Consider the following 72,089-nt stretch of genomic DNA (forward strand, 5'->3'; position numbering starts at 1 on the left):
TGAACCTCTCAAAGGGGAACATATTGTGTAGAAATACGGGGCCCAGAACGACAATCTCGTCGACTAGATGAACTAGGACGTTGTCGGTGTCAAAACCGGTGGATCTCGGGTAGGGGGTCCCCAACTGTGCGTCTAGGATCGATGGTAACAGGAGACGGGGACACGGTGTTTACCCAGGTTCGGGCCCTCTCTATGGAGGTAATACCCTACTTCCTGCTTGATTGATCTTGATGAATATGAGTGTTACAAGAGTTGATCTACCACGAGATCGTAATGGCTAAACCCTAAAATCCTAGCCTGTATGACTATGGTAATGAATGTGTCCTATCCGGACTACACCCTCCGGTTTATATAGGCACCGGGGGGATCTAGGGTTACATAGAGTCGGTTACATAGGAAGGAATCTTCATAGTTGATCGCCAAGCTTGCTTTCCACGCCAAGGAGAGTCCAACCCGGACACGGGTACAGTCTTCAGTCTTCATGTCTTCTCAGCCCATCAGTCCAGCCCAATGGATAATAGGCCGGACGCCCGAGGACCCCTTAGTCCAGGACTCCCTCAGTAGCCCCTGAACCTAGCTTCAATGACGAGGAGTCCGGCGCGCAGATTGTCTTCGGCATTGCAAGGCGGGTTCCCCTTTCCGAACTCCAAGATAGTCTTCAAATGTAATGCTTGTATCCAGACCTGTATACACAACTGCAGAGGATATAATATTTCACGAGCTCAATCCGCTGATAATTTTTGGTAATATGACATCACGCCTGCTCGGCCATTATTTTCGAGTCGTTAGCTGGCCCACCGTCCCACGTCTCGAGTTGTGGTTTTATTGGCATGTCTTATCCAAGCGGAGATCGTGTCTCCCCTTCTTTAGGGAATTCTTGCCAACCCAGACGTGGGTAATCCAACCGTCGCTTGGGTACAACTCCTTGGAAATAGGCAAGTTTCGAGGCCCAGGAGGAGACGTTTGATATTCGCAACCTTTATATAGGGGTATAGACCCGTCCTTTTCTTTCACGCTTGCTTCTTCCCCGACCCCTGCAACTCCGAGTTCCAACACCGTCAAGGCCGGTGGGTAGCTTCTTCTGTCACGGAGGGAGATGTTGCCAAGCTTCGTTCGGCGAGGTACCTGACCGCAGAAATCCATCATCGGCTTCCCGCCGAGGGGCAGGTTATTCCCACCCCTAGATGCTGTGAGAGGGTCGTGTTCGTATCCCACTTCCTCCATGGGTTAGGGTTTGCACTTAACCCCTTCGTCCGAGGGCTCATGTTCTATTACGGGCTAGATTTTCACGATCTGGCCCTGGACTCTATTCTTCTTATCTCGGCGTTTATCGTCACGTGCGAAGCCTTCCTCCGGACTCCTCCGCACTTCGGTTTGTGGCTCAAGACTTTTGGCGCGAAGCCGCAAGCGATAGAAGGGGAGCAAGCTGAGTGCGGTGGCACTACTGTGAGCAAGCTAGCTAGCACTGTTTGGCTGAAAGGATCCTTCTCCAAATCTTCCGATTTATGGCAGCAGGGGGTTCTATATCACCGAGCCCCGTGGCTCCAAGTGGACAGCGGCGCCTGCCTTTCGATCCAGCCCACCAATTCAGCTTGCATCGTGGATTAACAAGGGACTGGATTGGGGATCAACGAATGATGTGTGAACTCTGCAAAGTCGCATCTGAAGCCTCATTGTGAGGGACATCGACATAGCCAACGTTATTCAAGTAATGCTAGTTCGTCGGACCCTGCCGTGCCAGCGACGGCCTCTCCGCCTATGGGAGTTTAATCCAGAAGGGTCGCGGACTCTTCAGCACTTCTTCGGCACAATGCACGAAGGAATGTGGAGATTATTTTTCGTGAAATGAAGGCAATGGCCAGACACCACCGAAGATGTCGGTCTAGACTGTAACCATCCGGATACCCCGGTAAGTACCCGTTTACCGAATACCTTATAGTCAGATACCAAGTGGCAAGATTCCAACAGTGTCATCCCTTTTTCAGAGCTGGATAAAGAAGGTGGAACAGATTAGGTGTCTGGCTCCCCTTCCCGAAGACTCAGCTACTCCTGTGTTAACAAGGATGCTGGTCTCGGCGCCATACCAGGCACCAGCAGGGGAGGGCGAGAAGACCCAAGATGACCTTGGTTCCGGAGGTAAGTCGGACACTGGGTCCGGAGAAATCGACCTTTCCTCGCCCGAAGACGGAGGCGGAAAAGGACCCAGTATCCCTTCTCCAAGCAGGAGGAGAAGGGCCGCCTCCGAAGATTGGGAGGGGCGGTCTTCCAAGAAGAACAAGGTGCCACCGTCGAGCGGCTTGGGTCTGGAAAACGACGCCGTTAAACAGCTCCAACAAGGGAATAAGCCCTCTGCCAAACCGTAAGTGAATCCGGGGTATTTTAATAGCGTCCCGCTCCGTTGTTGTTACCGAAGATATACGTAACGCGTTCATACATTTTTTCAGGTCGGCACAGAGTTTTTTGGGGCGATCCTCTTCTTCGGGAAGTCTCCTCCCAGAGATGATGGAGAGCCAAACGCCTCCTCCAACCTCTTCGCCCAATAAGGAGGATGACTCTGAAGTGTCATCGCGGAGGGTCCCTTTAGACCAGGGAAAAAAAGAGGCAGTACCCGAAGGTGGACCTCCGACCATCCGGGACTCCGGGGCTGATGATAACAAAGGCCCCGGATTGTCTAGTTCACAGCCGATAGTGATTTTGGAGATGGGTGAACAGATTCCTTCAAAGGATGATTGTGCTTTTGGAGCAGCTTCCGGAGACCTGAGACTCCGGATGTATTGCGGGACATGTTGCGGAAAGCATCTGTCTCGGGGGAGCAGCGTACCTTGATGGGTACAGTGATTGAGAAGGTTTTGTCCGCGAAAAGAGGATTAAATGAAGCCTTCGCGAGCCTACTGAAGGGCTTCGAGGTTTGTGACATAATGTTTTCAGCTATGTTTCATTTGTGAAGATGCGCCAGTGTATAGGTAGTAGCCCCTGAGACTCAGGTTGTCTTCCCTGAGGAAGAAAACGGAGGATCGAAAAGGATCGCTTGAGGACTAACCTGATAAACTTTGAACACAAGCTACTTCCCCCTTGGCCACTTCCCGGACTATGGAAATTGCCGAGCTGCAGTGGAAGATTGATGCGGCAGGGGTTGATCTTGCATTAATCAATATGCGTCTTGACGAGTCGCAAGGTATGTATTTGGTGCAATCCACATATACTTTTATGGTATAAGCATGACGCCAAAATCTGTATGCTGGAGTATGCGTGGCTACAGATGGTGCTGCCGCCGTTGAAGGTCTTCAAGCAGAGCTGGCCCAGGCCAAGGAGCAAGCCCGGCGTAGCAATGCTGCTGCCAAAAAGGCATCGGCCGAGCTGAAAGCGGAACAAGCTGCACGGCGCCAGGACAAGGAGAAGATATCCATGGTGGGGCTTGAACTGGAAAATGCCACTGGCCGCAGTGAACTTTTGGAGAAGGAGAATAAAGCCTTAATGGCTGAACTGGACAAGGCCTCACAAGAGGCGAGGGAAGCGCTATCGGAATCCAGAGCAGTCCGTGAGGAGGTTCGGCAGGCTAGGGAGATTGCGGCTGGAAAGCCATTTCTGCTGCAATCTAAGTTCGGTGACCTGAACTATGCCCAGCTTAAGCAAGTGTGGAGTTCTCCGGACGAGTTCTTAGACTTGCCGAAGAGTTCTTCCGATGCGGCACGGTATTACCAAGCGCGAGATGGGTATGCAACGGAGAAGCTTTTTTGGTCGCAGTTTGGCGCGTCAAAGCGCCCTCTGTTGCTCAATGAACAGCTGTCCCAATGGGCCGAACTTCATAGGATATCCGGCGCTGCCATGAAGGATGTCATAATCCAGTTGTGGCCAACCGAGCCTGTTCCGAATAGCTATTTTGGTTTGCTGCAGAGGCTTGTTGACGCGGTGCCGCGTATCGACGCTGTGAAGCGGTCAACGTGCATTGAGGGTGCACGGATGGCTTTTGCCCGAGTCAAGATGTTCTGGGGGAAGATGAAGGCCATCGATGTTGCGACGAAGAGTCCACCCAAAGGCAAGGACCATCCGAAACCGGAGCATTATTTTGAAGACGTCCTAGAGGCCGCCCGCTTGGTAGAGGGTCAATGCTCGAAAGACATAATGTTCGAGTGAGATGTATGGGAATTGTAAAAGACAATTTTATAGTTAATCTATTTTTATGTTTTGCTCGAAAGCTTGAATTCCTCCTGTGCGGCCGTTTTAATATAATCTGAAAGTTTTCCAGTCGTCGGCTTGAGCCCCCTCGTAGGAAGTACGGGGGTGTTCGGGAAAGCATTTAATCACTCTTTATCCAACGTCTTGGTCCATGAAGGAGGTGATAATGCGGCGAACCAGGCAATCGTACTATAGGGCATTAACACTTTCACTTAGCCATAGGAGTTTTATGGTGGGACTACGACATAGCCCCTGGTGTGTATGCGGCGTATGGTGCCTTGCATATTTGATGTGAAAAAGATCCTTCGTGTGACACGGAGAATCGCTAAAGATTCCAAGAAGTCGTCAAGTGGTTGACCAGCTCACGCCGCATCATGACAGTCAGTTTTCGGCTTTCTCTACTGAGGTGCTCGTCCGGTTTAGACCAGGGCACAATCGCAGTAGTTCTCCCTTTACTACCCTAGCCGATAGAGCGGAACGTAGGGCAGCAAGCACAGGAGCCGGGCAACCCAACTATTAACCCAAGACACAGATTCCGAGCTGATGCATATAAGGCCAAACTTGCGACGCCGAAGTACGTTGTAGAGTTGTTCGGGCTTTTGTTGGCAACTCATTTGTTCCCATACCGAGCCCCTGGCAGTTTATGCCAAGGTATATTTGTGAAACAACCATGTGAGCCGTACTCAGTGGCAAGACAACACGGATGATTAGTTCAGATACTGTTTACTGGGAACTGAGCAATATGCTAATGATTACTTATGATATATATAAAAGCCATCCTCTCGGCTATTTGACATGCTCGGGGTCGGAGGCGGAGGAACAGGCATAGTAAAGGCTCAAAAAATAGAGAGTGTGGTCTACAAAAGTTATTTTGGACCTCCTATCGCACGTCTGCGCCGCCAGTCCTCGGTGGGGGGAATCCTGGATGGAAATAGCCCCTTAGGTGAGTGTACGGATCCGGACTCCGATAGAGCCAGTTTCAGATGTTTATCCTGTTCGCCACCTATTTTTAAAGGATAAAGAAGGAGGAAATAAAGAGAAACTAAATAATAATAATAAGTTACTGGAGTGCTTGCAGGCTTGTTCGTATTGTGCTTCCACCAATGCCCATGGTATCTTGAGTGCGTAATGATGTATGCGCGGTACAAACTTTGTAGGTGTACGGAGTGGGCGGCGGAAGCTGGGTTGCTATTTCCGTTCCGGGAGTGGTTGAACCTCGGGCGAAAATTGCTTCTGACCTCCGGTACTTCGTTGGTGAACTTCTCCGTCATCCCTGTCGCCTGGCAGCCTTCTACCCTTGTGTTCAGCGTTGAGCTTGCCGGCTTGTTTAAAGACCCAGCAGTTTATGTTGGTATGAGTAGCTGGTTTATCGGGGTGGCCATGAATCTGGCAGGGTCGGTCCAATATCCTATCTAGGTTGGATGGTTCGTCTTGATTTGCCTTGAATGGCTTCTTCCGTTGACCGGGCTTGGGATTGCTGAATCCGGCGTTGACCGTTGTGTCGCGTGATCTTTCATCATCGTTGCGACTATTGTATTTGCTTCGTTGTGGCTTAGCATTGCGGTCTCGGATTTCGGAAGTGCCTGGGTCGCTGGCGCTGTTGCTTCTACAAGCGAGCCAGCTGTATTCTCCCGCGCAAAAGCGGGTCATCAGAGCAGTGAGGGTTGTCATGGATTTAGGTCCTTCTTGGTTGAGGTGGTGCGCAAGCCATTCGTCCCGGACACTGTGTCTGAAAGCCGCCAGGGCTTCCGCGTCCGGACAGTCGATGATTTGGTTCTTTTTGACTAAGAACCGAGTCCAGAGCTTCCTGGATGACTCTCCAGGCTGCTGGACAATGTGACTTAGGTCATCGGCATCCGGTGACCGGACATATGTTCCTCGGAAGTTATCGAGGAAGGCCTCTTCCAAGTCCTCCCAGCTGCCTATGGAATTTTCGGGCAGGCTGTTTAACCAGTGCCGAGCTGGCCCTTTTAGCTTTACTGGGAGGTATTTAATGGCATGGAGGTCGTCCCCACGGGCCATATGGATGTGGAGGATGAAATCTTCTATCCATACCGTGGGATCGGTTGTCCCGTCGTACGATTCAATATTAACGGGCTTGAATCCTTCGGGGAATTCATGATCCATTACTTCATCAGTGAAGCAAAGCGGGTGTGCGGCGCCTCTATGTTGGGCCACACTGCGACGTAACTCCGAAGGAGTCCCTTTGCGGTTTTCAGTTCGGGCGTGGCGAGGTTTGATACGTCCGAATAGGTAGCCATCGTCGCGTGTCGAGGCGTGCTTGCGCGATCCGTAGATCGGTCTTGCGTATCCTGCTCTATTGTCCAAGTTCCGCTGCAGGTCATCTGGGCGATCGTGATCCGCATTATTCCTACCTTTACGGCGAGGTGGGGCGATCTGGTGTTCGGCTTGAGTTGCCTCTTTATCCGGACAGAGTTGTCGGTGACCTGCCGCATTGTGTGACGATGGTACGGGCTCCAACGCCCCGTCGTCGGACTGGTATAGCAATCTGTGCTTTGGGTATTTTTTGGCTAGGCCACTAAGGCCCTATTATTCGGCGACCAGGACTTCGGTCCATCTGTCATTGAGTAGGTCTTGGTCAGCTTGAAGCTGCTGATGCTTCTTTTTCAGGCTCCTTGCAGTAGCTATTAGCCTGCGCTTGGAGCGCTCCTGCTCGAGGGGCTCTTCGGGTACGATGAAGTCTTCATCGCCGAGGCTTACCTCATCTTCGGAGAGCGGGAGGTAGTTTTTGTCCTCCGAATTGTCGCTGGGCAGGGCCTGTTCATCGGGGCTGGCTTGCCAGTTTTCCTGTTCCTCCTGTTCGGATCTTGCTCCGACAGGGTTTTCATTGTTTTCGGCGTCGTCCAGAGTACTATTTTCTCCGGTGCCCGCGTTGCTGCGATGTGACTTGGAGCAGTGTTTGGGGCGCCGGTACTTAGACTGTGTCTCAGGAGGTTTATTCTCAACTGGATCTCCTTTGTCATTGTCGCGAGCTTTTTTAGGTGTATCAACCATGTACGCGTTGTACGAAGGGGTGGTCGTCCCACGTCCGGTGACTGGCGGGTCTTGGCCTTGCTCCTTGTCGGCATTGTCGTCTATACCGTCAATGTCTTCGGAGCCATAACCAGGCATGTAGGTTGAGTCCTCGAAAGTGGCTATGAAGTGGGTGGTGGGTGGGAAGCGAAATTCTCCATTATTAGCCTCTAGCTCGAACCGGACATAGTTCGGCCGCGAGTCCTCCGCTAGGGACAGGTTTTTCAATGAATTCAGCACATCGCCGAAGGGCGCGTGTTGGAAGATATCTGCGGCGCTAAACTCGAAGATTGATAACCGATCCAACTCGGTGACCGGGGGCGTGCGTGGTTCGGAACTTATAGCCGGAGGCGAGTCCGGAATTCCGTTGACGCTGATATTGCCTGGTGTTGAGTCTGTGTGCGGCTCCAACACCGCGGACTCTGTGGCTTCGGATGGTGCAATCTGCTCCGGATCTAAGGCCGTAGCGGTTATAGGAACCATCTCCTGAATCCGGTCCGATGACAGATTTAAGTCATGTTCATCAGAGCGAGGGGGAGCGATCGCCGCGGTCTCAAATCCATTGAAGATCAAGTCCCCACGGATATCCGCAACATAGTTCAAGTTTCCAAATCTGACCTGGTGGCCGGGGGCGTAGCTATCGATCTGCTCCAGATGGCCAAGCGAGTTGGCCCGCAGTACGAAGCCACCGAATATGAACATTTGTCCGGGAAGGAAGGTTTCTCCTTGGACAGCGTCGCTATCAATGATTGAAGGGGCCATCGAACCTTTCGTCGACGGCACAGTGGGGGTCTCAATGAAAGCACCAATGTCGGTGTCAAAACCGGCGGATCTCGGGTAGGGGGTCCCAAACTGTGCATCTAGGATCGATGGTAACAGGAGACGGGGGACACGGTGTTTACCCAGGTTCGGGCCCTCTCTATGGAGGTAATACCCTACTTCCTGCTTGATTGATCTTGATGAATATGAGTGTTACAAGAGTTGATCTACCACGAGATCATAATGGCTAAACCCTAAAAGCCTAGCCTGTATGACTATGGTAATGAATGTGTCCTATCCGGACTACACCCTCCGGTTTATATAGGCACCGAGGGGATCTAGGGTTACATAGAGTCGGTTACATAGGAAGGAATCTTCATAGTTGATCACCAAGCTTGCTTTCCACGCCAAGGAGAGTCCAACCCGGACACGGGTACAGTCTTTGGTCTAAATGTCTTCCCAGCCCATCCGTCCGGCCCAATGGATAATAGGCCGGACGCCCGAGGACCCCTTAGTCCAGGACTCCCTCAGACGTGCGTCATGATATTGAATAAGGATGGTGTGAACACCAGCTCGAAACTGACAAGACATTGTGCCACATCACTCCTTAACCTTGGTAGGATTTCTGGATCGATCACCTTCTGAGAGATTGCATTGAGGAATGCACATAGCTTCACAATGGCTAATCGAACGTTCTCCAGTAGAAGCCCCCTCAATGCAACCGGAAGCAATTGCGTCATAATCACATGGCAGACATGAGACTTTAGGTTCTAGAACCTTTTGTCTACCATATTTATTATTCCCTTTATATTCGACGAGAATCCAGACGGGACCTTCATACTGAGCAGGCATTCAAAGAAGATTTCCTTCTCTTCTTTGGTAAGAGCGTAGCTGGCAGGACCTTCATACTGCTTTGGAGGCATGCCGTCTTTTTCGTACAAATGTTGCAGATCCTCCCGTGCCTCTGGTGTATCTTTTGTCTTCCCATACACGCCCAAGAAGCCTAGCAGGTTCACGCAAAGGTTGTTCGTCACATGCATCACGTCGATTGAAGAGCGGACCTCTAGGTCTTTCCAGTAGGTAGGTCCCAAAATATAGATTTCTTCTTCCACATGGGTGCGCGTCCCTCGGCGTCATTCGGAACAGATAGTCCACTGGGACCCTTTCCAAAGATTACATGTATCATTGACCATAGCAAGTACGTGATCACCGGTACGCATGGCGGGCTTCTTCCGGTGATCTACCTCGCCTTTGAAATGCTTGCCTTTCTTTCGACATTGATGGTTGGTCGGAAGAAATCGACGATGCCCCAGGTACACATTCTTCCTGCATTTGTCCAGGTATATACTTTTGGTGTCAGCTAAACAGTGCGTGCATGTGTGGTATCCCTTGTTTTTCTGTCCTGAGAGGTTACTGCGAGCAGGCCAATCATTGATGGTTACAAACAGCAACGCATGCAGGTCAAATTCCTCTTGTTTGTGCTCATCCCACACACGTACACCGTTTCCATTCCACAGCTGTAAAAATTCTTCAACTAATGGCCTTAGGTACACATCAATGTCGTTGTCGGGTTGCTTAGGGCCTTGGATGAGAACTGGCATCATAATGAACTTCCGCTTCATGCACAGCCAAGGAGGAAGGTTATAGATACATAGAGTCACGGGCCAGGTGCTGTGATTGTTGCTCTGCTCCCCAAAAGGATTAATGCCATCCGTGCTTAAACCAAACCATACGTTCCTTGCGTCACCTGCAAACTCCTCCCAGTACTTTCTCTTGATTTTTCTTCACTGCGACCCGTCAGCGGGTGCTCTCAACTTCCCCTCTTTCTTACGGTCCTCTATGTGCCATCGCATCAACTTGGCATGCTCTTTGTTTCTGAACAGACGTTTCAACCGTGGTATCATAGGAGCATACCACATCACCTTGGCAGGAACCCTCTTCCTGGGGCGCTCGCCATCAACATCACCAGGGTCATCTCGTCTGATCTTATACCGCAATGCACCGCATAACGGGCATGCGTTCAAATCCTCGTATGCACCGCGGTACAGGATGCAGTCATTAGGGCATGCATGTATCTTCTGCACCTCCAATCCTAGAGGGCATACAACCTTCTTTGTTGCGTACGTACTGTCGGGCAATTCGTTATCCTTTGGAAGCTTCTTCTTCAATATTTTCAGTAGCTTCTCAAATCCTTTGTTAGGCACACCATTCTCTGCCTTCCACTGCAGCAATTCCAGTACGGTACCGAGCTTTGTGTTGCCGTCTTCGCAATTGGGGTACAACCCTTTTTTGTGATCCTCTAACATGCGATCGAACTTCAGCTTCTCCTTTTCACTTTCGCACTGTCTCTTTGCATCAACAATGACCCAGCGAATATCATCATCAGGCACATCGTCTGGTTCCTCTTGATCTTCAGCTTCCCCCGTTGCAGCATCATCGTATTCAGGGGGCACATAGTTGTCATCATCCTCTTCTTCTTCGCTGTCTTCCATCATAACCACTATTTCTCCGTGCTTGGTCCAAACATTATAGTGTGGCATGAAACCCTTATAAAGCAGGTGGTTGTGAAGGATTTTCCGGTCAGAGTAAGACTTCCTATTCCCACATATAGGGCATGGACAACAGATAAAACCATTCTGCTTGTTTGCCTCAGCCACTTCGAGAAAATTATGCACGCCCTTAATGTACTCGGAGGTGCGTCTGTCACCGTACATCCATTGCCGGTTCATCCGCGTGCATTATATATAATTAAGTGTGTCAAAAACCATTACAGAACATCATGAATAGATAAGTGACCAAATTAATAGAAGTTCATCATCACATTAAAAACCATAGACAGGACGAGGGCTGACGGAAGCGGATACCAAAACCATCGCACTATATAATAACAAACAATAATAAAAGTAAGAAAATTACACAAGTATCTGTCTAAATCATACACGTAAGAGATTTTTCCTTTTAGAAAGAAGATAAGATCAAGAGGCTCACCAAGGTGGTGCCGGCGACGAGATCGGTGCGGGCGATCGACGGCGGTGAGGACGGGGACGGGACAGGGCGGACCGCCAAACTTAGAAAAATCTCGAGGAAAATGGAGCTTGGACAAGGAGCTTCAAGAGGAGAAAGCTTAAGTGTGGCTCGGGCATTTCATCAAACACCTCATGTGCATAGGAAGTGAGCTAGAGCACCACAAAGCTCTCCCCTCGCCGGCCAAAAAAACAGAGCAGTGTGGAGTGCTCTGTTCGCTGGCGAGGGGGTATATATAGGCATCTCATTGGTCCGGGTTCGTGGCTGGAACCGGTACTAAAGGACCCCCTTTGGTCCCGGTTCCAGCCACGAACCGGGACCAATGATTGTGGGCCAGGAGGAGGCCCATTGGTCCCGGTTCGTGTGTGGAACCGGGATCAATGCCCCACGAGGCTCGGCCGGTCCCTGGCCTCACGAACCGGGACCTATGCCCCCATGGGTCCCGGTTCGTGACTGAACCGGGACTAATGGGCTGGCCAGATCTGGACCAAATTCCTGTTTTCTACTAGTGTAGACGACACAAAGCTGTCACCATCATCCGATCACACAAATTTAGGGTTTCCTCCGAAGCTACAAAGGTGGAGGATGGAGAGGATCACCTTAATGATGCCATCAAGAAGGGAACAATGCTCAAGAGTGTCGTCGTCGCCAGCTGTGGCCACGACTAGAAACAAAGGCTTTCACCTGGATAAACCTCACAAGCCCTGCACCATGGTGAGGTAGATTTGGGTCGAGCCCTATTTGGCCCCCATAGTGAGCCCGAGGCTGCAACCACCTGAATCGATCGCCCGTGGTGCGTTGGAGCAACACACAAGGGTGTTCCTTGCTGTCGGAAGGGAAGGTCATAGCCGACCAGGCGCCGCCGCATACAACGCTACCTAGGCACTGGGTCGCCATAACAAACCACTGCATATGATGGAGCACCGTTTGAGGCCGACCATCGTGCCATCCTTCACAGGGGCGCGTGCACCCGAGCAAGGTAGCGTGAGGGGAAACTCACGCCCCCTACGACAACGAGGGGAGGCGGAGAGGAGATGGGTAGTTGGCGGTTGCCAGGGTTCCCACCCAAGCCGCACAATAGGAGCGACACAAGAGCCTTTTTCACATGTTCACTCATGCAAAATTGGGAGATAATTTCACTTCTTCCACCCTGTGCACGAACCAAGGATGCACACATTCTTTTTGAAATATGAGTACTAGGATATGTATCTTGGTCTCACCATGTTTAGTCCACATGAAAGTTTGAAATACGAGTACGAGGATTATTTTCTTAGTTAGTGGACTAGTGCATGTAATCCACCACGTATCAAGCATGGTCCTCATTACTCCAATAAAGAATGTTGAAGTACCCGCCTCCTGGGAACATCCTCACCGCCACCGTCAACCATCGTCGGACGAAGAAGAAGGCGACACACTTACCTGCTCATCGGTGAAGAATCTTTTTGACATGGACAAATTGAAGAGGCTGGGGGTGGCGGGAGTTCAGGTCGTGAGGCAAAGAGGGCTAAATAGGCAAGGCAATCAACGAGAGGTGACCGAATATTGGCCCCGCCGATTTTTCGAAGAAGCACGTGAGCTTGTGCCATCTCCCAGCTCACACGAGCTTCACGTCGCGTTTCCCTTCTCTGCCCGTGGAGAGCCTGGCCAAGTGAAAATGGTCGATTTGACCGTTACCAGCCTGGCTGAGAGGTCAGAATACCGAACACACCCCTACGGTATGTAAGGTTGAGGTAGAATATAGTATGTGAGCTGATACGTACTCCTACTTGATAAGGCCAAATGCTCATTTTTCCTGACTAGTCTACCTTATCAGCCTTGGATTTAGACTAGGCTCCACATTAAACATCCGGCCAAAGTAGGACACCGCATAATTTTCTTGTGGAACGTCAGTAACTTTTCATCAACGCAACGTTTAATAGGATTATTATCTGACGGCACAGCGTTAGGGCAAAACAAGCATTGTACTTACGTACGCACTTAACTGCCAGCGTAAGCTATACACCTCCACACAATTCCGTATGCTCCAAACTTGCGACAGGGAAACGGAACCCCTGGCCCAGACCATTTTCTTATCAGGTGAGACTGTGAGAGCGTGACGTCTCTTTTTTCCTTCTCATCCATCTCGCCTTGCCCGCAATGGAGGACGGGTGATGGCGGGATGGCGACCGGTAGGTGCCCTGTCAATTGCTGCCGCGATTCGTGCGTACGCATGTAGACATGGACGTAGCCCGGGATCGGATATACAACAAATAAACCGGAGTGTACACGGCCAAAACCCGAGCCCAAGAGATCCAGTTGTTTACTCGCGGCCCGATCCTCTATCATTTTGTTAACTGTGTGGCCGCCGATGACGTGTCGGTTGCTGTATCGACTGTATATACAGATGGGAAATGTCGTATCCTGTAGCGGTCGCGGTCGCTTCTTTTTGATCGGCAGCGACCCGGCGAGAAAGGATTCCGGATTTCTGGCCCAGGCCGCGCCAAATCTCCGGTTTCAGGCGCAGCGCCACCGTTGCACGAGCACCACAGACCCTCTCGCTCGCACGGCACACACGGCACACACACGACACGATCATAGGAAGCCCCCGACACCTGGGCAGGGCAGCCCCTCCCCCTCGTAGCCATCATCATTGCCCCAATAATTCACTCCCCGCACCGGAAGCCGATCGCCACCACCACCAGTAGAGCGCGCCGCGCGCCAATAATAGGGGCGCGCGCATGGCGTCCCAGCGCTGAAACACACTGCTCGCTGGTCAGTGGCCACTGGCCGGCCACCGCACGCACGCACCCACGCTTCGATCGAGCACGAGCACGGCGCGCAGCGGGCCGATGTCCATGCGCGACCGCGGCGCCTCCACCGTGTCCCCGTCGCTGCGCTTCCTCGGCTTCATTAAGCAGCCGGATGACGCCGGCGCTGCCGACCAGGAGCTCGAGCTCGACGAGCGCGACGTAGTCTGGTCGTCGTCCCCCTCCTTCTCCTCGGCCTCCACCGCCTCGTCGCCCTCGCCCACGCCGTCCCCGTCCGGGGGAAGCCACCGCTGGCCCCTCTCCTCCCGCGCGTTCCCGTCCGGCGGCGCCGGCCTGTCGTCGCTCATCGCCGACGAGGACAACCACTCGCCCAGCGCGGCCATCCCGGCCGCGGCCCGACGGGAGAAGCAGCCGCGCTCGCAGCCGTACCACCAGTCTGCGCCGGTGGCCGTGCCCGCCTGGTCCAAGGCGACGGCGGACAGGCGACGCCGGGAGGCGGAGCAAGAGGCCGCTGACGAGGAGGAAGAGTTGGAGGACGACGAACTCATGGTGCCGCCGCATGAGATGGCCGCGCGCCGGGCCGCGGCGGCGGCGTCGGTGATGGAGGGCGCTGGGCGGACGCTGAAGGGGCGCGACCTCCGGCGCATGCGCAACGCCGTGTGGCGCACCACCGGCTTCCTCGACCTGTGAAAAAGGACGCTCCTTTGGAGGTTTCTTTCGCTGCCCACGTCACTCCAATTGATGGTGTAGTATTTGTTACAGAAAATGTGGATCTTCTGTTGGTACGTTTGGGATTCTAGGTGAAATATTTTGATGTACTACTACTAGTAAATTATTAACAAGTGGTTATGTTTTTCCTAGAAGAAAAGAATGCTGATCACGGAGCAACTAAATAAGGTCTAAATGGCTGGTTTGAACTTGCAACTAACCACAATAGCCACTGGGATACAATTGCTTTATGATCTGTACCTTTTTTTTTGCAAAATGATACTTCCTTCGTCCCAAAGTGAAGGGAGTACTTACTACTGAGCTTCATTTAGAAGGGAAGAAAAAGATTTGCAAAAGGTAAGTAAAATGTGTTGCATGGTACAAACACGTACGAGTGTAACTGCTGTATTCTCTCTGTTCACTTTTATAAGATGTCTAGACAATTCAGACAGCCCACAGAATAGTGCAATGTCATCTGTCCAAAACGTCTTATAAAAGTGAACGGAGGGAGTAGTCTATTTTTATAATTGAAAAGAGCACAACACATTTTACCAGTCGTACGTGTATATGTGCATGGATTTTGTATGCCATTGTGATTAGCAGAGTGCTTTTATCTGATGTTGCACTAGTACTATATCCAGGGTCTCCTTTACCAGCTGCAGGTGAAGAATCCTCTTTCTCGTTGGCACACTCCTCTAATGGATTTGGTTTACAATAACGTTGATGCTGGTTTGATCCTTTTAACGCTAAATCCTGTTTTGGTGCTATCATTCGGGACAGCGCCGATTGCCTTTTTTTCTGCTTGGAATCGACTGGAAGGATGCTCAGATGGAACCGAAGTTAAACTGTTATCTTGTTGAGAGCATATCTGATGGTTGTGAGATAACTGTTGCTAAAATTTGCTAGTTTTTTTTTCTTTATATAAAGATGGCTCTCCCTCCGATTTCATTTAGTAGAAACAACACTGTCTTAAATATAGTAGAACAAAAGAATAAAAGCAGCATATGCCATATATGACCTAGAGCACCTAGATATATCAAGCTGATCCACGGTCGTCCGAAGATCCACCTTCAGCGCACCATCAACAAGCCTTGTACTCATGAATATACCCATACCCTACTCGTTTATACTAACATGTGGACCTTACCCGTGAAGTCTGTCGTGAGCTTGTGAACCTATGTTAAAGTTGTCACCAATTATCAATTTAAATTAAGATAATTGTTATGTACTCATATATCTGTTATTGAGTTGAGATAAATATTACTTTTTGTCAAATGTGATACCGATGAATGTAAAATTGTGAATATCGTGTGTACTATTTAATCTAACCATTGTGTACCACATGTGAATTTGGTATTCGTTCGATATTTTGATAATATGTATGTTGTTGCTTTCTTTAGTGATGTCATGTGAACGTCGACTATATGACACTTCACCATACTTGGGTCTAAGGGAAGGCATTGTGGAGTAAAAAATAGATGATGAGTTGCTAGAGTGATTGTAGGATCGAAAGTATGTCTAGAGGGGGTGATTAGACTACTTGACCAAATAAAAACCTAACATTTTCCCAATTTTAGTTGTGGGCAGATTTTAGCAAATCTGGCAAGTCAACCATCACCCTACACATGTAATTCTAAGAGTATAGAACGGTAAAGTAAGACATTGCACATGTAAGTAAAGGAGGGGTTTGGAGAAGGCAAACACAACGAGGACACGGTAATTTTTTGGCGTGGTTCCGATAGATGGTGCTATCGTATGTCCACGTTGATGAAGACTTCAACTTCAACCCACGAAGGGTAACGGCTGCGCGAGTCCACGGAGGGTTGTTCGGGAACATAGTATTTCAAAAAAATTCCTACGATCGCGCAAGATCTATCTAGGAGAAGCATAGCAACGAGCGGGGAGAGTGTGTCCACGTACCCTCGTAGACCGAAAGCGGAAGCGTTTAGTAACGCGGTTGATATAGTCGAATTTCTTCGCGATTCAACCGATCTAAGTACCGAACGCACGGCACCTCCGCGATCTGCACACGTTCAGCTCGGTGACGCCCCTCAAACTCTAGATCCAGCTGAGGCCGAGGCAGAGTTCCGTCAGCACGACAGCGTGGTGACGGTGATGATGAAGTTACCGGCGCAGGGCTTCGCCTAAGCACTATGACGATATGACCGAGGTGTAAAACTGTGGAGGGGGGCACCGCACACGGCTAAAGATCAACTTGTGTGCCTTTGGGGTGCTCCCCTACCCCGTATATAAAGGAGGGAGGGAGGAGGCGGCCGGCCTAGGGGGCGCGCCAAGCATAGGGAGTCCTACTAGGACTCCCAAGTCCTAGTAGGATTCCCTTTCCTATTGGGAGTAGGAGAGAAGGAAAGAGAAGGAGAGGAAGAAAGAAAGGGGGGCCGCGCCCCACCCCTTGTCCAATTCGGTTTGGGCAGCGGGGAGGCGCGCGCCACCTCTTTCCCCTTCTCCCCTCTCTCCACTAAAGCCCAATAAGGCCCATCACTTCTCCTGGCGAATTCGCGTAACTCCCCGGTACTCCGAAAAATACCCGAATCACTCGGAACCTTTCCGATGTACGAATATAGCCTTCCAATATATGAATCTTTACCTCTCAACCATTTTGAGACTCCTCGTCATGTCCGTGGTCTCATTCGGGACTCTGAACAAACTTCGGTCATCAAGTCACATAACTCATAATACAAATCGTCATCGAACGTTAAGCGTGCGGACCCTACGGGTTCGAGAACTATGTAGACATGACCGAGACACATCTCTGGTCAATAACCAATAGCGGAACTTGGATGCTCATATTGGCTCCTACATATTATACGAACATCATTATCGGTCAAACCGCATAACAACATGCGTTGTTCCCTTTGTCATCGGTATGTTACTTGCCCGAGATTCGATCGTCGGTATCCTCATACCTAGTTCAATCTCATTACCGGCAAGTCTCTTTACTCGTTCTGTAATGCATCATCCCGTAACTAACTCATTAGTCACATTGCTTGCAAGGCTTATAGTGATCTTCATTACCGAGAGGGCCCAGAGATACCTCTCCGATTCACGGAGTGACAAATCCTAATCTTGATCTATGCCAACCCAACAAACACCTTCGAAGACACCTGTAGAGCATCTTTATAATCACCTAGTTACATTGTGACGTTTGGTAGCACACAAGGTGTTCCTCCGGTATTCGGGAGTTGCATAATCTCATAGTCAGAGGAACATGTATAAGTCATGTAGAAAGCAATAGAAATAAAACTAAATGATCATTTATGCTAAGCTAACGGATGGGTCTTGTCCATCACATCATTCTCTTAATGATGTGATCCCGTTCATCAAATGATAACACATGTCTATGGTCAGGAAACTTAACCATCTTTAATTAACGAGCTAGTCTAGTAGAGGCATATTAGGGACACTTTGTTTTGTCTATGTATTCACACATGTATCAAGTGTCCGGTTAATACAATTCTAGCATGAATAATAAACATTTATCATGATATAAGGAAAAAAGAATAACTTTATTATTGCCTCTAGGGCATATTTCCTTCAGTCTCCCACTTGCACTAGAGTCAATAATCTAGTTCACATCGCCATGTGATTTAACACCAATAGTTCACATCACCATGTGATTAACACCCATAGTTTACATCGCTATGTGAACAACACTCAAAGGGTCTACTAGAGTCAATAATCTAGTTCACATCGCTATGTGATCAACACCCAAGAGCACTAAGGTGTGATCATGTTTTGCTTGTGAGATAAATTTAGTCAACGGATCTGCCAGATTCAGAGCCGTATGTATTTTTGCAAATTTCTATGTTTACAATGCTCTGCACGAAGCTACTCTAGCTAATTGCTCCCACTTTCAATATGTATGTAGATCGAGACTCTGAGTCATCCAGATCGGTGTCAAAGCTTGCATCGACGTAGCTCCTTATGACGAACTCTTTATCACCTCCATAACCGAGAAACATATCCTTATTCCACTAAGGATAAGTTTGACCGCTGTCCAGTGATCCACTCCTGGATCACTATTGTACCCTCTTGCCAAACTTATGGCAAGGTACACAATAGGTCTGGTACACAGCATAGCATACTTTATAGAACCTATGACTGAGGCATAGGGAATGACTTTCATTCTCTTTCTATTTTCTACAGTGGTCGGGTTTTGAGTCTTACTCAACTTCACACCTTGCAACACAGGCAAGAACTCCTTCTTTGACTGTTCCATTTTGAACTACTTCAAAATCTTGTCAAGGTATGTATTCATTGAAAATCTTATCAAGCGTCTTGATCTATCTCTATAGATCTTGATGCTCAATCTGTAAGCAGCTTCACCGAGGTCTTTCTTTGGAAAACTCCTTTCAAACACTCGTTTATGCTTTCTAGAAAATTCTACATCATTTTCGATGAACAATATGCCATTCACATATACTTATCAGAAAGGTTGTAGTGCTCCCACTCACTTTCTTGTAAATACAGGCTTCACCACAAGTCTGTATAAAACCGTATGCTTTGATCACACTATCAAAGCGTATACTCCAACTCCGAGAGGCTTGCACCAGTCCATAAATGGATCACTGGAGCTTGCACACTTTGTTAGCACCTTTAGGATCGACAAAACCTTCTGGTTGCATCATATACAACTCTTCTTTGAGATATCCATTAAGGAATGCAGTTTCAACATCCATTTGCGAAATTTCATAAAATGCGGCAATTGCTAACATGATTCGGACAGACTCTAAGCATCGATACGAGTGAAAAAATCTCATGGTAGTCAACACCTTGAACTTGTCGAAAACCTTTTGCGACAATTCGAGCTTTGTAGATAGTAACACTACTATCAGGGTCCGTCTTTCTCTTGAAGATCCATTTATTCTGAATGGCTCACCGATCATCGGGCAAGTCAACCAAACTCCATACTTTGTTCTCATACATGGATCCCATCTCAGATTTCATGGCCTCAAACCATTTCACGGAATCTGGGCTCATCATCGCTTCCTCATAGTTCGTAGGTTCGTCATGGTCTAGTAACATGATTCCTAGAATAGGATTACCGTACCACTCTGGTGCGGAACATATTCTGTTTGACCTACGAGGTTCGGTAGTAACTTGATCTGAAGTTTCATGATCATCATCATTAACTTCCTCACTAATTGGTGTAGGCATCACTGGAACCGATTTTTGTGATGAACTACTTTCCAATTTGGGAGAAGATATAATTACCTCATCAAGTTTTACTTTCCTCCCACTCACTTCTTTCGAGAGAAAACTCTTTCTCTAGAAAGGATCCATTCTTAGCAACAGATATCTTGCTTCGGATCTGTGATAGAAGGTGTCAGGGATATACCCCGCGGTATGACCCGGTCGGAATTATGACCCGGGCGGACTTGGCGACTCACCAGAGACCCGGCTGGAGCTAGGCGACTCACTGGCGATCCGCCCGGATATGGCGGTTTACATGTAACCCGCCTGGACATTGTGACTCACTCGAGACCCGGCGGGCGGATCATACGGACGACAAGGCCCAAGGCCCAGCAGGCCGGTTCATACTCTGGTGGGCCGGCTTAAGAGGAAAGCGTAAGGAATATTCCCTTACAAAGGAAGCAAGACTAGGACTCCACTTGTAATTGAGTAATCCTAATCCTACTAGGACTAGTCATGTAACCCGCCCCTTCAACTTATATAAGGAGGGGCAGGGCACCCGAAAGAGGGACAAGTAAGAAGCTCAATAATCTCTAGGGCTAGACACAACTAAAGGGGAGCCGACTTATGCAGCGACTCCCTCATGAGCATAATGAGACCTAGCCACAAACAGCATGTAGGGCTATTACCGGATGATGTTTCCCGGGGCCCGAAGCTGTCTAAACCCTTGTCTTGTGTTGCGTCTCTCAATTCCGCTCAACCCCTCTCAAGCTACCACATAGATGCGTTGGCCTCACGACCAAGTCCTCACGCTAGGACATCTGTCGTGACAATTCCACGATAGTTGGTGCCCACCGTGGGGCTTGCGCATGATGGTGTTGAGTTCTTCGAGGGATCTCTCCCCAAGGTCGAGAAGTTCGTAATTTTCGGGAGGAGGAAATTCCAATTCAGAAGGATCTGCGTCAGTTTCAGATTAGCCAGTCTGGATTGGCAATATATGATTTAAGAAGCTAGGGTTCGGCGTCCTGTGCGCCGCCGCAAACGCGGCTTGGCGAACCAAAGCCAGATCGATAAGGGAAACCGAGACCGACAAAATTCAATTACTGATTCAACTCGTACGTGGAGATTGACCAGAAGCGACCCGCTGAGCCGCTGTTCCCACACGTACTGTCTTCAAGTCCCGAGGAAGCCAGAGATGCTATTATGCGATTTTCAATTGATCTCTACAGCTATTACTCACGGGATATTGCGAGGTTTCACTGCTGCTGCTATGACGCGCCCAGCCATCAATCAACCGGATCAAGTAGTACATGACTACTACTTTCTCACGTGAGGCTACTAAGTAGTACTGGTTCAGTTTTATTTTTAATTACCAAAGGGAAGACCACAACCCGATCTTTTCAACTGGGCCTGACCCGGAAGCGGATACGACTACGACCCGGAAGTGGAGATAGCGTTTGACCCGGAAGTGGAGATAGCGTTGACCCGGTCTTGTCACGCTACTTTCCTTCGCCGGTGTCGCTTCAGGGCCGCCATCGCCGCGCCCCGACGGCCGTTTCAGCCGCTGCCCCTGATGAGCCGACTCGCTGCCGCTACTCCTACTACCTCTGCCGAGGCCCTATCCGCAAGCGCCCCTATAGCTACATGATTGAGTCGCCCGAGTCAGTCCGGCGTTCGTCGCCGCCTTGCCTCGTCTGCCCCTATTCTGCTCGGGCTCCCTGCTTCAGCGCTGCCCTATGCGCATGTCGTCGTTTAGACCCCGGCACCTATCGCGCTGACTCTATACTGCTACTCTCCGCTCGCCGGTTCACCACTGATGTCAGCTGCTGTTGTCCACGCGCGTCGGTTCTGCCGAGCCGCCGCCACGGCCCTTTGCCGTTTCAAGTCACAGCCGACTGTCACCGTTGATGAGGATGAGTTCAAGAACTTGCTGAAGGGACATGTTTGAAGAATTATGATTACATACGCTGCTGTTGAGGATGTTTGCCTTTGCCTCGCTGGGTGCTTCATCCGCGTTGCCGAGCCGCCTTTCGCTTGAAACTGATGAGACAGTAAGTCGCCGGCTGTCCCAGCTTGCCGAGCGCTGGCTGCCACCGCTGTTTTGGCCATTAAAAAGTTCATCTACCATGTGCTAGTTGAGTACTCACGTCTAGATCAGTGAAAGTACTACTTCGGTACTACTATTCATCACACAATGAGCCGCCACCTGCCCTTGGGTCGACTCGCGTCCGGTTCAAGCTGTTCAAGTCGCCGCTTCCGCCGTCTCAAACGCGCTGCCGTTGCAATTTTTGAGCCGCTGCCATGGTGATGCCTCCGTTTCGCTGCTGTGTTGAGACGCCGGGGCCGCATTGAGCCGCCTCTGCCGTGTTAAGCCGCCTGGGCCATATTGAGTTGTCGGTCTGCCTGAGCTGCCTCTCTTGCGTTGAACGGATCACCCGTCATCCAAACAATCAGGTGATATCTATCCGTTTAAATTTATTTTATTTAGCATATATTGCTTTTTGTCAAAGAACAATTACTTTGGCTTGCGATGTTTTTGATGCAGGACAATTGTTCACTACATCAACACGACGTGGTTGACTCGCCTGTCCGCGCGGCTTACCGCGCCTGCGATTGACTCGCCCGTCCGCGCCAGCTTACAATGCCACGACCGACTCATCTGTCTGTACCGCCTCTGATGCTACGGTCGTCTTTACTGTCTGTCTCTCGCGGCTTGGTCTACATCAACACACCGGGCCGCACCTGTCTGCATGAGCTGTTTATTGAGTATGAGCAAGTCACTGCTTGAGAAGCCCGGTTTTCTTCCAACAAACTGGATGCAATCATCATGTATTATCAGCCGCCATCTGCACTGGATGGATCAATGGGCATGCGCACAAGTCGCCGCTATTACAATTTGGTTAACTTCAAACAGCCAGTTGGAAGGAACCATTGGCCGAGTTGTTGACACGGCTCATACGGGATCATTTATAACCTGCCGCAGTCACCTAAACATTCTGTGGATTCACATCGCGCTATCAATGCCAATGATGTACACCTTCTGCTATGGTCAAATACGGAGAATCTCAAGACAACTCCTCGAGTCGTCTTAAGACTCGGGGGCTACAATGATATGACTCGGCAAAATTGGCTAGTATCAGCGAATCAAGAACTCTGGGTCATTGGAGGGAAAAATAACCTGGTCCCGGAGGCTACTGCTGCATTGATGAAAATTTAAAGGCCGTCAGAAACTTTCCGGCTTAAAAAGGTGCCTGGTAAAACAAAAAAATTCCGGCTCAATAGAAGAGTTCTGGGTTATCAAAAGAGATTCCGGTTTAAAATCCGGTTCAAGGGAAATCTATTCTCCCACAAAATTCTGAAGCTCTCAAATCCGGTTCAAAATTCCGGTTCAAGAAGAATATTATCTCTTGCAAAGTTGAGTTCTCAGGAAAAATTAAAGGATGCCAAAGAGAGCTTGCTGCCATGATGCGCGGTTCAAACAGGGGTATTCTGCCTGATTGGCTTATCCTATGGTCATTTGGGGGCTTCCTGTTCAAACATAGGTCGTATTCGAACCAAAGAGAACATAGCTGTCGGTACCCTCTTGATCGGCACTATGCCAAACCCACTAGGGGGCTTCTTGATCGTATTCGAATCATAGCTTAAACCCTTTTGGGTCCGACTTTGATCGTATTCAAATCAGAGTCGTTAAAAAACTCTCAAGGTCATTTGGGTGCTTCCTGTTCAAACATAGGTCGTATTCGAACCAAAGAGAACATAGCTGTCGGTAGCCTCTTGGTCGGCACAACGCCAAACCCACTAGGGGGCTTCTTGATCATATTCGAATCATAGCTTAACCCCTTTTGGGTCCAACTTTGATCGTATTTGAATCAGAGTCGTTAAAAAACTCTCAAGGTCATTTGGGGGCTTCCTGTTTAAACATAGGTCGTATTCGAACAAAAGAGAACATAGCTGTCGGTACCCTCTTGATCGGCGCAACGCCAAAACCACTAGGGGGCTTCCCGATCGTATTCGAATCCTAGCTTAACCCCTTTTGGTCCGGCTTACTGATCGTATTCGAATCAGAAGCCTCGCTTTTTTCTCTTTGTTTGACTTAATTTTTTGAAAACAGTCTTTTGGGTTTGTCTTGAGACTTTTTGTTCATATCTGAAGCATATATGTGGTTTCGATTAATCTGGCTTGACTTTGGATGATAAGTCGCCATCATATGACAATCATAAACATTTGGAAATTTTGGCTTCTAAAGATTGGGTTATCACCCTTACTGCACAGGTATCCTAAACCGGTAGTACGATTCAATATCACAGGAACCGGTTTTCCAAACTGGATTATATTATTCAAATGTTTAATAGCCAACATGGCTGGATTTTTATTATGGTTATCAATAGCCAATATTATGATGGAGGTCTTCAAAGTCGCTTCAGCGCAATGGTTATTATTTTATTAATGGACATGATTTATTTTTACAATTGAGGGAATAGTCCCGAGTCGCTGCAGGCTTACGACCCGGCACTTGGGGGCTACATTATTCAAATTGAGATTACATCAAATATACAAGTCCCGTGTCACTGCCAGCATGCACCATGGCACTTGGGGGCTCATGTAAAGTCATTTTTTGATCAACTTATTGAAGACCCGACTCATCCCATTGTAATGAGCCGGCCCTTGGGGGCTACCAATTGCTCCTGTCAAAAAAATCAAGGTACAAAAGCCTCAGTCCATTATATTGAAAGATCCACTAGTCAGTTGGTAGAGTACAAAGCTCTTAACCTTATGGACGTGGGTTCAAGCCCCATGGTGGAGATTACATCATATGATGTTAATATCAATGAATTATATACAAAGTCCCAGCTCAGTATTATCTTACTGAGCCTGCCCTTGGGGGCTACACGTTGCTGCTCAAGTCTACATGATCATATTTACAAAGTCCCTGCTCATTATTGCATAATGACCCGGCCCTTGGGGGCTACACTAGTTGAAGCTTTTATGGGCATCAGGCAATTACAAGTCCCAGGTTGCTGCAAGCATGATAACCCGGCACTTGGGGGCTACATATGTGGAATATTCAGTTTTGACTCATGATTGAGATGAACAATCTGGATTTCTTCAAAATTGCAACATTTATATTGAAGCAAGTCTTAAGCTATCACTATGTTCTCCTCTTAAGACTTGGGGGCTACAGGTAATATGCATATAAGGAAGGAATGTCTCCAAAATTATCAGTTTTTAGTAAGTCAGGGATCATATTATCAGTCGGCCTGAATAACTCAAGAAGATCAATTACATGACCCGGCGTCTGCAACAGTTATGACTCGGCATCATCTGTTTTATAACCCGACAGTTTTGGCAATGATAAACCGGCAAGTTTTACATCTTTAAGCCGGTTGAAAATCATATGAGTATTTCAAAGACCAATATTTCTGTCAAGCTAGAGCATTGGAAGCCAAGTCAAATGGATTATTCTTTATAATATTTTTTCTACAAGAAAACAATGTCTGCAAATTGATTATGAAGCTGGTCTGTTAACCCGGATTTTTTCAGAAGAAGTGCCCGGATTTTTTGCATTGGCAAAATTTGAACATATCTGCTAAAGGATATTTGCTATGAGATCATAGATACATATTATGAAGGAAATGACAAGGACTTAAGGATATTCAGGTGCCGGCTTACAAGAATATTTAACCCGGAGCACAACCTGTCAAGTTTGTTCTTGTGTTTATTTTACAGGATCAGTTTACCATGGATAAATCCAAATTAAGCTGGGGGCTAATGTCGGGGATATACCCCACGGTATGACCCGGCCGGAATTATGACCCGGCCGGACTTGGCGACTCACTAGAGACCCGGCTAGAGCTAGGCGACTCACTCATGATCTGCCCGGATATGGCGGTTTACATGTAACCCGCCTGGACATTATGACTCACTGGAGACCCGGCGGGCGGATCATACGGACGACAAGGCCCAAGGCCCAGCAGGCCGGTTTATACTCTGGTGGGCCGGCTTAAGAGGAAAGCGTAAGGAATATTCCCTTACAAAGGAAGCAAGACTAGGACTCCACTTGTAATTGAGTAATCCCAATCCTACTAGGACTAGTCATGTAACCCGCCCCTTCAACTTATATAAGGAGGGGCAGGGCACCCCAAAGAGGGACAAGTAAGAAGCTCAATAATCTCTAGGGCTAGACACAACTAAAGGGGAGCCGACTTATGCGGCGACTCCCTCATGAGCATAATGAGACCTAGCCACAAACAGCATGTAGGGCTATTACCGGATGATGTTTCCCGAGGCCCGAAGCTGTCTAAAACCTTGTCTTGTGTTGCGTCTCTCAATTCCTTTCAACCCCTCTCAAGCTACCACATAGATGCGTTGGCCTCACGACTAAGTCCTCACGCTAGGACATCTGCCGTGACAATTCCACGACAGAAGGTGTACCCAACAATTTCCTTTGGGTATCCTATGAAGACGCATTTCTCCGATTTGGGTTCAAGCTTATCAGGTTGAAACTTTTTCACATAAGCATCGCCACCCTAAACTTTAAGAAATGACGGCCACAGTTTATACGGTGTCGTCTCAACGGATTTAGATGGTGCCCTATTTAACGTGAATGCAGCTGTCTCTAATCCATAACCCCAAAATGATAGTGGTAAATCGGTAAGAGACATCATAGATCGCACCATATCTAACAAAGTACGGTTATGACATTGGACACACCATCACGCTGTGGTGTTCCAGGTGGCATGAGTTGTGAAACTATTTCACATTGTTTTAAATGAAGGCCAAACTTGTAACTCAAATATTCGCCTCCACGATTAGATCGCAGAAACTTTATTTTCTTGTTACGATGATTTTCCACTTCACTCTGAAATTCTTTGAACTTTTCAAATGTTTCAGACTTATGTTTCATCAAGTAGATATACCCATATCTGCTCTAATCATCTGTGAAGGTCAGAAAATAACGACACCTACTGCGAGCCTCAACACTCATCGGACTGCATACATCAGTATGTATTATTTCCAAAAAGTTAGTTGCTCGCTCCATTGTTCCGGAGAACGGAGTCTTAGTCATCTTGCCCATGAGGCATGGTTTGCAAGCATCAAGTGATTCCAAAAAACCCATCAGCATGGAGTTTCTTCATGTGCTTTACACCAAGACATAAACGGCAGTGCCACAAATAAGTTGCACTATCATTATTAACCTTGCATCTTTTGGCTTCAATATTATGAATATGTGGATTGTCAGTAATGCTAAAGTATTCAGGAATGAGAGAGCTAGGTTTAATAAGTGGAGATGTGCTTTCATCCATGATATCAGTCTTATGCAATACAGAGTGAAAGCTGCCTACAAGGATGAGCTCCTGAGATGGGTGTCATTTCTACCCCCTTGAGGCCTTTTTGTAATTTTCTGTTTCTTTCCTTTTTAGGTTAGTTTGATTACCCCTTGTGATCCTTCCTTTGTATTTTTGTACTCCTATTAATAAAGCTTTTGATACGCTGTGGGTTTTTTACCCTACAGTTCCCAATCAAAAAAAATATGAATATGTGTATCACTACGATCGAGATTCAATAAACCATTTATATTAAGTGTATGACCACAGAAGGTTTTATTCATGTAAACAGAACAACAATTAATCTTTGACTTAAATGAATAACCGTATTGCAATAAACATGATCCAATCATATTCATGCTCAACGCAAACACCAAATAACCTTTATTTTAGGTTCAACACTAATCCCGAAGGTAAAAGGAGTGTGCGATGGTGATCTTATCAACCTTGGAATCATTTCCAATACACATCGTCACCTCGTCCTTAACTAGTCCCTGTTTATCTTGCAACTCCTATTTTCGTGTTACTACTCTTAGCAAATGAACCAGTATCAAATACCGAGGGGTTGCTATAAACACTAGTAAAGTACACATCAATAACATGTATATCAAATATAGCTTTGTTTACTTTGCCATCCTTCGTATCCACCAAGTATCTAGGGCAGTTCCACTTCGAGTGACCATTTCCTTTGCAGTAGAAGAAACTCAGTTTCAGGCTTGGGTCTAGCTTTGGGTTTCTTCATGGGAGTGGCAACTTGCTTGCCATTCTTCTTGAAGTTCCCTTTCTTTTCCTTAGCCCTTTTACTTGAAACTAGTGGTCTTGTCAACCATCAACACTTGATGCTATGTCTTGATTTCTATCTTCGCCGATTTCAGCATCGCGAAGAGCTCGGGAATCATTTTCGTCATCCCTTGCATATTATAGTTCATCACGAAGTTCTAGTAGCTTGGTGATAGTGACTAGAGAAACTATCAATCACTATATTATCTGGAGATTAACTCCCACTTGATTCAAGCGATTGTAATACCCAGACAATCTGAGCACATGCTCACTGGTTGAGCTATTCTCCTCCATCTTGTAGGCAAAGTACTGTCAAAGGTCTCATACCTCTCGACACGGGCATGAGTCTAAAATACTAATTTCAACTCTTGGAACATCTTATATGCTCCATGGCATTAAAAACGTTTTTGAAGTCCCGGTTCTAAGCCATAAAGCATGGCGCACTAAACTATCAAGTAGTCATCATACCGAGCTTTGCCAAACGTTCATGACGTCTGCATCTGCTCCTGCCATAGGTCCATCACCTAGCGGTGCATCAAGGACATCATTCTTCTGTGCAGCAATGAGGATAATCAGATCACGGACCCGGTCCGCATCATTGCTACTATCATCTTTCAACTTAGTTTTCTCTAGGAACATATCAAAAATAAACGGGGAGCTACATCGCAAGCTATTAATGTACAACATAGATACGCAAATACTATCAGGTACTAAGTTCATGATAAATTTAAGTTCAATTAATCATATTACTTAAGAACTCCCACTTAGATAGACATCCCTCTAGTCATCTAAATGATCACGTGATCCATATCAACTAAACCATGTCCGATCATCACGTGAGATGGAGTAGTTTTCAATGGTGAACATCACTATGTTGATCATATCTACTATATGATTCACGTTCGACCTTTCGGTCTCAGTGTTCCGAGGCCATATGTGCATATGCTAGGCTCGTCAAGTTTAACCCGAGTATTCTCCGTGTGCAAAACTGGCTTGCACCCGTTGTATGTGAACGTAGAGCTTATCACACCCGATCATCACGTGGTGTCTCAACACGAAGAACTATCGCAACGGTGCATACTTAGGGAGAACACTTATACCTTGAAATTTAGTTCGGTATCATCTTATAATGCTACCGACGTACTAAGCAAAATAAGATGCATAAAAGATAAACATCACATGCAATCAAAATATGTGACATGATATGGCCATCATCATCTTGTGCCTTTGATCTCCATCTCCAAAGTACCGTTATGATCTCCATCGTCACCGGCATGACACCATGATCTCCATCATCTTGATCTCTATCAACGTGTCGTCACATGGTCGTCTCGTCAACTATTGCTTTTGCAACTATTGCTATTGCAACTATTGCTATTGCATAGCGATAAAGTAAAGCAATTATATGGCGCTTGCATCTTATGCAATAAAGAGACAACCATAAGGCTCCTGCCAGTTGCCGATAACTTTAACAAAACATGATCATCTCATACAACAATTTATATCTCATCATGTCTTGACCATATGACATCGCAACATGCCTTGCAAAAACAAGTTAGACGTCCTCTACTTTTTTGTTGCAAGTTTTACGTGGCTGCTACGGGCTTAGCAAGAACCTTCTTACCTACGCATCAAAACCACAACGATTTTTCGTCAAGTGTGATGTTTTAACCTTCAACAAGGACCGGGCGTAGTCACACTCGATTCAACTAAAGTTGGAGAAACAGACACCCACTAGCCACCTGTGTGCAAAGCACGGCGGTAGAACCAATCTCATGAACGCGGTCATGTAATGTCAGTCTGGGCCGCTTCATCCAACAATACCGCCGAATCAAAGTATGACATGCTGGTAAGCAGTATGACTATTATCGCCCACAACTCTCTGTGTACTACTCGTGCATATAACATCTACGCATAGACCAGGCTCAGATGCCACTTTGGGGAACGTAGTATTTCAAAAAAATTCCTACGATCACTCAAGATATATTTAGGAGAAGCATAGCAATGAGCGAGGAGACTGTGTCCACATACCCTCGTAGACCCAAAGCGGAAGCGTTTAGTAACACGGTTGATGTAGTCGAACGTCTTCGCGATTCAACCGATCCAAGTACCGAACGCACGGCACCTCCACGATCTGCACACGTTCAGCTCGGTGACGTCCCTCAAACTCTAGATCCAGCTGAGGCCGAGGGAGAGTTCCATCAGCACGACGACGTGGTAACGGTGATGATGAAGTTACCGGTGCAGGGCTTCGCCTAAGCACTACGACGATATGACCGAGGTGTAAAACTGTGGAGGGGGCACCGTACACGGCTAAAGATCAACTTGTGTGCCTTTGGGGTGCTCCCCTCCCCCGTATATAAAGGAGGTAGGGAGGAGGCGGCCGACCTAGGGGGCGCGCCAAGCATAGGGAGTCCTACTAGGACTCCAAAGTCCTAGTAGGATTCCCTTTCCTATTCGGAGTAGGAGAGAAGGAAAGAGAGGGAGAGGGAGAAAGAAAGGGGGCCGCGCCCCCACCCCTTGTCCAATTCGGTTTGGGCAGAGCGGAGGCGCGGGCCACCTCTTGGCCCTTCTCCTCTCACTCCACTAAAGCCCAAAAGCCCAATAAGGCCCATTACTTCTCCCGGCGAATTCCCGTAACTCCCCGGTACTCCGAAAAATACCCGAATCACTCGGAACATTTCCGATGTCCGAATATAGCCTTCCAATATATGAATCTTTACCTCTCGACCATTTCGAGACTCCTCGTCATGTAAATGATCTGATACGTCTCCAACGTATCTATAATTTTTATTGCTCCATGCTATATTATCTTCTATTTTGGACATTATTGGGCTTTATTATTCACTTTTATATTATTTTTGGGACTAACCTATTAACCGGAGGCCCAGCCCAGAATTGCTGTATTTTGCCTATTTCAGAGTTTCGCAGAAAAAGAATATCAAACGGGGTCCAAACGGAATGAAACCTTCGGAAACGTGATTTTCGGAACGAACATGATCCAGGAGACTTGGACCCTACGTCAAGAAATCAAAAAGGAAGCCATGAGGTAGGGGGGCGCGCCTACCCCGCCCCCCCCAAGCGCGCCCTCCACCCTCGTGGGCCCCACGTTGCTCCACCAACGTACTCCTTCCTCCTATATATACCTACGTACCCCAAACGATCAGATACGGAGCCAAAAAACTAATTCCACCGCCGCAACCTTCTGTACCCACGAGATCCCATCTTGGGGCCTGTTCCGTAGCTCCGCCGGAGGGGGCATCGATCACGGAGGGCTTCTACATCAACACCATAGCCTCTCCGATGAACTGTGAGTAGTTTACCTCAGACCTTCGGGTCCATAGTTATTATCTAGATGGCTTCCTCTCTCTTTTTGGATCTCAATACAATGTTCTCCCCCTCTCTTGTGGAGATCTATTCGATGTAATCTTCTTTTGCGGTGTGTTTGTTGAGACCGATGAATTGTGGGTTTATGATCAAGTTTATCTATGAACAATTTTTGAATCTTCTGAATTCTTTTATGCATGATTGGTTATCTTTGCAAGTCTCTTCGAATTATCAGTTTGGTTTGGCCTACTAGATTGATCTTTCTTGCAATGGGAGAAGTGCTTAGCTTTGGGTTCAATCTTGCGGTGTCCTTTCCCAGTGATAGTAGGGGAAGCAAGGCACGTATTGTATTGTTGCCATCGAGGATAACAAGATGGGTTTTTTTATCATATTGCATGAATTTATCCCTCTACATCATGTCATCTTGCTTAAGGCGTTACTCTATTCTTATGAACTTAATACTCTAGATGCATGCTGGATAGCGGTCGATGTGTGGAGTAATAGTAGTAGATGCAGGCAGGAGTCGGTCTACTTGTCTTGGACGTGATGCCTATATACATGATCATACATAGATATTCTCATAACTATGCTCAATTCTGTCAATTGCTCAACAGTAATTTGTTCACCCATCGTAAAATACTTATGCTCTTGAGAGAAGCCACTAGTGAAACCTATGGCCCCCGGGTCTATCTTCATCATATTAATCTTCCAACACTTAGTTATTTCCGTTGCTTTTTACTTTTCATTTATTTTACTTTGCATCTTTATCATAAAAATACCAAAAATATTATCCTATCATATCTATCAGATCTCACTCTCGTAAGTGACCGTGTAGGGATTGACAACCCCTTATCGCGTTGGTTGCGAGGATTTATTTGTTTGTGTAGGTGCGAGGGACTCGCGCGTAGCCTCCTACTGGATTGATACATTGGTTCTCAAAACCTGAGGGAAATACTTACGCTACTTTGCTACATCACCCTTTCCTCTTCAAGGTAAAACCAACGCTGTGCTCAAGAGGTAGCAGTGTCGGTTCCTTAATGACCCAGGGTCATTTCGGACATATCATGTCGGGTTGCCTCCTGGCTATAAATAGCGCACCCCCCTACACCCTAATTTGGTGGCAGCTCAAAGTTAGTGCACGGCTTTTGTCGTTTGAGAGCAACCCACCTCCAAAGCCTTTGAGAGAGAGAGATCCTTGCGAGGACAAAGCCCAAAACACCCAAAGCCAAAGAGTGTTAGGCATCACTGAAGTCTTTCCGTCCGCGTGATCTGAAGACTTGTTACACTTGAGGACTGTGAATCCTCCAGCCGGTTAGGCGTCGCGTTCTGAGCATCCAAGAGCCATTGTGGATCACCGATAAACGAAGTCTGTGAAGGTTTGGAAGTTTACCTTGAAGACTTACTAGAGTGATTGGGCGAGGACTGGGTGTCCTTAGCTCAAGGGAAATAAGGTGAAGACACAGTCTTCTGAGTTCAATCTCAGCCTCCCTAACCAGACGTACAATTGTCACAACAACTGGAACTGGTCTACTAAATCCTTGTCTTCACCAAGCTACTGGTTCTATCCCCTTCTTCCTTTACAATTCAGTTTGTCTTCGTGAAGTCATTGCTTGCTTGCCTAATCTAATTGACTTCACTAATTGAAGACTATTACCTGTTTGTCTTCATACTGTCTTCCATTCTGATCCATCTACCTAGTTGCTGTTAGTCTTCGTACTTTCACTATACTTCTTACTTGACTATGGCTAGTCTAGTGTAGTTCATCTTTCGCTGTATATCATATAGGTTCATTTCAACTGTTTGTCTTCAAAGACCTCGTTGAAACTGCTAGTTATCGACTAGAGGGGGGTGAATAGGCGATTTTTATGAAAGTCTTCAAATCACAGGGGCTTTGAAGACAACCAGTAGAAATGAACCTATTGATATGCGGCGGAAGGTAGACTACACTAGACAAGCCATAGTCAAGTAAGCAATGAAGTGAAAGCACGAAGACTATCAGCAGCTAGGTAGTATGGATCAGGATGGAAGATAGTATGAAGCCAAACAGTAAACAGTCTTCAAGCGGTGAAGACACTCAGATCATGCAAGCACGCAATGACTTCACGAAGACAAACTGTAAGTAAAGGGAAGGGAAGGATAGAACCAGTTGCCAGGGAGGTCTACGCAAAAGTCAACATACCAAGTACCCATCACAAACCCTTATCTCCTGCATTACATTATTTGCCATTTGCCTCTCGTTTTCCTCTCCCCCACTTCACCCTTGCCATTTTATTTGCCCTCTCTTTTTCGTTCGCCTCTTTTTTACTTGCTTTTTGTTTGCTCGTGTGTTGGATTGCTTGTTTGTCACGATGGCTCAAGATAATACCAAATTGTGTGACTTTACCATTACCAACAATAATGATTTCCTTAGCACTCCGATTGCTCCTCTTACCGATACTGAATCTTGTGAAATCAATGCTGCTTTGTTGAATCTTGTCATGAAAGATCAATTCACCGGCCTTCCTAGTGAAGATGCCGCTACTCATCTAAATAGCTTCGTTGATTTGTGTGATATGCAAAAGAAGAAAGATGTTAACAATGATATTGTTAAATTGAAGCTATTTCCCTTTTCGCTTAGAGATCGTGCTAAAGCTTGGTTTTCGTCTTTGCTTAAAAATAGTATTGATTCTTGGAATAAGTGCAAAGATGCTTTTATCTCTAAGTATTTTTCCTCCCGCTAAGATCATCTCTCTTAGAAACGATATTATGAATTTTAAGAAACTTGATCATGAACATGTTGCACAAGCTTGGGAGAGGTTGAAATTAATGATACGTAATTGCCCTACTCATGGTTTGAATTTGTGGATGATTATACAAAAAGTTTATGCCGGATTGAATTTTGCTTCTAGAAATCTTTTAGATTCGGCCGCGGGAGGCACTTTTATGGAAATCACTTTAGGAGAAGCTACTAAACTCCTAGATAATATTATGGTTAATTATTCTCAATGGCACACTGAAAGATCTACTAATAAAAAAGTGCATGCGATAGAAGAAATTAATGTTTTGAGTGGAAAGATGGACGAACTTATGAAATTATTTGCTAGTAAAAGTGTTTCTTCTGATCCTAATGATATGCCTTTGTCTACTTTGATTGAGAATAATAATGAATCTATGGATGTGAATTTTGTTGTTAGGAATAATTTTGGTAACAACGCGTATAGAGGAAACTTTAATCCTAGGCCTTATCCTAGCAATTTCTCTAATAATTATGGTAATTCCTACAACAATTCTTATGGAAATTTTAATAAGATGCCCTCTAAATTTGAGACTAGTGTTAAAGAATTTATGAATTCACAAAAGAATTTCAATGCTTTGCTTGAAGAGAAATTGCCTAAAGTTGATGAATTGGCTAGGAACGGTGATATAATTTCTCTTGATGTTGATTCTTTGAAACTGAGATCTATTTCTCCTAAGCATGATATCAATGAGTCTCTCAAAGCCATGAGAATTTCCATTGATGAGTGCAAGGAAAGAACCGCTAGGATGTGTGCTAAGAAAGATTGCTTTATGAAAGCGTGTTCTTCAAATTTCTATGAGAATAAACATGAAGATCTAAAAGTTATTGATGTGTCCCCTATTAAATCTTTGTTTGGCAATATAAATCTTGATAATGATGGGACTGAATATGATCCACCTTTACCTAGAAGGCGTTCCAAAAATTTGGAGTTTTTAGTCTTGATGCTAAAATTGATAAAAGTGGGATTGAAGAAAACAAAACCCTAGATATTAATAAACCCACTATTTTGGATTTCAAGGAATTTAATTATGATAATTGCTCTTTGATAGATTGTATTTCCTTGTTGCAATCCGTGCTAAATTCCCCTCATGCTTATAGTCAAAATAAAGCTTTTACCAAACATATTGTTGATGCTTTGATGCAATCTTATGAAGAAAAACTTGAGTTGGAAGTTTCTATCCCTAGAAAACTTTATGATGAGTGGGAACCTACTATTAAAATTAAAATTAAAGATCATGAATGCTATGCTTTGTGTGATTTGGGTGCTAGTGTTTCCACGATTCCAAAAACTTTGTGCGATTTGCTAGGTTTCCGTGATTTTGATGATTGCTCTTTAAACTTGGTCCTTGCGGATTCCACTATTAATAAACCTATGGGAATAATTAATGATATTCTTATTGTTGCAAATAGGAACTATGTGCCCGTAGATTTTATCGTTCTTGACATAGATTGCAATCCTTCTTGTCCTATTATTCTTGGTAGACCTTTCCTTAGAACGATTGGTGCAATTATTGATATGAAGGAAGGGAATATTAGATTCCAATTTCCATTAAAGAAAGGCATGGAACACTTCCCTAGGAAGAAAATAAAACTACCATATGAATCTATCATGAGAGCCACTTATGGATTGCCTACCAAAGATGGCAATACCTAGATCTATCCTTGCTTCTATGCCTAGCTAGGGGCGTTAAACGATAGCGCTTGTTGGGAGGCAACCCAATTTTATTTTTAGGTTTTTGATTTTTGCTTCTGTTTAGGAATAAATATTTGATCTAGCCTCTGCTTAGATGTGTTTTTATGTTTTAATTAGTGTTTGTGCCAAGTTAAACCTATAGGATCTTCTTGGATGATAGTTATTTGATCTTGCAGAAAATTCCAGAAACTTTCTGTTCACGAAAATAATTGTTAAAAATCACCAGAATGTGATAAAATATTGATTCGAATTGCTGCTGATCAATAAACAAATTTTCTAGGTCGTCCTATTTTGGATGGTTTTTTCGAGTTCCAGAAGTTTGCGTTAGTTGCAGATTACTACAGACTGTTCTGTTTTTGACAGATTCTGTTTTTCATGTGTTGTTTGCTTATTTTGATGAATCTATGGCTAGTAAAAGAGTTTATAAACCATAGAGAAGTTGGAATACAGTAGGTTTAACACCAATATAAATAAAGAATGAGTTCATTACAGTACCTTGAAGTGGTCTTTTGTTTTCTTTCGCTAACGGAGCTCACGAGATTTTCTGCTGAGTTTTGTGTTGTGAAGTTTTCAAGTTTTGGGTGAAAGATTTGATGGATTATGGAACAAGGAGTGGCAAGAGCCTAAGCTTGGGGATGCCCATGGCACCCGCAAGATAATCTAAGGACACCAAAAAGCCAAAGCTTGGGGATGCCCCGGAAGGCATCCCCTCTTTCATCTACTTCCATCGGTAACTTTACTTGGAGCTATATTTTTATTCACCACATGATATGTGTTTTGCTTCGAGCGTCTTGTATGATTTGAGTCTTTGTTTTTAGTTTACCACAATCATCCTTGCTGTACACACCTTTTGAGAGACACACACATGATTCGGAAATTATTAGAATAATCTATGTGCTTCACTTATATCTTTTGAGTTATATAGTTTTTGCTCTAGTACTTCACTTATATATTTTAGAGCACGGTGGTGGATTTGTTTTATAGAAACTATTGATCTCTCATGCTTCACTTAGATTATTTTGAGAGTCTTAAATAGCATGGTAATTTTCTTAAATAATCCTATTATGCTAGGTATTCAAGATTAGTAAAAACTTTCTTATGAGTGTTTTGAATACTAAGAGAAGTTTGGTGCTTGATGATTGTTTTGAGACATGGAGGTAGTGATATTAAAGTTGTGCTAGTTGAGTAGTTGTGAATTTGAGAAATACTTGTGTTGAAGTTTGCAAGTCCCGTAGCATGCATGTATGGTAAACGTTATGTAACAAATTTGAAACATGAGGTGTTCTTTGATTGTCCTCCTTATGAGTGGCGGTCGGGGACGAGCGATGGTCTTTTCCTACCAATCTATCCCCCTAGGAGCATGCACGTAGTGCTTGGTTTTGATGACTTGTAGATTTTTGCAATAAGTATGTGAGTTCTTTATGACTAATGTTGAGTCCATGGATTATACGCACTCTCACCTTTCCATCATTGCTAGCCTCTTCGGTACCGTGCATTGCCCTTTCTCACATTGAGAGTTGGTGCAAACTTCGCCGGTGCATCCAAACCCCGTGATATGATATGCTCTTTCACACATAAACCTCCTTATATCTTCCTCAAAACAGCCACCATACCTACCTATTATGGCATTTTCATAGCCATTCCGAGATATATTGCCATGCAACTTTCCACCATTCCGTTTATCATGACACGCTCATCATTGTCATATTGCTTTGCATGATCATGTAGTTGACATAGTAAAGCCACTGTTCATAATTCTTTCATACATGTCACTCTTAGTTCATTGCATATCCCGGTACACCGCCGAAGGCATTCATATAGAGTCATACTTTGTTCTAGTATCGAGTTGTAATCATTGAGTTGTAAATAAATAGAAGTGTGATGATCATCATTTTCTAGAGCATTGTCCCAAGTGAGGAATAAAAAAAAGAGAAAGGCCATAAAAAAAAGAGAGAGAAGGCCCAAAAAAATGAGAGAAAAAGAGAAAAAGAGAGAATTGCTGTTTTTTTTGCCTATTTCAGAGTTTCGCAGAAAAAGAATATCAAACGGAGTCCAAACGGAATGAAACCTTCAGGCACGTGATTTTCGGAACGAACATGATCCAGGAGACTTGGACCCTAAGTCAAGAAATCAAACAGAAAGCCACGAGGTAGGGGGGCGCGCCTACCACCCCAGGCGCGCCCTCCACCCTCTTGTGCCCGACGTTGCTCCACCGACGTACTCCTTCCTCCTATATATACCTACGTACCCCCAAACGATCAGATACTGAGCCAAAAACCTAATTCCACCGTCGCAACCTTATGTACCCACGAGATCCCATCTTGGGGCCTGTTCCAGAGCTCCGCCGGAGGGGGCATCGATCACAGAGTGCTTCTACATCAACACCATAGCCTCTCCGATGAAGTGTGAGTAGTTTACCTCAGACCTTCGGGTCCATAGTTATTAGCTAGATGGCTTCCTCTCTCTTTTTGGATCTCAATACAATGTTCTCCCCCTCTCTTGTGGAGATCTATTTAATGTAATCTTCTTTTGCGGTGTGTTTGTTGAGACCGATGAATTGTGGGTTTATGATCAAGTTTATCTATGAACAATATTTGAATCTTCTGAATTCTTTTATGTATGGTTGGTTATCTTTGCAAGTCTCTTCGAATTATCACCTACTAGATTGATCTTTCTTGCAATGGGAGAAGTGCTTAGCTTTGGGTTCAATCTTGTGGTGTCCTTTCCCAGTGACAGTAGGGGCAGCAAGGCACGTATTGTATTGTTGCCATCGAGGATAACAAGATGAGTTTTTTTTTATCATATTGCATGAATTTATCCCTCTACATCATGTCATCTTCCTTAAGGCGTTACTCTGTTCTTATGAACTTAATACTCTAGATGCATGCTGGATAGCGGTCGATGTGTGGAGTAATAGTAGTAGATGCAGGCAGGAGTCGGTCTACTTGTCTTGGACGTGATGCCTATATACATGATCATACCTAGATATTCTCATAACTATGCTCAATTCTGTCAGTTGCTCAAGAGTAATTTGTTCACCCACCGTAAAATACTTATGCTCTTAAGAGAAGCCACTAGTGAAACCTATGGCCCCCGGGTCTATCTTCATCATACTAATCTTCCAACACTTAGTTATTTTCGTTGCTTTTTACTTTGCTTTTATTTTACTTTGCATCTTTATCATAGAAATACCAAAAATATTATCCTATCATATCTATCAGATCTCACTCTCGTAAGTGACCGTGTAGGGATTGACAACCCATTATCGTGTTGGTTGCGAGGATTTATTTGTTTGTGTAGGTGCGAGGGACTCGCGCGTAGCCTCCTACTGGATTGATACCTTGGTTCTCAAAAACTGAGGGAAATACTTACGCTACTTTGCTGCATCACCCTTTCCTCTTCAAGGGAAAACCAACGCAGTGCTCAAGAGGTAGCATGATCTCATCCGGGACTCCAAACAAACTTCGGTCATCAAATCACATAACTCATAATACAAATCGTCATTGAACGTTAAGCGTGCGGACCCTACGGGTTCGAGAACTATGTTGTCGGGGGTTGGGTGCGACATATGCCAAGGGATGGCTCATCATGGTGGGAGCGAGTAGAACGTCGCTGGTGCCCGGAAGCGGGATGAAGCGTAGACACGAACGCCGGCATACTTGCTCTCCTAGGAGATAACACCCCTAATCCTGCTCTGCGGGGTCTCCGCATGATCACTAAGTGTCGGAGTAATGGCCACGGGTAGCCTAACCGACTACCCCTGGCTCTTCAGAAAATTTATCAGGCCTTTGGGCCTTCAAGCACTCCAAGCATTTGGGCCGCCTTCCCCGACCGGCTACCACTAAAGCCGACTCCCGGAAGGCGACCTAGCCTCACCGACTCCAAGAAGCCAGCCAAGAAGGACGCCGACTTCTAGAAGCCGGCCAAGACCACAACCGCTCCTACATAACGACGACCTGACGGGGCATGGCCACAGCGCGGCCCACGACCCCCGAAGCCCGAGGCAAGCATGGCTACAGGAGGCCGTACGGGAGGGACGTCTCCCGTGCGGCCCGGCACTGTAGCCACGCCAGCCGCGACGTCATCCACGACCCCCTCCAGTACGGCCCAAGGACCGCGGGCCCCTTCATCCAGAGAGAGGCGTGAAGGTGGCCCGGCTTTTCCTAGTCGGCCAGGAGCATAGCCGGCTTCCAGAAGCCGGCAACTCCCTTCCTCGAAGCAGGAGCCCCATTAAGGAGACAAGACGAGGTGAGGCTACGGTGATAGCCCCCGATGCGGATCACTGTAGCCACGCTTACCTCGACAAAGCCCTCATCATCAGAGGCGCGGCTACAGTAAGCAGCCGCCGACAAGACCCTAGGCGGTGGGGCCGGCCTGTCGACCGAGTAGCCGGCAGCCGGCGGGACCCACCAGCCGGCGGGACCCAGTAGCCGGCGGAGAAGCCGGCAGGCGTAGACACTGACGGCTGGGGCCAGTTCCCAGTCGGATTACCATTGTACCCCCGGGGGGTAGGCCTATATAAACCCCCCGGAGCACCCATGCAAAGGGTTGGCACCTCTGCATGTTTGGCTTCCAAGCATAGCACACACACACACACCATAGATAGAGAGAGGCAAGAGCTAGCCTTGTCCTTCCTCTCCCTTGATCCCAACAGCTTTAGGAGCGATTGTAGCTACTCTTATCGATCTAGTGATCATGCGGAGACCCCGTAGAGCAGGACTAGGGGTGTTATCTCCTCGGAGAGCCCCGAACCTAGGTAAGATTCGCCGGCGTGCATGTCTTCGCCTCATCCCGTTTCCAGGCACCGGTGACGTTTTATTGGCTCGCACAATGATAAGCCATCCCTTGGCATATGTCGCACCAATCACCCGACATTTGGCGCCCATCGTGGGGCCAGGTGCACCGTTGTCCGGAGACCTGTTCTGGACGGGAACCCTCTTCCTTCCCCGCGAGCGCAGCCAGCCTGCTGCGCCCGATGGCGTTCGGCCCGACGCGCTGCAAGGCGTCGACGACGCCTGCGCAGCGAGCCACCTCGCCGATCTGCTCGATGAGACTCGCATCTCCGACGAGCCTGCGTCCGACGCAGGCACCGATTACCCCGAGAGCCGCCTCGTCAGCCTCCTCGACCAACTTCACGTCTCCAGCGAGCCTGCTGCGGACATGGAGTCTGTCGGCTCCACCGACCCGATGCTCATCGACTCCGACACCGCATCGCTCGACGCCTACCCCTCCGACGTGGTGGTCTTCGACGACCCACTCCCTCGAGCTGACAGCGGTGCCAGCGCTGTCACCGAAGTGCTGGTCATTAGCCACGTCTCCAACTCGGGCGGGAGCGCCCGCGACGCTCAGCAAGCAGCGATGCACGACCTCTCCATCCCCATTCCGGCCGACGCCGACGCCGAGACCCTGGAGGCACGCCGTCTTGCCCTCATCACGGAGAGAAAGAAGATAGCCTCGATGAGACGCCTCGCTGAGGCCCACCAGCGCGAAGTCGATCGCGCCGCCTTCGGGACGCCGCCGCCCAGCGGTCCGAGCCGAGCCGGCTTCGTCCAGAAGCGCGGCGCAGCCGTTGCCAGCATGCTGGACGCAGATCGCCCCGTCTACGCCACCCCGCTTGAGAATCTGCGAGCCGCTCAGGCGGCCGCAGAGGAGCTCAATGGGCTGGGGGCCGATGAACTCCCCTACATGACAAGACGGATCCTGCAGCTGATCGACGCGTCTGCAGAACGGCCCAAAGCCGGCGCCCGAGCTGATAGTCATCCCCGCGCCGGGAGCACGCCGCGACGTCCCGCTCTCCGACTGCGAGCGGCACGCGCCAGAGGAAAGACAAGGAGCCGGCTGCCAGCCGCAGCCGGACTCGCATCACTATCGAGCGCGACGCGGAAGGCCGCCCTCGGGCGGTCGAACACCAAGGAAACCTGCCGCCTCCCCCGCCTCGAAGAGAAAGACGTCTCACTCCGCCGCCCATCACGCACCCGACTCTTGGCGACCGACTCGGCCGCCGAGAAGGAGTCGGCGAGAGTGACGCCCGCCACAGGATCGACCGCCTTGCTCGGTCCTTGGCGCTAGAAGAAGAAGACGATGTCGGCCCGCCATGCTTTGGCCCCCGCATCCGCGACGATCCCTTTCCCAAAGGGTTCTCGCTTCCCAGAGACACACCCAAGTACAACGGCTCGGTGAAGCCGGAAGATTGGCTCATCGACTACTCCACAGCCGTCAGCATCGCCAACGGCAATCGGCGCGTCGCCGTGAAGTACGTCCCCTTGATGCTGCAGGGGACGGCGCGCACGTGGCTCAACAGCCTCAAGCCATACAGCATCAACAGCTGGCTGGACTTCACCGAGGTTTTCATCCGCAACTTCACCAGCACCTACAAGCGGCCTCCCAAGCCTCGCCAGCTCTCCCTCTGCATCCAAGGGCCCAACGAGTCGACCCGCGACTACCTCACGCGATGGGCCGAGCTCCGCAACTCCTGCGAGGGAGTGCACGAGGTCCGGGCCATCGAGTACTTCACTGCCGGGTGCCGAGAGGGCACCCTCCTCAAGCACCGACTCCTCTGCGACGAGCCGGCTACCCTCGATGAGTTGCTGATCACCGCCGACAAGTACGCCACTGCCGACTCCTCCACGAAGACCGAGCTCCGAGTGGACGCCTCGGGGAAGGTAGTCGCTCCGGCTCCCAAGACGCCGGCTGGCGACCCAAACCGGCGCCCCTACCAGAACGACCACAAGCGCAAGGGCCCCATGCCGACTTCCTCCAGTCGGCAGGTGGCCACAGTTGAAGACGAGCAGCCCGAGGAGCGGCCCGCTCCCAAGAAGAAGGGAGGCCGGCCGCCCTGGCAGCCGTCCTTCTCCTACGAGCAAGCACTCGATGCTCCCTGCAAGTTCCACAGCGGCGCGAAGCCGTCCAACCATACAACACGTAAATGCCACTGGCTCACCCGCATCACCAAGGGCGAAGGGATGGTGCCGCCTCCGCCTCCCGGCCCGCCGCCTCCAGCTCCCCAATAGCCAGTGGCCCGGCCTGCAGTCGGCGCCATCCAAGACGAGTTCCCCGAAGCGCACGACGCCTACGTCGTCTTCACAAGTCAAGTCGACGACAAGCGCAGCCGACGCCGGCACCACCAAGAAGTAAACGCAGTCGCTTCTAGCACCGCCGAATTCATGCACTGGTCGGAAAAGCCCATCAGCTGGAGCCAGGCCGACCACCCAGAGGTGATGCCTTCGCCTGGCTCCTATGCTATGGTCTTGGACGTCACCCTTGCGACCGAGAGGCAAGCTGCCAGATTTTCCCGCGTCCTGATAGACGGCGGAAGCAGTATCAACATACTGTACCGCGACACCATGGACAAGCTGAACATCAAAGCAAAGCAGCTCATGCCGAGCCGCACCGTCTTCCATGGTATCGTACCCGGCCTATCTTGCTCTCCAATCGGCAAGATCAAAATGGATGTTCTCTTCGGAGACAAAGATCACTTCCGCCGGGAAGCAATATGGTTCGAGGTGGTGGATTTGGAGAGCCCCTATCATGCACTACTTGGCCGACCTGCTTTGGCCAAGTTCATGGCTGTGCCCCACTATGCCTACCTGAAGATGAAGATGCCGAGCTCGAAGGGGATCATCACGGTAGCCGGCGACTACAAGAAGTCCATCGAGTGTGCCATGGCCAGTAGCCGGCTGGCCGAGTCCCTCGTGGTGGCAGAAGAGAAGAGGATGTTGGAACGGGTTGTGGCCATGGCCGGCAAGTAGCCGGCCTTGTCCCCCAACCCCAAGGACTGTGATGCGCAGGGCTCCTTCCAGCCTGCGAAAGAGACCAAGAAGATACCTCTAGACCCGGAACACCCGGAGAGGTTCGCCGTGATTGGGGCGAACTTGGACAGTAAATAGGAAGGCGAGCTCGCCGACTTCCTCCGTGAGAATCGAGACATCTTTGCATGGTCCCCAAAGGACATGCCGGGTGTCCCGAAGGATTTCGCCGAGCACAAGTTACATGTCCGAGCTGATGCGAAGCCGGTCAGGCAACCCCTCCGCCGACTATCAGAAGAGAAGCGAAGAATCGTGGGACAAGAGATAGCCCGGCTCCTTGCAGCCGGCTTCATCATGGAAGTGTTCTTTCCAGAATGGCTTGCCAATCCAGTTCTGGTTTTGAAGAAGAATAACAAGTGGCGCATGTGTATAGACTACACAAGCTTGAACAAGGCCTGCCCAAAGGATCCGTTTGCTTTGCCACGGATTGACCAAGTGATAGACTCCACAGCCGGATGCGAGCTGTTGTGTTTTTTGGATGCATACTCAGGGTATCATCAGATCAAGTTGGACCCGGCTGACCGCCTGAAGATTGCCTTCATCACACCCTTTGGAGCTTTCTGCTACCTGACAATGACATTCGGCTTGAGAAACGCCGGTGCCACTTTTCAGCGTTGCATGCAGAAATGTCTCTTGAAACAACTCGGCAGAAATGCCCACGTCTACGTAGACGACATTGTGGTGAAGACAGAGAAGCGCGGTACCTTGCTGGAAGACCTGAAGGAAACATTTGCCAACTTGCGCCGATTCCAGATCAAGCTCAACCCCGAGAAGTGCGTGTTCGGAGTGCCAGCCGGCCAGCTGCTAGGCTTCCTGGTCTCCGAACGCGGCATTGAGTGCAACCCTGTCAAGATCAAGGCCATCGAGAGGATGGAGATACCCACCAAGCTGCGAGATGTGCAGAAGTTCACTGGCTGCTTAGCCTCCCTGAACCGATTTATCAACCGACTAGGAGAGAAGGCTCTCCCCCTGTACCGACTCATGAAGAAGTCCACTCACTTTGAGTGGAATGATCAAGCCGACCAAGCCTTTCATGAGTTGAAGAAAATGTTGACCACTCCGCCTATCCTGGCCGCGCCGACTGAGAAGGAGCCCATGCTCCTCTACATCGCCGCGACAAGCCGAGTCGTCAGCACTGTTGTTGTGGTCCAGCGCCCGGAGGAAGGCCGAGCCCAGCTGGTCCAGAGGCCGGTCTACTATCTCAGCGAAGTACTATCCAGCTCGAAGCAAAACTACCCGCACTGCCAGAAGATGTGCTATGGGGTGTACTTCGCTGCCAAGAAATTGAAGCCCTACTTCCAAGAGCACCCCATCACGGTCGTGTGCACTGCCCCGCTCGCCGAGATCATAGGCAGCCGGGATGCATCCGGTCGGGTGGCCAAATGGGCCATTGCCTTGGCGCCCTACATGATCTTCTATCAACCCCGCACCGCCATCAAGTCGCAAGCATTGGCCGACTTCCTCGTCGACTGGGCCGAGACCCAGTACTTACCGCCGGCTCCCGACTCCACCCATTGGCGGATGCACTTTGACGGGTCCAAGATGCGCACTGGCTTGGGAGCCGGCATCGTCCTCACCTCTCCCAAAGGCGACAAGCTCAAGTACATGCTGCAGATCCACTTCGCCGCCTCCAACAACGTGGCCGAGTACGAGGCGCTCGTACATGGGCTCCGGCTAGCCAAAGAACTCGGCATACGCCGGATCCTGTGCTACGGCGACTCAGACTTAGTGGTCCAGCAATCATCTGGCGACTGGGACGCCAAGGACGCAAACATGGCAAGCTACCGATTCCTCGTCCAGCAGATGAGCGGATACTTCGAAGGGTGCGAGTTCCTTCACGTGCCAAGGGCCGACAACGACCAAGCAGATGCCCTAGCACGGATCGGCTCCACCCGACAAGCCATACCGACGGGTGTCTCCCTCCAGCGCCTCCTCAAGCCGTCCATCAAGCCGTCTCCAGAGTCGGATTCCATCTTCGTACCGCCTGCACCAGAAACAGCCGGATCCGGCTCAAGAAATCCCGCAGGCGGCGCGGGGACTTCGACGACTGCCCCGGGGACTGTCGTAGTCGCACCCGGCCCTTCAGAACCCGGCCCGAGGACTGCAGCAGTCGGCCCGGGGACTGCAACGACACAAGAAGCGGTGGACGACTCCAATGCAACACCCAACCCACCCACCCGAGTCATGGTGGCCACGTTAACAGCAGAAGAAGTCACAGCTCCCTCATGGGCCCAGCCTATCCTCAAGTTCCTAGCCAGCAGAGAGCTGCCGGCTGATGAGATCGCAGCAAGACTAGTGCAACGACGAGCCGCAGCATACACAATAATCAACAGGGAGTTTGTGAAGCGCAGCGTCACTGGAATCTTCCAGCGTTGCGTCGAGCCAGAAAAAGGAGTGGCAATCCTCAAAGACATCCACCAAGGCGAATGCGGCCATCACGCCGCCTCAAGATCCCTCGTGGCCAAGGCTTTCCGCCATGGGTTCTTCTGGCCGACTGCCTTGGAGGATGCTAAAGAAATAGTCAAGACCTGCAGAGGATGTCAAGTCTTCAGTTCCAAACAACACCTGCCGGCTTCTGCCCTCAAGACCATTCCCCTCACCTGGCCTTTTGCCGTCTGGGGACTGGACATGGGGGGCCCTTTCAAGACGGCCCGCGGTGGCTTGACACATCTACTCGTTGCTGTGGACAAGTTCACAAACTGGATCGAAGCAAAGCCGGTTAAGAAGCTGAACGGGCCGACTGCCGTGACATTCATCACCGACATCACTACTCGGTACGGCGTGCCGCACAGCATCATCACCGACAACGGCACGAACTTCGCCAAAGGCGCACTGGCACGTTTCTGCGCGACACAGGGCATCCGACTGGACTTAGCGTCCGTTGCCCACCCGCAGTCAAACGGCCAAGTCGAGCGAGCAAATGGACTTATCCTCTCCGGCATCAAGCCCCGACTGGTTGTACCACTGGAGCGATCGGCCGGCTGCTGGCTCGAAGAACTGCCGGCTGTCCTCTGGAGTCTGCGAACTACACCCAACAAGTCAACCAGCTTCACTCCATTCTTCCTTGTGTACGGTGCCGAGGCTGTCATGCCAACAGACATCGAGTTCGACTCGCCTCGGATCACCATGTACACGGAAGAGGAAGCTAAAGAAGCAAGAGAAGACGGCGTCGACCTACTGGAAGAAGGCCGGCTGTTAGCCCTCAGCCGGTCCGCCATCTACCAGCAAGGCTTGCGCCGCTACTACAACCGCAAGGTCAAGCCAAGATCCTTCCAAGAGGGCGACCTTGTGCTCCGGCTGATCCAGCGAACAGCCGGCCAGCACAAGCTCTCGGCCCCTTGGGAAGGCCCCTTCGTCGTCAGCAAGGCACTCGGCAACGACTCCTGCTACTTGATCGACGCGCAAAAGCCAAGAGCACGCAAGAGAGACGACTCCGGCAAGGAGTCGGAGCGACCATGGAACGCAAACCTCCTAAGACGATTTTACAGCTGAAAAGCAGTATGTATCACGCTACCCCTTTTGTATTAAGTTACAAACCAACAGGCCCCCCGAACAGTACTCGGGGACTGCCTTTTATTTATCTATGAATGACGAGTGTCATATCCATGAATGTATTATTACATTTTGAACTCTTGTCCGGCACCGGGTCCGACCAGTCGGCCCGGGGACTGGCCGCCTTGAGCTATATCCTAAGTTCTTCCCGAAGTCAGCAAAGTAGTGTGCCGGCTCCCAAGTCCTCCCTTGTTGAAAGTCGCAGCTCAAAGAACTGACTGTCCGACTAGCAAGAGGAAAGACAGAAAAGACGCCCACACGAAAAACGGCTAAGGAACAACTAACCTATATAGCAAAGAGACGGCCTCCATATACGCCTGTCGGCTGTCACAGCAGCCGGCTGGCCGGCTTCCTAAAAAACTTAGCTTAAGTCCGGCAGAGCTAAAAGTACTTCCCCCTCCCCAATCGGCCAGGCACTCCCCGGCTACAGATTGCAGAGCAACTGTTGACTAGGGAGGCGGCAACCAAGGGAGGCCGGCAAAGGAAAAAAGCAGAAGGACAAAAAGCGAAAGTACAAGGAAAAGCCGATTGCATAACTTATATACATAAAGCCGCCTAAAGGCTGGCAACAGACTTAAGTTTGAATACACCCAGTGGGTGGAATTGTGCAGACTTAACCAAACATTGTTCAAAAGCAACAAGACAGGAAAACAAAAGAAAGAAGACTAAGGCGCGACTTGGAGGCCGAGTTGGTCGGTGAAGGCAGCCCGCCGACTAAAGGAGGGGCCGCCTAGTTGGTCCCGGCTTGACCACCTCCCGCGGCAGGAGACGCACTCGCACGCGATGTAGTCCTGGAGGCGCGGTCAGGCTGGCCGGCTTCTCCACCAGCCGGCTCGGCGTCTTCACCCTCCTCCTCCTCCTCGCCCTCGTTGCTGGAGTCGATCTCCTCCGCCGAGTCCTCGCCATGCGCCGGGTCCAGCCCGAACCAATCTTCCGGCTGGGCGACTCCATTGTCGTCCACCTCGGGGGCGAAGACGTTGGTGTCGGTGTAGTCGGCGATCGCTGAAGCCCGCCGAATGATGGCCGGCCGCGCCGGCTCCAGCTCCGTGTCGGCTTGCTGCCGCCAGGTCGCCAGCTGGTCCAGGTTCAGGCCGGGATACCAGGCCTTGACGAACTCCAGCGCCCGCCTGGCGCCGGAGCGAGCCGCTGACGCCTTCCAAGCCTCGAAGCGGCCGACGGCCACCTCCAGCCAGTCGGCGGTCCGGCTGGGAGTGCGCGGGACCACTTGGCCGGGCCAGAGGGCGGCCAAGACCTGCGACCCGGCACGCTGAAGCCGGCGGAGCAGCCTGTGAGCCGGCTGGATGCGAGCCTGGATCGCCAGGAGCTGCTCCTCCAGCGAACGGCCGGCGGTTGGCGAGATCTCGAAGCCGGCTTGCCTCTTCGCCTGGCGACGGGCTTCGACGGCCTGGTTGGCGGCAGTAGAATAGCCGGGGAAGTACTCTGTGCGAAGAAGAAAAGGAAAGAAAAACTCCAAAATCAGAAAAACAAGTCGAATGGCGGATGGCAAGAAAGGACGAAGTGGTAGATGACTTACCGTCAACCAGGTCCTCAATCTGGCCATAGCCAGAGACCCAAGTCTGTTTGACCTCTGCCCAGCCGGCCGCCTCCGTCTCGAACTCGGCCTGAAGGGCGGCCTCGCGATCCTGCGCAGCTTTCAGCGCAGCCTTGTGGCCTTCCTCCTGGTCGGCCAGCTTCTTGACCAGGCGATCGCGCTCCTGCACCAAGGCGGCGAGCTCCGCGTCCTTGGCACGAAGAGCAGTCTGGGACTCCCCCAGCTGCACCCTCAGACTGGCGTTGGCCGCTGCAGAGATAGAAGAAAAAGAAGAGCAATGAGAAGTTATCAAGGAAGATCCGAGCCGACTGCTCAGCAGTCGGCCCGAATCTCGGGGACTACACCCAGTGGGTGCGCTGACGCACCCCCACATGAGATAAAGATCAAGTTACATACCTCAGCTTTCAGTGAGATCGGCGGTCTTCTGAGTCAGCTCCCGAGCCTGGGAGTTGAAGGTGGCCGCTCGGACGTTATGGTAATCCTTCCAAACGGACAGAAGACCGAAGTAAGACCAAAGCAGCAAAAACAAAATCTCCAAGAAGTTCCAAGCCGCCTGCTCAGCAGCCGACTCGGAACTCGGGGACTACACCCAGTGGGTGTGCTGACGCGCCCCCACGAGAGAAATCAAGAAGAAGATGAAAATACTAACCCGGATGGCCGCCCGCGTGGCGAGGAATTCGTCGGTGAACTGCCTCTGCGCCGCGGCTTGGCCCTGGAGCCGGGTCCGGACGTCTTGTGCAGCGATGTTCACCACGGCTGTCCCTCCGCCTGGCGTCCACCCTGAGGTAGCGCTGGCCGCCTCCGCGTCTCGGGCCGACGAGCTGGAGCCCACGGCCGGCCGTGGCTCCGACGCCGCTTTCTGCGGCTCCGACGCGGCCTTCCCTGCGCGCCGGCTTGGCGGAACCCGGACCGCCACCTCAGCTCCCGCGGCCGGCTCGCCTTCCGCCGACTGTGTGGGCGCAGGCTCAGTCTGGCCGCCTTGGGCCGCCCCAGTCGGAGGAGTCGGCCCCGGCGCCTCCCTCAAGAAGATGACGTCGTCACCGCTCCCTCCCAGATCCGGCTGGGAACCACTGGCTCCCCCTGGCGAGGGATCCGCGCCCCCGGGCGCCATGGTGCGCAGGGGGGTGACGATCAAGGCCTCCCCTGCTGCCGCTTCGGCCTCGGCCTCTGCCTGGGCCTTGGCTGCGGCCTCGGCAAGCGCCTTCGCCGCCTCCTCCTCCCGAGCTGCTTGGGCGGCGGCTGCCCTCCGTGCCTCCGCCTCCCGCGCTTCCTGCTCCTCCCGCACCTCCCGCGCGTTCCTTTCCGTCGCCTCCAGGAGGGCAGCACGGGGATCTACACGGCGGGTGGTGCTCCCAGAGCACCCTAGCGACTCAACAACGGAGCCGGCAGCCGCCCGCTCGAGTGACAGTGGAGCTCTGATCATTGAAAAAGAAGACAAAGGTTCAGAAAACCACCGAAGAAAAGAAAGAAGGAGAATACACAGAAAGAGAGAAAGCTTACGCTGACACAGCCTGCGGCTGCTTCACCACTTTGCGGAAGCGAGCCGCCTTCGCGGCCGCCTCTTCCCGCCTGGTGGCCGCCGCCCCACCCCTGGGCTTCTTCATCCGGCTACCGAACATGCCCTGGGTGGCGCGATGTTTCTGCCCTCTACCCCGAGCAGGCTGCGCGCCGGAGGAACCCGCGCCGCGCCCGGAGGCCGGCTGGCGGGGCGGGACGGCTTCGGCTTCATCCTCGTCCGGCCAGTCGTCGAAGGTCGCGGAGAACCCGGCGCCGCCTGCTTCGCCGCCGGCTTGGCCGCCGGCCGGCTCGGTGGCATCCTCCATATGGACCGCCCCCAGATCGGGGTCCTCCTGGTCGTGCTCGGTCCGGTCAGGGACGAAGCGGCGCTCCACGTCCGCTCCGCCGGCCGGCCGAAGCAGAGGATTCTGTCAACAAGCGAGCCGACTGAGTTAGAATCGGCCCAGAGGAACTCGGCGACAAAACTGAGAGAGAAAGAGAGAAAAAGAGAAGGGGAGCGTACTGTAGGCGGAGGATTGGCGCGGCTGTATGGCTCCTTGCCGAATTGCCAGTCGTCTGGAAGCTGGCAGTTGGCGAGGTAGTTCACCATGTCGGCCGCGTCGGCCTGCGGCATCTCCTTGGTGCACATCCGGCTCGGATCGAGCTGGCCGCTCATCAGACAGATCAGATGAGGTCGGCTCTGGAGCGGGAGGACCCGGCGCGTGACGAACGCGGCCAGAAGGTCGGGCCCCGTCAGGCCCTCCGACTGGACCATCACCCGCAGGCTGGCGATGGCGGCGTTCCCTCCCTGCGATAGCGTCACCGCCCAGAAGGACCACTGGGGTAGCCTCCCCGCCGGTGGGCCGGCTACGTAAGCCGGCAGGTTGATGTAGTCGCCCCGGGGAGCGATGTTCCGCATGTAGAAGTATGATTTCTGCCACTTCTTCACCGATTGGATCAGCGTGATGACGGGGAAGGGGTTGTCGGCGCCCGATCTCCGCGACGCGATGAAGGCACCAGTGTGGGCCGGCACGCCCTTGCTGCGCGTACCCAACTTTGACTGGAAGAACTCCCCCCAGAGCTCGAGGGTGGGGAGGACGCCGAGATAGCCCTCGCACAGGGTGACGAAGGCCGACAGCAGCACCACCGCGTTGGGGGTGAGGTGGTGCGGCTGGAGCTGATAGAAGTCCAGCCAGGAGCGGAAGAAGGCGCTCACTGGCAGGCCGAAGCCGCGCAGGAAGTGCGAGCGGAAGACCACCCGCTCGCCATCCCGCGGCGCCGGCCTGATTTCCTTCTCATGCGCGAGGCGGACCTCCACTTTGTCTGCTGGGCAGACGCCGGGTGTCGCGGAGGAAGTCGATGTGGTCCTGGTGAACAATGGAGCCATCCCAATCCCCGCCAAGCTGCTCAACGTGGGGAGGCATAGCGGAAGCTGGCACGGCGGCGGAGAAGCGTGCGGAGGAAGAGCGCGGCGGCGAGGCGCTGGCGCAAGAACAAGCAAGGCGAGAAGACGAAGGGAGTAGGAGGAGCGTGCGAGGGTCTGCCGCCCTCCACCTCCCCCAACTTATAGCCTCACGCGGCCGAAGAGGCCGGACGTGGGGGGAGACATGGGATTAACTACGCCCACTCCCCCCACGTCTCGCGTTTATTACGCGTAAGTGCGAGCCGAAACTGCCGCACGGATCGTGCGGGCGGTTTCGGAATACAAAGGATACGCGCCTGGGCCGGGGCGCGGACGTGGCGGGCCCCCTCCCTGCGGCGATGTCCCGTCACACGCGTGGGCTGGCAGGCTTTCCGGCCACGTGGCACGCCAACGGCCCGAGGCCGGCCCGCGGCCCGATGCGCGAGCCTGCGGGTTCCCGCCCCCCGACTCCAGAAGAATTCGACTAAGGGCGGCACGCCTGCACCGAGGCCGGCTCCTAGCTGCCGGCTTGTCACGATAGGAAGCTGATCGAGCTTCTCGAACCCCACTCCACCTCGAAGCCCAATCAGCTTCGGGGACTACTATCGGAGTAATTGGCCACGGGTAGCCTAACCGACTACCCCTGGCTCTTCAAAAAATTTATCAGGCCTTTGGGCCTTCAAGCACTCCAAGCATTTGGGCCGCCTTCCCCGGCCGGCTACCACTAAAGCCGACTCCCGGAAGGCGACCTAGCCTCACCGACTCCAAGAAGCCGGCCAAGAAGGACGCCGACTTCTAGAAGCCGGCCAAGACCACAACCGCTCCTACATAACGACGACCTGACGGGGCATGGCCACAGCGCGGCCCACGACCCCCGAAGCCCGAGGCAGGCATGGCTACAGGAGGCCGTACGGGAGGGATGTCTCACGTGCGGCCCGGCACTGTAGCCACGCCAGCCGCGACGTCATCCACGACCCCCTCCTGTACGGCCCAAGGACCGCGGGCCCCTTCAGCCAGAGAGAGGCGTGAAGGCGGCCCGGCTTTTCCTAGTCGGCCAGGAGCATAGCCGGCCTCCAAAAGCCGGCAACTCCCTTCCTCGAAGCAGGAGCCCCATTAAGGAGACAAGACGAGGTGAGGCTACGGCGATAGCCCCCGATGCGGATCACTGTAGCCACGCTTACCTCGACAAAGCCCTCATCATCAGAGGTGCGGCTACAGTAAGCAGCCGCCGACAAGACCCTAGGCGGTGGGGCCGGCCTGTCGACCGAGTAGCCGGCAGCCGGCGGGACCCAGCAGCCGGCGGGACCCAGCAGCCGGCGGAGAAGCCGGCAGGCGTAGACACTGACGGCTGGGGCCAGTTCCCAGTCGGATTACCATTGTACCCCCGGGGGGTAGGCCTATATAAACCCCCCGGAGCACCCATGCAAAGGGTTGGCACCTCTGCATGTTTGGCTTCCAAGCATAGCACACACACACACACCATAGATAGAGAGAGGCAAGAGCTAGCCTTGTCCTTCCTCTCCCTTGATCCCAACAGCTCTAGGAGCGATTGTAGCTACTCTTATCGATCTAGTGATCATGCGGAGACCCCGCAGAGCAGGACTAGGGGTGTTATCTCCTCGGAGAGCCCCGAACCTGGGTAAGATTCGCCGGCGTGCATGTCTTCGCCTCATCCCGTTTCCAGGCACCGGCGACGTTTTATTGGCTCCCACAATGATAAGCCATCCCTTGGCATATGTCGCACCAACCACCCGACACTAAGGCACTAGTGAGTACAATGGTGCTCCTTGAGCTATATGTTAGAGGTAGGAGAAAGCAGGGCTAGCTCTCTCCTCTCTCTATGTATGAGTCTAGGTCTAACAGGTTGGGAACCCTTTGCATGGGTACCCTAGGGGGTTTATATAGGCCTACCCCCAGGGTACAATGGTAATCTGGCAGGGTGTTGGACCCGGCTATCAGTGTCTCTTGTCGCCGGCTTCTCCACCGGCCGCTGGGGCCCGCCGCCTGGTCCTGTGCGGAGCCAACAGGCCGCCTCCGCCGCTTGCGGGTCTGGTCGGCGGCTTGTTACTGTAGCCGTAAGGTTAATGACGCATGCTTGGTTGGGGGAGGCGTGGCTACAGTCCCACCGTCTGGTGGGAGATCATTGTAGCCACACCGTGTCTCATCTGGTTAATGGCGCACGGACCCCGAGGGAGGAGCGGGCCGCCTACTAGAGGTCGGCCTCCCTTGGGTCCGACTGGTCATGCTCTGCCGCCCTCCGGTCTCTTGCTGCCTGGTTGGGCCCGCCGCCTGCAGGCCGTATCGACAGGCCGTCGTGGGAGCAGGGCTCCACCCGACAGGGGTGACGTCAGGGGTGGAGGGGCAACAGTGCCGCGTTGTGCGGAGATCTCCGCCTGTACGGGGCACTGTGGCCACGCCGTGCCCTGGATATGGGGGTGATGGGCTACACTGTAGACACATCCTTTCTTGTCTTCTTAATGGGGGCGCTGGCTTTGCGGGCGTCGCGGGCCGCCTGCTAGGAGCCGGCTTCTCTGGAGGCCGCCTGCTAGGAGTCGGCCCGTCTTGGTGCCGTCTTCTGGTGCTTGGCCGTCTTCTGGCAGCTGGCCGCTCGAGCCAGCTGCTCGCCAGAAGGCGGCGCTTCATTCTGGATGCTTGAGGGGCGCAGCCGGCCCAATATCTTGTAATGCTCAGGGGCTCGGGTTAGGCTACCCGTGGCCCATTACTCTGACAGTAGTCCCCGAAGCTGGTGAGGCACCGTGGCTGATTAGTCGAGACGCCTCAGCAGTTTCCTTCTCCGAGTGCTCTTGCTGAATGCTTTGTCCATCTCCTGGTGTGCCGTCTGCTGGGAGTTGGCCGTGACCATGCGGCTTCGTCTGATAATTTGAAACGCCAAGGCGGGAACCTGGTGGCGTGCTTGCTAAGCCTCTAGGCCCGCGGCCCGCTGTAAGCACGCCATGTGGCACCATCCAGCCGAGCCAGCCTGCCAGCCCACGCGCGCGATGGGACGCGACAGCAGGCTGGGCCCGCCACTACCGGGCCTCGGCGCGCGGGCGGATCCACCGCAGCCGAGGCAGACGGTTGTGGTTTCGTGCGGAATTACTACGCGCAGTAACTCGCGCAATAATCGCGGGGTCGTGGGGTCATGGGCGCAGTTAATCGCACGATCCCACGCCCCGCCCCCTCGGCTTCGCAGCCCAGGGGCTATAAGTAGGGGGAGGAGGGGGAGCGGCGGAGCACGCGCGCCCTCCTCTCCCTTCGTCATTTTCGCCCGTCTCTTCCTCTTGCTGTCGCCGCACCTCCACGCTCCGCCGAGGCACCGCCGCAACCCTTGACGCCGTCGACCCTCTTCATCCTGGAGCCTCTCGCCCGCCACAGCCCTTGCCCCCGCCGCCGTGCCACCTCTCCGTCAAGCTCGGTCTCCATGGCGTGCGAGTGGGGAGGGGATTGGGACGACTCGGTCGTGATCGACGAGCATCTCGCCTTCCTTCGCGCCACACGGCGGCTGCCCGGCGCGGGCTTCGTCAAGGTGCGTGTGTCGCCGGAGAAGGAGATATCGCCGGTGCCGCAAGGAGGCGAGCGGGTTATCTTCCGTTCGCACTTCCTCCACGGCTTCGGCCTGCCGGCGAGTGGATTCTTCTGCTCCTTCCTCAATTTCTACCATCTTCAGCCGGATCATCTGACGCCCAACACCGCGATGCTGCTGTCCTCCTTCGTCACAATGTGTGATGGCTATCTTGGCATCCTCCCCACCATCAAGTTGTGGGGAGCGTTCTTCTACACCAAACTGGGCACCTCCGCCAGGGAGAAGGCGGCCCAGTGCGGCGCCTTTGTCGCGGTGCGCCGTCCGTCCTTGAAGAATGCCTTCCCCGCCATCAAGCTGTCACAGTCGGTCAAACTGTGGCAGAAATCATATTTCTACGTGGAGAACGTCGACCCGGCAATCGACTTCATCAACTTGCCGCCCTACGAAGCTGGCCCTCCGGCCGAACCTCGGGCCAACTGGGGCTACAAGACGAAGCCCATGTCGGTTGACTCCACCGCCGCCGTCATTCGGCTCCGGGTGCTGACTGAGGCGGAGGGCCTCAAGGCGTCCGACCTGCTGGTTGCCTTCGTCGAGCGCCGGGTTCTCCCGCTCCAAGGCCGGCCTCATCTCATCTGTCGGATGAGCGGGCATCGTGACCCGAGCTAGATGAGCATGAGGGACATGCCGACTGCCGAAGTTGCCTGCATGGTGAACGAGATCTCTGACCTCAAGCTATCGAAAGGGTCTTGGCGGTTCGGCAAGCGGCCATACTCCCGCGACAACCCGCCGCCTGCTGTAAGTTTCTCAACTCTTTTCTTTTTTAGTGCTTGTCTTGGTCTTAGTCTTGAGTAGTCGGTCCTTTGGACGCAGATTTACATGTCTCAGGCGACGGCCGCCATCGTGGGGCCGGGTGGAAACTACCAGCCGGACCGGGAGATGAGCGATGTGGACGACCCCGACTTGGGGGTGGCCGCCCTGGAGGACGACGCTATAGGCGGCGGCGACGGAGTAGGCGCCTCCGAAGATGGAGGCGGCCTCGAGACCTGGCCCGACGATGATGATGAAGAGGACGAGCCGCGCCATGCGTGAGGCGCCGGCAAGGCGGACGCGGGCCCCTCCGTCGAGCCGGCTGCTCGAGGCGTCACGCGCAAGCGTAAACAGGGCGCCGTCTTGTTCAGCAGCGCGCTGAAGAAGACCAAGAACCCGACCGCCGCGACCAGGCAGAAGGAGGCCGCTGCGAAGGCGGCCAAGTTCCAGAAACTTCCGAAGGCGCCTCCTATGGTGTCAGCGTAAGTGTCTTTTTGTTGTTCTTTCCTTCTTTGTCGATTCTGTCTGAGCTTCCTTGCTTTATTTTTTCTTGACTTAGGGCCCCACTCTCTCTTGAGAAGTCGGCCGCCGGCTCTGTCATTGGGTCGGCGGAGACCTCCACCACCACCCAGCGAATCGATCCTGCAGCCGACCTCCGGGAGGCGCAGGAATGAAACGCGCGGGAGGTGCGCGAGGAGCAGGAAGCCGCCCATAGGGAGAAGGCAGAGGTGGACAAGGCGGAGGCCGCCGCGTTGAAGAAGCTGGCGGAGGCTGAGGCTGATGCCGCGGCGAAGAAGTTGGCTGAAGAAGCTGCGCGCCGTCAGGCGCCTCTATTCGTCATTCCCCTAAACGCCGCGCCACCTCCACCAGAGTTCATGGCGCCGACTGGGGGAGCCGGCGACGAGCATCCGGTCATGGAGAGGGAAGGCGGCGATGTCGCCATGCCGGAGGCGGACGTGCCTCCACCACCGCCGTCTGGAGGAGCGCAGGACAACCGGCCGGCCTTGTCCGCCGATGCAGCCGGCCGGAGGCGAGATGGTGACGGGCCCGACTCCTGAGGCCCACACACCATCACGCCGCCGAGGCGCGAAAGCGACTTCGGCGCCATGACCGTTGGAAGCAGGCACCGCGAGCTCGTCTGTCCTGGACGCCGAGGCTTCCAGCACCGCGCCCACTGAATGGGTGCGTGGAGGCGGGACGGGCGCCTTAAGTCGAACGGTCCTAGACGTCCAGGCCAAACTCCAAGCTGAGGCCACCGCTCTTCAGCAGTGCAACAGGGCGTTCATGGATTCGCGAGCGGCCATTCGGGTATGTTTCTTACTTCTTCATCCTTGATTCTTGTACTTCTCTGTGGGGGCGCGCCAGCGCACCCACTGGGTGTAGCCCCCAAGTTTCGGGCCGGCTGCTGAGCAGGCGGCTCGGAACTTTAATTGGCAAGCTCCGAGTGCCAACTTCGTCTGATATCTTCATTGTAGGATTATCATAACTTTCGTGCGGCCACCTTTAACTCCAATGTCCGAGAGCTGGACCAACGAACCGCTGACTTGTCGGAAAGCCGGAGTAAGTCTTTGTTTCCTTTCTCTGCGGGGGCGCGCTAGCGCACGCGCGGGCTGTAGCCCCCGAGATTCGGGCCGACTGCTGAGCGGTCGGGTCGGATCTCCCCAGAAACTGCATTTCCTCTTTGCTGATTGTTGATGACTTCTTTCTCTGCGGGGGCGCGATAGCGCACCCGCAGGCTGTAGTCCCCGAGATTTGGGCCGACTGCTGAGCAGTCGGGCCGGATCTCCCCGGCGACTGTACTTCTTCTTTGTTGATCGTTGACGTCTTTTTCTTTTTCTACTCTTGTAGAGGCCAATGCTGTCTTGCAGCAGCAGCTGGGTGAAGCCAACACCGCGTTGCATGCCAAGGAGACAAAGTGCAGCGAGTTGGCCCAGGAGCGTGACCGACTGACCAAGGAACTGGCGGAGCAGGCGGAGCTTCTCCAGAAGGCCCGGAAGGAGGCGGAGGTGAAAGAGTCCAATCTCCTCGCCGAGTTCGAGACTGACCGCTCCGCCTGGGCCGACAAGGAGGCGTTGCTGACTGCCGGCTTCGGCAGGATTGAAGACATGGTTGATGGTAACCTTTCTTCTTTTTTCTTTCTCTGAGCTGCCGGCTGCTGATCAGGCCGGCTTCTAGCATCTGACTTCTGGCTTCTTTGTTTTCTGCGTGAGCAAATTTCTTCCTTGGCCACTTTAGTGCCGCCAACCAGGCCATTGAGGCTTTTCGTGAAGAGCGGAGGGCGGAAGGTGCGCAGATCGCTGCCGACGCCCCTCGGACCCTAAGCGAACAACTCCTTAGCATCCAGGCCCGTCTTCGGCTGGCTCATCGGATGGTGCGTCGTCTTCAGCATGTCGGGGCCCAGGCGATCTCTGCCCTTTGGCCAGACATGCCGGCTCCGCGCACTCCCGGCCGAACTGCCGATTGGCTGGAGGTGGCGACCGGCCGACTCGAGGCTTGTAAGTGTTCCTCGGCCCGGGCTGGAGTGCGCCGGGCCCTGGAGTTCGTCAAGGCATGGTATCCTGGGCTAAATCTAGCCCAGTTGACCATGTTCCGGTAGGAGGCCCAGGAGGAGCTGGTGGCGGTGGAGCGTGACCTTGTCAAACGGGCGGCGGTGATCGCCGAGTACACCAACACCAGCATCTTCGTTCCTGAGCTGGCTGAAAATGGCACCGAGGCGCCACCGGAGTGGTTCGGGCTGAAACTGGAGGATGACGAAGACTCGGCCGAGATGATTGACTCTAGCGACGAGGGAGAAGATGAGGAGGACGAGGAAGGCGAAGAAGATATGCTGGAGGCCGGAGCGGACAGCCAGCCTCAGCTTGACCGTGCGTCAAACAACGAGCCGCGCTTGAGCACGCCGACTGCTGCTGGAGGCGACCAAGCGGAGACTAACCAGCCGTCCACTCCACCAACCGGCACTACCAACTCCACCAACCAGCCGGACCCCTCTGCTGCTCCCTAGGCCGCCGACTTATCTTTATTTTTCCTGTTTTTATCAGTCTCGACAAACTTTGTTAAATTTGCACAATTCCACCCGCGGGGTGTATTTCAAACTCTGTTGAATGCTGGCCAATGGGCCTTTTGACATGTAAGTATTCTTCCACACAAGTTGTGTTTTTGCCGAGTTCCGACTTTCCTTGCTTTCTGCTCCTTGGCTTTTTTCCTTTGTCGTCTTCCCTTGGCTGCCATCTTGCCAGCCAGACAACCGTTCTGCGGACTGTGGCTGGGTCAAGTACTTAGCTTCTTTCGGGAGGGCAAGTACTTAGCCGACTAGAGCGCTAGCAAGTTAAGTAGAAGCCGGCCGGCCGGCTGCTCAGCAGCCGGTCGATGAGGCGGGAAGCCGGCTTGAACTATGTACATGCTTTGGGTCCTTAGACATTTTTCATGTGGGCACCCTTTCCTGCCTTTAACTCCTGCCCACCGGACAGTCGCTCTGCGAGCTGCGGCTTTGGTAGGAGAAGGTTTAGGTGCCAACACACTACTTGTCCGGCTGCAGGAAGCACCACATAGTACAAGGCGGCGAGCCCCCGGGCCGACTGGTCGAACCCGGTGCCAGGAGGAATAATGAAATAACACATTCATAGGCATAATACTTATCATATATAGATAAAAGAGGGTAGCCCCCGAGCTCTTCTCGGGGGACCCGGAGTCTTTGTACTTAATACAAAAGGTAGCGTGGTACATACTGCATCAACTGTAAAATCTTCGAAGGAGGTTTGCATTCCACGGCCACTCTGTCTCCTTGCCGGAGTCGTCTCTTTTGCGTGCTCTTGGCTTCTGAGCATCGATCAGGTAGTAGGAGTCGTTGCCCAAAACTTTGCTGATGATGAAGGGGCCTTACCAAGGTGCCGAGAGCTTGTGCTGGCCGGCTGTTCGCTGGATCAGCCGGAGCACAAGGTCTCCTTCTTGGAAGGATCTTGGCTTGACCTTCCGATTGTAGTATCGGCGTAGACTCTGATGGTAGATAGTGGACTGGCTGAGTGCCAACAGCCGGCCCTCTTCCAGCAGATCGACGCCGTCTTCTCGTGCTTCTTTTGCCTCCTCCTCAGTGTACATGGTGACTCGGGGGGAGTCGAATTCTATGCCTGTCGGGATGACGGCTTCGGCACCGTAGACGAGGAAGAAAGGCGTGAAACCGGTTGACTTGTTCGGAGTTGTGCGCAGGCTCCAGAGGACGACCGGCACCTCATCGAGCCAGCAGCCGGCCGATCATTCCAGAGGCTCCACCAGTCGGGGCTTGATGCCGGATAAAATGAGGCCGTTTGCTCGCTCGACTTGGCCGTTTGACTGCGGATAGGCAGCGGATGCTAAGTCCAGTCGGATGCCCTGCGTTGCGCAAAAACGGGCCAAGGCGCCTTTGGAAAAGCTTGTGCCGTTGTCGGTGATGATGCTGTGTGGTATGCCATACCGAATGGTGATGTCAGCGATGAAAGTCACGACAGTCGGACCATTCAACTTATTGATTGGCTTTGCTTCTATCCACTTGGTGAATTTGTCCACGGCGACGAGCAGATGAGTCATGCCGCCGCGTGTTGTCTTGAATGGTCCCACCATGTCCAGTCCCTAGACGGCAAAGGGCCAGGCAATGGGGATGGTCTTGAGTGCAGAAGCCGACAGATATGGCTTCGAGCAGAATTTCTGGCACCCTTTACACTTTTGGACCAAGTCTTTGGCATCTTCTAGGGCAGTCGACTAGAAAAAACCATGGCGGAAAGCTTTGGCAACAAGTGATCTTGAAGCCGCGTGGTGACCACACTCGCCTTGGTGGATATCCTTGAGGATTGCTTGGCCTTTCTCCGGCTCCACGCAGCGCTGGTACACACCAGTGACACTGCACCTCACAAGTTCTCTATTGACAATGGTGTATGCTACTGCCCGACGTTGCACTTGTCGGGTCGAGACCTCATCAGTCGGCAGCTCTTTGTTCACCAGAAAGTTGAGGATGGGATGCGTCCATGAAGGTGTTGCTATTTCTTCGACTGCCAGGACTGCTACTTGCACGAGGGCGGTTGGGCCGGGAGGCGGCGGGTTGGAGTCGGCTTCCGCTTGCTGTGTCGATGAAGTCCCCGGGCCGACTGCTGCAGTCCCCGGGCCGGGCTCTGAAGTCCCCGGGCCGGGTGCTACTGCTGCAGCCCCCGAGCCGCCTGCCAAAGTCCCCGAGCCGGCTGTTGGGGTCCCCAAGTCGGACCCGACTGCTTCGGGGGGAGCCGGAGCGAAGATGGAGTTTGATTCTGGTGATGGCTTGACAGACGGCTTGAGGAGGCGCTGTAGGGAGACGCCGGCTGGTATTGCTTGCCGGGTGGAGCCGATCCATGCCAAAGCATCGGCTTGCTCGTTGTCGTTTCGTGGCACATGGAGGAACTCGCACCCTTCAAAGTATCCACTGAGTTGCTGGACGAGGAAGCGGTAGCTTGCCATATTTGCATCCTTGGCGTCCTAGTCGCCTGACGACTGCTGGACCACCAAGTCAGAATCACCATAGCACAGGATCCGGCGAATGCCGAGTTCCTTGGCAAGTCGGAGCCCGTGTATGAGTGCTTCGTATTCAGCTACATTGTTGGAGGCGGCAAGATGAATTTGCAACACATATCTGAGCTTGTCGCCTTTGGGAGAGGTGAGGACGATGTTGGCTCCCAAACAGGTGCGCATCTTGGAACCATCAAAGTGCATTCGCCAATGTGTGGAGTCCGGCGCTGGCGGCAGGTACTGGGTCTTGACCCAGTCGACGAGGAAGTCGGCCAGTGCTTGGGACTTGATGGCGGTGCGAGGCTGGTAGTAGATGGTGTAGGGGGCCAGATCTATGGCCCATTTGGCCACTCGGCCCGAAGCATCTCGGCTTCCAATGATCTCGACAAGTGGAGCAGTGCAGACAACAGTGATTGGGTGCTCTTGAAAGTATGGCTTCAGCTTCTTGGCGGCGGAATGCACGCCGTAGCACATCTTTTGATAGTGGGGGTAGTTTTTCTTGGAGGCGGACAACACTTCACTTAGGTAATACACCGGCCTCTGGACTGGTAATGCTTTGCCGTCTTCCTTGCGCTCCACAACTATGATTGTGCTGACCACCCAGCTGGTGGCGGTGATGTAGAGAAGCATGGGCTCCTTAGCAGCCAGAGCCGCCAGGACAGGCGGAGTGGTCAACATCTTCTTGAGCTGGAGAAAAGCTTCATCCGCCTTGTCGTTCCACTCGAAAAAAGTGGTTTTCTTCATGAGCTGGTACAGGGGAAGGGCCTTCTCGCCCAGCCGGCTGATAAAATGGCTGATGGACGCAAGGTGCCGGTGAATTTTTGCACGTCCAGCAGTCGGGTGGGTACCTCCATCCTCTCAATGGCCTTGATCTTCAAAGGGTTGCACTCTATGCCGTGCTTTGAGACCAGGAAGCCAGGAAGCTGGGCAGATGGCACTCCAAAGACGCATTTCTCCGGGTTGAGCTTGATTTGAAAGCGGTGCAAGTTCTCAAAGGTTTCCTTGAGGTCTTCTAGCAGCGTGCCACACTTCTCCGTCTTCACCACAATGTTGTCCACATAGACGTGGGCGTTTCTGCCGAGTTGCTTGAGGAGACACTTCTGCATGCAACGCTGAAAAATGTGGCGCCGGCATTCCTCATGCCGAACGTCATGGTCAGGTAGAAGAAGGCTCTGAATGGTGTGATGAAGGTGGTCTTCAGCCTGTCGGCCGGGTTCAGCTTGATCTGATGATACCCTGAGTATGCATCCAAAAAACTCAACAGCTCGCATCCGGCTGTGGAGTCTATCACTTGGTCTATTCTTGGCAAAGCAAAGGGATCTTTGGGGCAAGCTTTGTTGAGGCTGGTATAATCGATGCACATGCGCCACTACTTATTCTTCTTCAGTACAAGGACTGGGTTGGCTAACCATTCTGGGAAGAACACTTCCATAATGAAGCCGGCTGCTAGAAGCCGGGCTATCTCTTCTCCAACAACTCTTCTCTTCTCTTCTGACAGGCGGCGCAAGGGCTGCCTGACTGGCTTGGCATCAGGTCAGACATGTAGCTTGTGCTCGGCGAAATCCGTCGGAACACCCGGCATGTCCTTAGGAGACCATGCAAAGATGTCCCAATTCTCACAGAGGAAATTGACGTGCTCGCTTTCCTATTTGCCGTCAAGGTTTGCACCTATGACAGCGTGCCTCTCCGGGTGCTCCGGGTCCAAGGGTACCTTCTTTGTTTCTTTTGCTGGCTTGAACGAGCCCTCAGCTTCCGACTCCTTGGGGTTTGGCGACATTTCCGGCTGCTTGCCTGCCATTGCCACAACCCGGTCAAGGAGCCGCTTCTCTGCTGCAATCACGAGGGACTCGGCTAGCCGGCTGCTGTCTGCCGCACAGGCGGACGACTTCTTGTAGTCTCCGACTATGGTGAGGATTCCCTTGGTGCTTGGCATCTTCATCTTGAGGTAAGCATAGTGGGGGACCGCCATGAACTTGGCCAGAGCAGGCCGATCAAGTAGCGCGTGATAGGGGCTCTCAAGGTCCACCACCTCAAACCAGACCGGCTCTCGGCGGAAGTGATCTTTGTCTCCGAAGAGGACATCTATCTGGATCTTGCCGATTGGTGAGCAGGAAAGGCCAGGGACTATGCCATGGAATACAGTCCGACTGGGCTGAAGCTGCTTCTGCTTGATTCCCAACTTCTCCATAGTGTCACGGTATAGGATGTTGATGCTGCTGCCGCCATCTATCAGAACTCGAGAGAAGCGAGCAGCCCGCCTCTCCGTTGCGAAGGTGGCATCCAAGACCAAGGCATAAGAACCAGGAGAGGGCATCACCTCCGGGTGGCCAGCTCTGCTCCAACTGATAGGCTTCTCAGACCAATGCATGAACTCGGGGGTCTCTGATGCTACTGCATGTACTTCTTGTTGCCGTTGCCGTCTGCTGTGCTTGTCGTCGGCTACGCTGGTGAACACGACATAAGCTCCATGCTCTTCGGGATACTCATCCTGTATTACGCCGACTGGCCGAACTGCCGGCTGCTGGGGAGGAGGAGGTGGTGGAGGCAGGAGTCCATCGCCCTTGGCGATCCTGGTGAGCCAGTGGCACTTCCGAGTGGTGTGGTCGGACGGCTTCGCGCCGCTGTGAAACTTGCAGGGTGCATCGAGAGTCTGCTTGTACGAGAAGGCGGGCAACCAGTTGGGCTTGCCGCCCTTCTGACTCTTGGGAGGAGGCTGCCCTTCCGGCTGCTGGTCTTCGACTGTTGCCACCTGCCGGCTTGTGGAAGCCGGCTGCGTGGCCTTGCGCTTGTTGTCGTTTTGCTGCTGTCGCCGATTGGTGTCACCAGCCGGGGTCCGAGGAGCTTGAGGAGCCACTTTGCCGGATGCATCAACTTGAATCTCCGCCTTCATGGAGGAGTCGGCCGTGGTGTACTTGTCTGCTATGATCAGCAACTCGTCGAGGGTCGCCGGCTCGTCGCATAGAAGCCGGTGCTTGAGGAGGGTGCCTTCGCGGCACCCGGCAGTAAAGTACTCGATGTCCTGCACCTTGTGCACGCCTTCGCAAGAGTTGCGCAGCCCGGCCCAGCGCGTGAGGTAGTCGCGAGTCGACTCGTTGGGGCCTTGGACGCACAAGGAGTGCTGGCGGGGCTTGGGAGGCCGCTTCTACGTGCTGGTGAAGTTGCGAATGAAGGCTTCGGTGAAATCAACCCAGCTGTTGATGCTACGGGGCTTCAGGCTGTTCAGCCATGTCCGGGCTGTGCCCTAGAGCATGAGCAGAACGTACTTCACAGCGACTCGCTTGTTGCCGTATGCTATAGTGACGGCCGTGGAGTAGTCGACCAACCAGTCTTCCGGCTTCACGGAGCCGGTGTACTTGGGCGTATCTCTCGGGAGCGTGAACCCTTTGGGGAAGGGCTCGTCTCGGATGTAGGGGCCAAACAAGGCAGACCCAATGCGTCTTCTTCTTCTAGCGCCAGGGATCGGTTGAGGCGGTCGATCCGGTGGCGGGCATCGTTCTCTCCGACTACTTCCCGGCGGCCAAGGCGGTCGCCGAGTGTCGGGTGGTCAACAGGTGGTAGGGAAGCACGGCTCTCCCTGCGGGGGGGAGGCGGATAGTCGTCCCGTCGTTCCACTGCTCTTGGGCGGCCGTCTTGGTCTTGCTCGATGGTGATACGAGTCCGGCTGCGGCTGGCAGCCGGCTCCTTGTCTCTTCTATCGCGGACGCGACCAGTCGGTGTCTGGGATGTCGTGCCTTGATCTCGGCGAGGAGGCGGGTCATTGTTCCGCCGGTTGGGCGCTTTAGTACGGCAGCCGGCTTCTTGCTGCTCAGCAGCCATGTCAATGAGCCACTGGACGCGCTCCATCATGTGGCGACGCTCGTCGCCCTCGAGCTTGTCCAGCTCGTATGTTCTCTGCGGGTGTGGCATAGACAGGGCGATCTGCCCCGAACATGCTGGCAATGGCCGCGCTGCGCTGCTCGACCGTACCGATGCGGCTAGGCCCACCGGAGTGCTGGACGAGATGGACGCGGCGTGCTTCCAGCGTCTCGGCGTTAGTGTCTTCTGGGATGGGCGCAGTCAGGTCTTGCAACGCCGCCTCGAGCGGGTATCGAGCACCGTCCCCGCCGGAGTGCTTGCCATGGCTAATGACAAGCACTTCTATGACGGTGCTTCTGCCGCTGTCCGCGCGAGGGAGCGGTTTGTCGTAGACCACCACGTTGGTGGGGAATGCGTCGAGCGATGCCGTGTCGGAGTCGACAAGTATCGGGTCGGTGGAACCAACCGACTCCAAGTCCACAGCAAGCTCACTGACGACATGGAGTCGGTCGAGGAGGCTGACGAGGCGGCTCTCGGGGCCATCTGTGCCCGCGTCCGATGCGGGCTCGTCGGAGAGGCGAATCTCGCCAACAAGATCGGCGAGGCAGCTCGCCGCGCAGGCAACCTCCACGCCGTGCAGCACGTCGGCGCAGACGCCGTCTGGCATGCTGGGCTGTCTGCGCTCACCAGGAAGGAACAGGGTTCCCGTCCAGAGCAGGTCTCCGGACGACGGTGCACCTCGCCCCAAGGTGGGCGCCAAATGTCGAGGGTTGGGTGCGACATATGCCAAGGGATGGCTTATCATGGTGGGAGCAAGTAGAACGTCGCCGGTGCCCGGAAGCGGGATGAGGCGTACACACGAACGCCGGCGTACTTTGCCCAGGTTCGGGGCTCTCCTAGGAGATAGCACCCCTAGTCCTGCTCTGCAGGGTCTCCGGATGATCACTAAGGCACTAGTGAGTACAATGGTGCTCCTTGAGCTGTATGCTAGAGGTAGGAGAAAGCAGGGCTAGCTCTCTCCTCTCTCTATGTATGAGTCTAGGTCTAACAGGTTGGGAACCCTTTGCATGGGTGTCCTGGGGGGTTTATATAGGCCTACCCCCTAGGGGTAAAATGGTAATCTGGCCGGGTGTTGGACCCGGTTGTCAGTGTCTCTTGTCTCCGGCTTCTCCGCCGGCCGCTGGGGCCCGCCGCCTGGTGGGCCCGCCGACTGGTCCTGTGCGGACCCGACAGGCCGCCTCCGCCGCTTGCGGGTCTGGTCGGTGGCTTGTTACTGTAGCCGTAAGGTTAATGACGCATGCTTGGTCGGGGGCGTGGCTACAGTCCTGCCGTCTGGTGGGAGATCACTGTAGCCACACCGTGTCTCGTCTGGTTAATGGCGCATGGAACCCGAGGGAGGAACGGGCCGCCTGCTAGAGGCCGGCCTCCCTTGGGTCCGAATGGTCAAGCTCTGCCGCCCTCCGGTCTCTCGCTGCCCGGTAGGTCCCGCCGCCTGCAGGCTGTACCGACAGCCGTCGTGGGAGCAGGGCTCCGCCTGACAGGGGTGACGTCAGGGGTGGAGTAGCAACAGTGCCGCATCATGCGGAGATCTCCGCCTGTACGGGGCACTGTGGCCACGTCGTGACCTGGATATGGGGGTGATGGGCTACACTGTAGCCACATCCTGTCTTGTCTTCTTAATGGGGGCACAGGCTTTGCGGGCGTCGCGGGCCGCCTGCTAGGAGCCGGCTTCTCTGGAGGCCGCCTGCTAGGAGTCGGCCCGTCTTGGTGCCATCTTCTGGTGCTTCGCCGTCTTCTGGCAGCCGGCCGCTCGAGCCAGCCGCTCGCCAGAAGGCGGCGCTTCATTCTGGATGCTTGAGGGGCGCAGCCCGCCCAATGTCTTGAAATGCTCAGGGGCTCGGTTTAGGCTACCCGTGGCCCATTACTCCGACATATTAGACATGACCGAGACACATCTCTGGTCAATAACCAATAGCGGAACCTGGATGCTCATATTGGCTCCTACATATTCTACGAAGATCTTTGTCGGTCAAACCGCATAACAACATACATTGTTCTCTTTGTCATCGGTATGTTACTTGCCCGAGATTCGATCGTCGGTATCCTAATACCTAGTTCTATCTCGTTACCGGCAAGTCTCTTTACTCGTTCCGTAATGCATCATCCCGTCACTAACTCATTGGTCACATTGCTTGCAAGGCTTATAGTGATGTGCATTACCGAGAGGGCCCAGAGATACCTCTCTGATTCATGGAGTGACAAATCCTAATCTTGATCTATGCCAACCCAACAAACACCTTCGGAGACACCTTTAGAGCATCTTTATAATCACCCAGTTATGTTGTGACATTTGATAGCACACAAGGTGTTCCTCCGGTATTCGGGAGTTGCATAATCTCATAGTCAGAGGAACATGTATAAGTCATGAAGAAAGCAATAGCAATAAAACTAAACGATCATTTATGCTAAGCTAACGGATGGGTCTTGTCCATCACATCATTCTCCTAATGATGTGACCCTGTTCATCAAATGACAATACATGTCTATGGTCAGGAAACTTAACCATCTTTGATTAACGAGCTAGTCTAGTAGAGGCATACTAGGGACACTTTGTTTTGTCTATGTATTCACACATGTATCAAGTTTCCGGTTAATACAATTCTAGCATGAATAATAAACATTTATCATGATATAAGGAAATAAAATAATAACTTTATTATTGTCACACCCTAGCTAGTTCATGCATTAGAGTGTTGCATCATGTTTACTTTTCCAGAAATTTGTAATGGGGATGACAGAACCCCCAACACCCCCCTTAAAACAACCAGGGTTTGCTAAAATCATTTTCAATGAACCTGAAATGCCCTTCTAAAATGTCCATAATTTTTGTCTTGGTCCAGAACCTCTGCCAAAATTGGTTCACATTTTTCTAGGACACTTAAGGTCACTGGATTAAATCATATGCTATTTGCATTTGGACATTTAAATGCTACTAAATATTTTAAATGTCCAAATAATCCCAAACTGAAATGTTCCATGTTGGATGTGTTTAGACAGTGGACATGTGTAGTTTGGTGATTCTTGGAAATGCCTAAGTATTTTTAGAAAAGCCACAATTGCAGAAAATTAGAAAAACAGAAAACAATTTAGAAAAGAGAGAGAGAAAGGCCAGAGGCCACTTACCTGGCTGGCCCGGCCCATCTGACATGTGCCAGTCATCACCTACCTCTGCCAGTAGGCAGAGGAGGGACACCGCGACGCCGACGAGCTCGCCACGCCACCTGCCTGCCTGCCTGCCCTCACCCGCGCCAGCGCGACGCCTCGAAACGCCTCCTCGGCGCCGCCCCGAGCCCCTGGACACCTCACTTTCCCCCTGCTCTCCCCCTCGCCTCTCCTCGCCATGGCCGACGCTGCCGCGCCCGCGCCACCGTGAAACTCGCATCCACCGTCGTCCCCGCGCCGCGCTGCCGTGTCCAGCAGCTCCGCCGCCCTCCTCACCATCGAGCAGGCCGAGCCCCGAGCACTCGCTTGGCCCGAAGCCACCGCATCAACCTCGCCCGACTCCGCCACCGCCGGAGATCCCCTTCACCGTCACCACTGCTCCAGCTCGTCCCCGACCTCGCCGTCTGCTCCGCCGTGACCGCCGTGAGCTCAGCTACCTTCCCATCCTCTCTGTTCTTGCTCTCGAGCACCGTAGCGACCGCATGAAGCTCAACCGCATGCGCCGCCGCCGAGCTCGTCGCCGACGATGCTCCGGCCACCCAACGGCCTCGCCACCCTGAACGTTAGCCTCACCGCACTCCTAGGATGCCGTAGCACCACTCCCCGCACCTCGCCGTGCCCCGTAGCGACGGGTTCGACCTCGCCCAAACTTCGGCGACCGCCAAGGTCGTCGCCGGCGTCGTTTCCGGCGACCCCGAGCCCAACCGCCACCACCACCCGACGCGGCTCACTCCCCGCATCACGTAGATGCCCTCCGCCGTCGATTTGGTCGCCGGAGGAGGAAACCCGCACTGCCCCGCCGCGTCTGGCCTTGCTGGCGGCTAAACGCTGGCGAGTTGACCAGTTTGACCCCAGTTTAACCCCCCTGGGTCACTGACGTGTGGGCCCCAGGGCACTAACTAAACTAGGTTAGTGTTAGTTTAACGCTAACTAAATTTAGTTAGTTTAACTAATCACTGACAGACGGGACCCACAGGTACCTGGACCGTCCCCGTTGACTGCTGACGTCACCATGACGCAATGCTGACGCAATAAATCATTTACTGGATTTATTCTTATACATGAAATTCCAGAAAATGCTACAAACTTCAAAAATTCATGGAAATTAATCTGTAACTCCAAATGCAAAGATTTATATATTGATCAAAAAAATTCAATCTTTCCATTTGTACTGGTTTCATGCATGTCAGAACACTTTAACCTTGCTGTTTAGACGAAACAAGTTAATGCACTAATATGACCTCTTATTTTGGGTTTGCATTTGAATTGATTCAAATGAATTCAAACCAATCTGTTCTAAGTTGCATTTCCCAAAACACACTCATTTTGCCATGTCATAGCATGCATCATATTGTTGCATATTGCCATGTGATGATTGTGTTTCGGTGTGTCTTCCGTGGTAGGTTCTGCCTCCGAGGATACCCACGAATATCCGACTGAAGGGCAGTATCCTACTACCACTCCATCAGGCAAGCAACCCATTGATCATTTCGATACAAACCCAACTTCTCGCTTTTGCTCTCATTTACTCCATTAAGACAACGCGTTTCAAACTACTGTGTGTTGCGGTAGTTGAACCCACTTCCTCTGCATGACCTGTCATTGCCGCAGTAACTAGATGAAACCCACTAGCATGTGTAGGAGTTGATTGAGCCATGTTTGTGTTTCCTATCATGCTATGTCTGCTATGCTTAGAGTCGTGTCAGGTCTGGCTCATCGGGGTGATGAACTAGAGTGAATGGTTGTGTCGGTAATGAGAGTGAAGTGTTGAACATGATTTGGTAAAGGTATCGATGAGAGGCCATGTAGGAGTACATGGTAGGTTGTTTCATTGAGGCCGTCCTTAAGAACTGAGATCTATATGCGTGATTTAAGATTCAGCTACTACCACATATTGGGCCCTGAAATATGACCCCGCTCGACTTACTGACCCCTCTCGTCCTCTGTCCAAGAGTTGCAAGTAGTTTCTGGTGTTTGTAGTTGCTGGAGGCCGTGCGCAGCGCTGACCTTAGGGGTGGGCTATGATGCGGTAGGCACGTGGCCCGGTGTACCGAGTCGCCTGTTTGGTGTCTCGGGAACCCTGCACACATCGTTTGGGGCCGTTGAGGACACCCCAGCCGGATTTCCTTGCGGATGGAACCCGAATAGGCGATAAACCTGGACTAGAGACTTGTGTGGTTAGTCAGGTTGTGGTCTACACCCACGTCAGCTTTCACTTGAAGTCTGCCGAGCACATGTCGTGTGCTGACGCTAAGTGGTGGAAACATGTGTGACGAAGTACACCCCTGCAGGGTATAAAACTATTCGAATAGTCGCGTCCGCAGTAAAGGACTACTTGGTCGCTTATGCAGTTCATAGACAAGTTAATGGTTACCACTAAAAGACTCAAGATAAGTGTGAGTACCGCGGATGGCCCTCTCGTAGGACGACGAGGGAGGATCCACGGTGGATTATTGTGATGGTGTTTAGTGGACTCGTGTGCGAAAACTATTTTACAAGTGGTGTCCCGTAGGATAGCTTAGCCAAGAGTCAAAGCTGGCTTGCTACAATAACTCCACTACCCTTCTTGAGAATGTGCATGTATAGTAGGATCTGTTGTAAGACTTGCTGAGTACCTTTGTACTCATGTTGCTTTAATAATTGTTGCAGAAGAGAACACCGCCCCCTCCGATGGATTCTATGTAGATCTCGACGTTGACGAGTGACTTGCCACCCAGGTGGTGACCTAAGCTTGTGAAGGGCCTTTGTAGATAGACAGGCTTCATCAAGCCTTCTTTCTTTCTAGTTGTCTGTACCCAGACAAGTTTGCTTCCGCATGTGCTTGTATGTTTGTTTGACTTGAGTGTCGGGTCGTGTGACCCCTATCTGTATGGACATGTTATGTATGGCTCTCCGGAGCCTTTAAATAAAGTACTTTGAGTTGTAGAGTTTTGTTGTGATGCCATGTTCTATTTACACATATCGAGCATATTGTGTGTATGATTGAAATGCTTGGTATGTGTGGGATCCGACAATCTAGTTGTTTATCCTTGGCGGCCTCTCTTATGGGGAAATGTAGTCTGGTGTCTCCACTGAGCCTTGGTAGTCCGCTATAGCCCGGTTTACCGGAGTCCTGCTAGCCCAGCACTACTGCTCCGGAACACTTAGACAGGCCGGCATGTGTTTCACTTCGTTCCTGTGTCTGTCCCTTCGGGGAAATGTCACGCGGTGACATCCGGAGTCCTGCCTAGCCTACTACAGCCCGGGTTCCCGGAGTCCTGTTAGCCGAGAGCTACAGCCCGGATTCACACGCTGCTGACTGACATGCTCGATGTTGATTCATGTATGCATGTCCCCGTAAGTTAGCGCCGCTTTGGGTTCACGACTAGCCATGTCGGCCCGGGTTCTCTGTCATATGGATGCTAGCGTTACTATCATATACGTGAGTCAAAAGGCGCAAACGGTCCCGGGCCATGGTAAGGCGACACCCATGGGAATACCGTGCGTGAGGCCGCAAAGTGATATGAGGTGTTACAGGCTAGGTCAGTGTGACTTAGAATCGGGGTCCTGACAGCATTGGCATCAGAGCGGACTGCTTGTAGGTTCATCAAGCCAAACTGGTCGATGTCGAGTCTAGAAATGCTTTAGTTAGATGTAGGGGAATTGATTGTGGGAGGGACGTAAGGCTCTTTCTATTCCTTTACCTTATGCCCTCTGATCTGAGTCATCCTCTTCTCTTTCTACGTGGGTTAAGGACTAGGATCTCTTTTCTCTATCAGGTTCACTTGTTACTAATTCGTAGTAACTTATAGGATTGTTGGTTACAAGCCTCACTTCAGTTTCTACTACTTTTAGTATGTTGTCAATTGAACCGGAACCTTGATATGATGTTGTTGAGTGGTTTCGCAAACTGTTGTGAATGTCTCAAATCTTTTTCTGAGCATTTACAGC

At 51.9% G+C, this 72,089-nt stretch overlaps 1 protein-coding gene across 1 annotated transcript; it reads left to right on the forward strand.

The window, feature by feature from the left end:
* Positions 1-13,557: 13,557 nt before the first annotated feature.
* On the forward strand, positions 13,558-14,698 carry LOC123054060 (uncharacterized). Its single transcript, XM_044477724.1, has one exon. The coding sequence runs from the start codon at positions 13,821-13,823 to the stop codon at positions 14,427-14,429; it is 609 nt and encodes a 202-aa protein (XP_044333659.1). The 5' UTR covers positions 13,558-13,820; the 3' UTR covers positions 14,430-14,698.
* The last annotated feature ends 57,391 nt before the right edge of the window (positions 14,699-72,089 follow it).

The sequence above is a fragment of the Triticum aestivum genome, chromosome 2D, assembly GCF_018294505.1.
Source record: "Triticum aestivum cultivar Chinese Spring chromosome 2D, IWGSC CS RefSeq v2.1, whole genome shotgun sequence".
Lineage (NCBI taxonomy): Eukaryota > Viridiplantae > Streptophyta > Magnoliopsida > Poales > Poaceae > Triticum > Triticum aestivum.

Coding starts and splice junctions, on each gene's coding strand:
- LOC123054060 (XM_044477724.1), top strand. CDS start 13,821: ATGTCCATGCGCGACCGCGGCGCCTCCACCGTGTCCCCGTCGCTGCGC.